The sequence below is a fragment of the Camellia sinensis genome, chromosome 5, assembly GCF_055761805.1.
Source record: "Camellia sinensis isolate YWXY chromosome 5, ASM5576180v1, whole genome shotgun sequence".
Classification (NCBI taxonomy): domain Eukaryota; kingdom Viridiplantae; phylum Streptophyta; class Magnoliopsida; order Ericales; family Theaceae; genus Camellia; species Camellia sinensis.
Genome location: NC_138965.1, coordinates 199,353,910 through 199,424,541, shown reverse-complemented (window position 1 = coordinate 199,424,541; position 70,632 = coordinate 199,353,910). Strand labels below are relative to the sequence as shown.

At 37.8% G+C, this 70,632-nt stretch overlaps 7 protein-coding genes, 1 long non-coding RNA gene and 1 other non-coding gene across 10 annotated transcripts; 3 read left to right on the top strand and 6 right to left on the bottom strand.

Moving 5' to 3' along the window:
• Positions 1–14,942: 14,942 nt before the first annotated feature.
• Positions 14,943–19,640, top strand: MGT3 (magnesium transporter 3). Of its 2 annotated transcripts, XM_028202003.2 has the most exons (8): positions 14,955–15,174; positions 16,177–16,227; positions 16,319–16,829; positions 17,048–17,118; positions 18,058–18,186; positions 18,453–18,794; positions 19,137–19,184; positions 19,303–19,640. In XM_028202003.2, exons 3-8 carry the CDS (start codon positions 16,382–16,384, stop codon positions 19,531–19,533), a joined length of 1,269 nt encoding a protein of 422 aa, XP_028057804.2. In that variant the 5' UTR covers positions 14,955–15,174; positions 16,177–16,227; positions 16,319–16,381; the 3' UTR covers positions 19,534–19,640. The 2 variants fall into 2 exon arrangements, with proteins under 2 accessions (XP_082727235.1, XP_028057804.2); XM_082871109.1 differs by having other exon boundaries at positions 14,943–15,174; positions 16,177–16,829.
• Positions 19,641–20,202: 562 nt separating this feature from the next.
• LOC114261708 (uncharacterized) lies at positions 20,203–26,643 on the bottom strand. Its single transcript, XM_028202004.2, has 3 exons — positions 25,178–26,643; positions 22,601–23,019; positions 20,203–21,085 (listed from the first exon to the last, which is right to left on the bottom strand). Exons 1-3 carry the CDS (start codon positions 26,064–26,066, stop codon positions 20,429–20,431), a joined length of 1,965 nt encoding a protein of 654 aa, XP_028057805.2. The 5' UTR covers positions 26,067–26,643; the 3' UTR covers positions 20,203–20,428.
• A 732-nt stretch (positions 26,644–27,375) lies between these two features.
• LOC114261709 (uncharacterized) lies at positions 27,376–29,560 on the bottom strand. The gene is made up of 3 exons (XM_028202005.2): positions 28,574–29,560; positions 28,409–28,465; positions 27,376–27,737 (listed from the first exon to the last, which is right to left on the bottom strand). The coding sequence occupies exons 1-3, from the start codon at positions 29,385–29,387 to the stop codon at positions 27,697–27,699; spliced, it is 912 nt and encodes a 303-aa protein (XP_028057806.1). The 5' UTR covers positions 29,388–29,560; the 3' UTR covers positions 27,376–27,696.
• Positions 29,561–31,127: 1,567 nt separating this feature from the next.
• LOC114261710 (Pentatricopeptide repeat (PPR) superfamily protein) lies at positions 31,128–33,789 on the bottom strand. Its single transcript, XM_028202006.2, has one exon. The coding sequence runs from the start codon at positions 33,715–33,717 to the stop codon at positions 31,762–31,764; it is 1,956 nt and encodes a 651-aa protein (XP_028057807.1). The 5' UTR covers positions 33,718–33,789; the 3' UTR covers positions 31,128–31,761.
• Positions 33,790–33,834: 45 nt separating this feature from the next.
• On the top strand, positions 33,835–33,908 carry TRNAN-GUU (transfer RNA asparagine (anticodon GUU)). Its single transcript has one exon. It is a non-coding gene; the product is annotated as a tRNA-Asn (tRNA).
• A 1,177-nt stretch (positions 33,909–35,085) lies between these two features.
• On the bottom strand, positions 35,086–39,830 carry LOC145792011 (calmodulin-binding protein 60 D-like). Its single transcript, XM_082872488.1, has 7 exons — positions 39,805–39,830; positions 39,465–39,723; positions 38,037–38,097; positions 37,403–37,867; positions 37,147–37,307; positions 36,868–37,071; positions 35,086–35,458 (listed from the first exon to the last, which is right to left on the bottom strand). Exons 1-7 carry the CDS (start codon positions 39,828–39,830, stop codon positions 35,291–35,293), a joined length of 1,344 nt encoding a protein of 447 aa, XP_082728614.1. The 3' UTR covers positions 35,086–35,290.
• Positions 39,831–51,471: 11,641 nt separating this feature from the next.
• On the bottom strand, positions 51,472–52,359 carry LOC145792010 (uncharacterized). The gene is made up of 2 exons (XM_082872487.1): positions 52,191–52,359; positions 51,472–52,106 (listed from the first exon to the last, which is right to left on the bottom strand). The coding sequence occupies exons 1-2, from the start codon at positions 52,357–52,359 to the stop codon at positions 51,472–51,474; spliced, it is 804 nt and encodes a 267-aa protein (XP_082728613.1).
• Positions 52,360–57,529: 5,170 nt separating this feature from the next.
• LOC114261711 (putative ureide permease A3) lies at positions 57,530–69,116 on the bottom strand. The gene is given in 10 exon segments (XM_082871108.1): positions 57,530–58,199; positions 58,334–58,605; positions 58,607–58,858; positions 60,007–60,107; positions 60,209–60,252; positions 61,536–61,709; positions 67,208–67,347; positions 67,863–67,918; positions 67,921–68,170; positions 68,985–69,116. Coding segments are annotated over 9 exon segments (1,137 nt in total). The 5' UTR covers positions 68,988–69,116; the 3' UTR covers positions 57,530–58,199; positions 58,334–58,488.
• Positions 57,929–59,013, top strand: LOC145791124 (uncharacterized). Its single transcript, XR_014330842.1, has 2 exons — positions 57,929–58,243; positions 58,369–59,013. It is a non-coding gene; the product is annotated as an uncharacterized LOC145791124 (long non-coding RNA).
• Positions 69,117–70,632: the final 1,516 nt, after the last annotated feature.

The window sequence follows — 70,632 nt, the reverse complement described above, 5'->3', positions numbered from 1 at the left end:
AGGCATAATTAAGTGCGAATTAACATTAATTAGAGGTTGGGGTCATTACAAAACCTCTCCCTCCTAAGTTCAAAATACCCACCATCGACTTTTTTGACGGTACGACAGACCCAGTCGATCACTTGGAGACCTATAGAGCCCTCATGATCCTCCATGCATTCCCCGACGAAATCATGTATCGGGCTTTCCCCGTAACACTCAAGGGGTCGGCTCGACTTTGGTTTAGTGAACTCCCAGCAGACTCCGTCTCCACTTTCCAGCACCTCAGCGACTCCTTCCTCAGCCATTTCATAGGGGCCCAGCGCCAGCGACGCCCAGCAACCCAACTCTTCAATATCCGTCAAACTGAAGGGGAGTCGCTATGCAGTTTTGTTACCCGCTTCAACACCGAAGCCTTGCAGGTAGCGAAAAACGATGACAAGGCCATCCTTACGGCTTTCATGGCCGGCCTACGGTCGTCTGATTTCCTTTTCTCTCTCTCAAAAAACCCTCCGACCTCTATGGCAGCCCTACTCGCCAAAGCCCAAAAATTCATGAACGCAAAAGATTCCCTAGCCGCTTGCCAAGACCCTACAACAAAAAACCCGACCTCCCGAGAAAAGCGAAAAGACTTAGAAGCCAGAAACACCTAGTACAATAACCAAACACCGCATTATACCGACTGACCCCCCCGAGTCGACCGGTCGGCACCAGCCCGACCACCCGGCCGGTTCGAGCGTACACACCCCTTAATTCCCCCATGGAACAAGTCCTTAATCAGATCCAGTGGGATTACCCCCTCAAATGGCCCCAACCATCACGAACCCCCTCCAATCGGAAAGGCCAGTCCAAATATTTCTGTTTTCACCAAGACCACGACCATAATACCAATGACTGTGTCAACCTCAAAAACTAGGTCAAGACCTTAATACGTCAGGGACGTCTTAGCCGGTTCACGGATACCCATCCTCAGCAGAGGCAAAGGACTGAGCCCGTCAGAAACAACCGCCGGCGCACCCCTCCCCGGCAGCCAGTCCAACCTAACCAAGGCCATAATCGCCCTCTACAGCAACCTCGGGCACAAGGTAATCCCACCCCACCTGTTGAAGAAATCAGAGTTATTTTCGGCGGGATTGCGTGTGGAGGACCATCCCGCTCGGCTCAGCGGGCAGAACTCAGGAAAATAAGGTAAGGCTTAGACAAAGAAGTTGCCACATTGGATCGACCCTCCAAACACCCCAAGCAGTGAACCGAGCCTATCACCTTTACGGACGCCGACTGCACAGGCATCCGTTATCCTCATGATGACCCTCTCGTCATTTTTGCCCTCTTCTCCAATTACAAGGTCAGACGGGTTCTCGTTGACAACGGCAGTTCTTCAGACATCATCTTCCTCAACTGCTTTCGCCAGCTCAAGATTGGGGAAGAAAGTCTGTCTCCCCTCCAAACCCCTTTGGTCGGTTTCATTGGCGACCGGGTGACCTCCATCGGCTCCATCGATCTTCCTATCACAATTGGCGAATCCCAGGAAGACCACAAAGTTGCTCACCTTCCTTGTTGTCGACTGCCCCTCCGCCTACAACATCATCCTTGGTTGCACCGCCCTAAATGCTTTTCAAGCTATCACGTCAACTTACCACATTGCCATCAAGTTCCCCATCGATCTGGGGGTCGGGACAGTGAGGGGAGAGCAGACAGTTGCCAGGGAATGTTATGTCGCCTCACTCAAAGAAGTCAAGCTGAAGAAGGCAATGATCATTGAAGGGCTCGACGTCTGAGATGAGGACGAGCTGGTCAGGGGGGAGCTTGTGGAGGAGCTCGTTGAGGTTCCCATCAACCCCACCAACCCGACGAAAACTGCCAAAATCGGCAGCCAACTATCCCCCCAAGTAAAGGCCGACCTTACTGCCCTCCTGATCGAGCACAATGATGTATTCGCCTGGACCCACTCAGACATGCCGGGTATTGACCCCTCATTCATAACCCACCGCTTCAGCATTGAACCCCATTTTCGACCTTACTGCCAGAAGCAGCGCATCTTTCATTCGGAACGCAACACTCTCATTGCCGCAGAGGTCGACAAGCTCATTGAGGCACAATTCATCCAAAGCGTGGACTACCCTAGATGGTTGTCAAACGTCGTCCTGGTCCGTAAGAACAATGGTAAATGGCGACTCTGTGTCGACTACACCGACCTCAACCGAGCTTGCCCCAAAGACAGCTATCCTCTCCCCCACATAGATCTGCTGGTTGACGCCATGGCCGGTTATCAAATGCTCAGTTTCATGGATGCCTTCTCTGGGTACAACCAAATTCTAATGCACCTATCTGATCGAGAACGCACCTCCTTCATTACGGACCAAGGTACCTACCATTACCATGTGATGCCATTTGGACTGAAAAATACTGGGGCCACGTATCAACGGTTGGTCAATGCTATCTTTCATCATCAGATAGGTCAAAATATGGAAGTATATGTCGACGACATGCTAGTCAAGAGCAAACTCTCCGCTGATCATCTGACCGACCTGCGAGAAACCTTCGCCACCCTACGAAAGTACCAAATAAAGCTCAACCGGGAGAAGTGCGCATTCGGCGTAGGATCTGGGAAGTTTTTGGGTTTCATGGTCAGTTAGCAGGGCATTGAAGCCAACCCTGAAAAGATCAAGGCCTTGATTGAAATGCAGCCACCCAGAACAGTTAAGGAGGTTCAAAGACTCACTGGCCGAGTTGTCGCCCTCAACCGCTTCATTTCCCGCGCAACGGATAAGTGTCTCCCCTTTTTCAAAGTTCTTTGGCAAACTTTTGAATGGATAACCGAATCTGAAGAGGCTTTTCAGCAGTTGAAATAGTGCATGGCCAACCCCTCCTCCTTTCACAGGCAATCACGGGCGAACCTCTCTTCCTCTATTTAGCCGTGTCAAGCACCGCAGTCAGTGTAGCTCTTATCAGGGAAGACGGCTCTGTCCAACAGCCGGTCTACTACATCAGTCGGGCTCTCAGGGGAGCGGAGCAGAATTACCCACTGTTAGAAAAATTGTCCTTGGCCTTGGTCACCGTCTCTAGACAACTCCGTCCTTACTTCCAAGCCCATTCCATAGTGGTCCTCATCGACCAACCCTTGAAGAAGGTAATGCAGCAACCAGAACTCCCTGGCAGACTCATGCAGTGGTCAGTGGAACCCAGCCAGTTTGACATCTCCTACCGGCCTCGAATAGCGATTAAGGGGCAGGCTGTCGCTGATTTTATCCTGGAATTCACTAATCCTATCCCAACCACGGCCCCTTCACCCCTACCAACCCCTACCGACCCAGAAGACCCTCACTCTTGGACTCTCAACATCGACGGATCATCCCACAGGGAAGGCAGTGGAGCTGGTCTCATCCTCATCGCCCCTGAGGGTGGTTATTTCAAATGTGCTCTCTGTTTCTTGTTCGAGGCCAGTAACAATGTGGCCGAATATGAGGCATTGATAGTAGGTCTCTGCCTAGCTAGGGATATTGGTGTCAGCCACATCCGGGTGTTCGGCGACTCCCAGCTCATTGTCGGACAAATTACAGGGGAATTCGATGCCAAGGAGGACACAATGCGGGCTTACAAGGATATGGCACTCCCCCTTGTTCGCCTTTTCAATACTTTCCACATCCAGCATGTCCCTCGGGCGAAAAACTCCAAGGCAGATGAGATGGCTCAGTTGGCCTCAGCAGACCAGTCAGATCTCAGTCACGGTGTCCGCCTTGAATACCTGACTCACCTTGCCATTTCCCCAAACCAACAGCAAGTCTACTTTCTCCAAAACGAACTTATCCCCTGGGCGGTAGACATCTTTCTGTATCTGACAACGGGGGAAGGTCCAGCCGACAAACAGCAGGCCGCCAAAGTCAGGGCCCGGTCGTCCAATTACATCCTTATTTATGGTCTTTTGTAGAAAAGGGGCTTTTCACACCCATACCTCAGATGCCTCAATTCTGCTCAGGCGACTTACGTGATGAGAGAAATCCATGAGGGTGTAAGTGGCAATCATTTAGGTGGCGGATCCCTAGCCCACAAAATACTTCACACTGGTATTTCTGGCTCGCTCTCAATCAAGACGCAACAGACTTCGTGCTCAAATGTGATAAGTGCCAACGCTTTGCCAACATCTCCCATGCTCCTTCTACAGAATTGATCACACTCTGCAGTCCGTACCCGTTTTCCAAATGGGAAATCGACCTGGTCGGCCCATTGCCCACTGGCCGAGGCCAAACCAAATTCACCGTTGTCACCATCGATTACTTCACTAAATGGGTGGAAGCAGAACCCCTTGCCACAATCACCGAGCAAAACACAACCAGATTCATCTAGCAGTCGATCGTCTGTAGATTTGGCATTCCCTAAGCCATCGTCTCCGACAACGGTAAACAATTTGACAATGCCAAGTTCAGGAAATTTTGTGCAGAACTCCAAATCCAGCCATGTTTCTCCTCTCTAGGTCATCCCCAAGCCAATGGCCTAGTTGAGGTCACCAACCGTTCCCTCCTGAAGATCATCAAAACCAAGCTGGAAGCTGCTAAGGGACTTTGGGTTGAGGAATTACCCAATGTACTCTGGGCTTACCGCACCACTGCTCGGACTCCCACTGGGGAGACTCCCCTTTCGCCTAACATACGGCGCTGAGGCGGTCATCCCAGTAGAAGTCGGTCTGCTAACCCCAAGGGTTTTACATCTGAATCCAGAACAAACTGAAGAGCTGCGTCGGGCAGACCTAGATCTGATCAAAGAACTCCGAGAAACCACCGCTGTCAGACGGGCCTCATACAAACAGAAAATGAGAACACACTACAACCGCAAAGTCAGACCGAGGGAATTTGCCGTGGGGGATCTTGTTTTGCGAGAAGTTACTCTTGCCACCAAAAATCCAACTGAGGGCAAGCTGGCAGCCAAATGGGAAGGACCTTACGTTGTGAAAGCCAGACCTCAGCCAGACACTTACTGACTTCAGGGCATGGAAGGCCGAGATCTCCCCCACCCATGGAACGCCGAGCACTTGAAGCGCTATTTTCAATAAAAGTCCAATTCTTGTATCAATCTTTTGCTGTATTTCCTTTTTGGCAATTTGCACACTTTATTGTTCTTATTCTTCTCTCACATGATGTAAATTTCTGATCAAATGGGGTACACTTTAATGACAGCAAGCTTATATCTCAATTGTTAGCATGATATTCCGATAACGCTTTGATTGCAGCCTCAGCCAGACTAAGCACGCAGACCTCGGCCAGACCGAGTTACTCAACGCCTCAGCCAGACTGAGCATAAAAAGCCTCAGCCAGACTGAGCATGAAGACCTCGGCCAGACCGAGTGACTTAAAGCCTCAGCCAGAGTGAGCGCGAAGACCTCGGCCAGAGCGAGTGACTCATAGCCTCAACCGGACTGAGCACGAAGACCTCGGCCAGACCGAGTGACGCATAGCTTCAGCCAGACTAAGCACGAAGACCTCGGCCAGACCGAGTTACTCAACGCCTCAGCCAGACCGAGTGACTTAAAGTCTCAGCCAGAGTGAGCGCGAAGACCTAGGCTAGACCGAGTGACTCATAGCCTCAACCGGACTGAGCACGAAGACCTCGGCCAGACCGAATGACTCATAACCTCAGCCAGACTGAGCACGAAGACCTCGGCCAGACCGAGTTACTCAACGCCTCAGCCAAACTGAGCATAACAAACCTCAGCCAGCCGGAGTTCCTTAAGGTCTCAGCCAGACTGAACCCAAAGAGCTCGGCCAGACTGAGTTACTTGAAGCTACTGAATTACTTGAAAGGTCAGTTAATCATAGTTTCTCGCAAACTGAGCACGGATGTAGAGCTCGATCAAGGCCAGTCATGCAAACTTCACGGTTATGGCATACTGGCCACACTTAGTCAAAATTCCAGGTCTACGTTTTTACAACATTCTTTACTTAGTCAAATTCCAAACTAATCTTTCATTTATCAACACCCTTACACCGTCATTTAAAAACTTCACTCTTGGGGACCGTTACAAACCGGACTAACTCCAGTTTTGGGTCATGATTTGAAACTTTTAATTTTTAACATTCTTACATGCTGAACTTCATTTTTAACGTTCCTCAGGTTGCCTTACATTTTAAACTTCACTTTACATTGAGTTTTCCTCACATTTTGCACTTCACAATGATTTATACACAAGCCTTATACAAGTCACCATTCTCATTCATTTTAGATGCACAAACAAAAGCAATAGCATGAAAACAAGACTCAAAATTTTATTTATCCACAAACTGGTACATAAGTTTATTACAGCCATTCAAAAAAAAAAAAACAACAACAACAACAAAAACTTTAAGTACGTATTCTCTCCGCTCCACTCACTCCTCTTCTTCACTTGAGGCGAGATCCTCCTCTTTAATGCCCTCATCTAGGAGGGTCTGGGCCATGTCGTCTTCGTCAATTCTAACACTGCTAAAGTCTATGTCTGGGAACAGTTCTTCTGCTTTACGCTTGAACATTTTCCATCCGTTGTCCCAGAACTCAGCCATTTCGTGTTTGTAGAAGTCCGACCGCTGGAAGCTCTCGATCACTCCTGCTTCACTCCTACCCGCAGCGGTCGCTCCCGACGGACCAGCCCCCCCAGCCCTCTCTCTCGCCATGTTGCTAGCGACCGCGACATCAATCGCCATCTGGAAGTCAGCAGACCCCTTGAATTGCTCCACTACTGCGACATACAGGTCGGGGTATGCTGTCCTTTTAGAGGCTGCCTTGGTTTTTTCCTCTTCTAACTCCTTCTCCAACCTCCCCTTCTCCTCCATTACCTTCGCACGCTTATCTTCCAACTCCTTCTGTAGCCCAGCAATTTTCAGGTCTGCTTCATTCTTTTCTTTGATTTGCTGGGCACGCAATTCTTCATTGCTGGTCATAGCCTCTTCAAACCGCTCGGTGACGACTGTGCAGGCTTTTTGAGCATCCCCCAGCTTCTTCTGCTTGCCAGCCAGCTGGAACTCGAGCGACACTACCTTACGGCGTTCGTCCTCTAGCTCCACATTGACCGCAAGCAGCTCAGCATGGGCTCGAGCGGCAACGTTGCGCTGCAAGATCGCTAACACTTCCATCTTCTTCGCTTTTTGCGCCTTCTCCAACCCCCTAGCACACGCACTTTGCGCAGCCCTCCTCCAACCCATGCTCTCCCTCTTGAAATTTTCAAGTTGGGCCTCTACCTGCCCCAACTTCTCCCTCTCCCTCCTCCATTCACCCTTCGCCACCACCGTCTTATTCAGCAGGGCTCCCGCTAAAACAGCCGCCTTTATCTGGGTTGAGCACAACCTCTTCATCAGCTCAGTCTCATTATAACCAACCACCGAGCGAACGGCTGCATCTTTCACCATCCCCAAGAGGCAGTCTGCAGCCATCTTGGCCTCTCTCCCTTCCCCTTTCACTCGCCCAAACACCGCAGGGACGTGGTAGAGGGCGGTCTTCAACACAGGCTTCTCTCCCTCTCCTTGGAGTGCCAGACCCTCATGCGATTGTGGCTCTTCCCTAGGCTCCACCCTTGGTTCTGCGCCGACCCCACCACTCTGCATTTGCTCTCCAAGGCCAGTCGCCCCACCCTCTCTCTCTTTGACCTCCCCCTCCAACCCCATTTCAGGGGTCCCCTCTGCCTCCCCCGTCAAGGGAATCTGCTCCGTCGTCACCTCCTTCCTCCTCATAGAGGGCAAACTCCCCCGGTCGGGCGTCAGATGGCCTCTCCTTTATGGATGGCAGCTTCAACTCTATTTCGACGAGAATTTGGTACCTCTCGTGTATACTCACCAACTCCTTTGCGGTGATAATCGATTTATCGGCCTTTGTATGCCAGTGATCTGGCTCCACCTGGCTGATTGGCGTTAGCGCCGCCATCATTGTGGACGAACGAGGTCGCCCCGACGGCTCCTCTCCACTCCCCACTCACCTCTCCGTCCTATATTACTCTGCCAAATCCACCGCGTCGTCGTCCCCCAATGGATCAACCCTGGCGTTTGCAGTTTCTTCTTGGGCCATTTCTGTGGTGTGTCTACGAATAGCTTCGGATGCGGGCACAAGGAAATTCAAAGAATGTCACAAGGGTGTATCACTCGCAACGAAGGAGTCTATACTTGGAGTGTTTTGATTTTCGAAAAAAGGTAGGTAAAACGTATAATACCAAAAGCCCAAGGCTTGCCTGTATTCTAAGGGTCACAATTAATTTTCGCCAGTTTGAAAAATTTTTAACCCCGCCAAAACTGTCTTTTTAACACCCATAATGACCTATCGTTTCACTTCTGGCCCAACGCCTAACCATCCTCACCACGTGATTCTGCCACGTGTACGGCCACGATTCACTGCCCCCTTTCCCTACCCTATCTTTTCCACTTCAAGTTACCACGTGACCCGCCGCCTCTCGAGCCCCGCACCTCGCCACCTCCCCATCCTCATGGTCGGTCCCTCCACTCGGCCACCCTCCGCGGTCGGCCCTTCTCATGGTCGGTCCCTCCACTCGGCCACCCTCCGCGATCAGCCCTCCTCATGGTCGGTCTCTCCACTCGGCCACCCTCCGCGGTCGGTCCCCCTCATGGTCGGTCCCTCCACTCGGCCACCCTCTGCGGTCAGCCCTCCTCATGGTCGGTCCCTTTCATGGCCGGTCCCTTCACTCGGCCACCCTCCGCGGTCGGCCCTCCTCATAGTCGATCCCTCTCATGGCCGGTCCCTCCACTCGGCCACCCTCCGCGGTCGGCCCTCCTCGTTGTCGGTCCATCCACTCGGTCACTCCTATCGGTTGGCCCCGGTCCTGCCGGTCTCTAACAGCCCTCATTTTCTTCATTATTTCCTTCGTTGGGCTAAAGTTGCACTTGGGAATGGGGGACTACTGACATGGGTAGGCCCATAAAGGCTACAGCCCACTATGAATAACCCAAGCCCACCACTTAGGGCCCAATACATAACCCAATTAATGAAGCCCAGCACTGCTGAAGCCCCACACAGCAATAAGAACCAATGACATCAAGACACGTGTCAGGAGAAGGGCAAGCCACATAAGCAGACAAAGATCTGCAAAGTTATTGCCATTGCACATCGCCATTAATGAAGCCCCTCACAACATTTATTCCGACAAGCCCTCTCCGTCGGGACAGAACGTCTTCACCATGAACAAGGTAAGCTACAGCATAGACTTTCGACCAAGGTGACAAGTCGGAAGGGACGACGAAATGATTACCAGAGGATATAAGCAAAGGTCCAAGACAGAAAGAAGGTTAAGCTTTTTATCACTACTCCATCTCTATATTCCACTTCTCTCTCTAACTTGCTCGTCGGAGGGTTCGCTGGGGGACTCCCAGTTCCCCGTTGAACTCTTGTGCAGGTCCTCAGGTGGGCTTGGGCATTCGGACATAGGCCTAAGGAGCATAGATCAGTCCGACCCGTCCAACCATCACGAACTGTAACATCATTAATGATAATTGTGAGTTTTGATTGGGTGGATTGGAGTTTTGAAATGAGAAAGAAGAATAAGAAGAAGAAGAAGATAAAATAACTTTGATCTATTGGGAAAGAAGATCTAGAGATTTGAATAAGAATAATGGATTAAGGTGTACCATGAGGGGAAAAAAAAAATATTTTAGGATTTAATATGTGTTGCCCTTATTGGTAAATTCACATTAAAATATAATAGGAATTAAAATTTATAAATTTAAATTAGGTATACTGAGATATTGTAGACACCCCATTTTTGACCGTCCTTAAGACTTAGATGTCATCGTTTGAACACTCGATGATCATCCATGTTCGTGTTCGTTTTGAGTTCCCAAAGGTCTCGGTCGCGTGTTTTGCCTCAAGATCTCTTAACTTGCCTGTTCTGTGCTTGGTTTTGCACCAAGGACTTGTGTTTTGTACTTCTAAGGGTGGGAAGAGGCATGTTAGCCGTCCCTGAAACCCATCGGCTGTGGCATGATGCCACCGGCCTTGCCATTTTGCTACCAACCAAATGTTTGGTCGGTCGGCACTTGTGTTGGTGTATCGGCTCTTTGTGTGGGTCGACCGACCATTTATTTGGCCGATTGACTCCTTTTCTGGCCGATACCTCCTTTTTGCCTCTTTGAGGCATGGTGCATGCCAGCTGTGCCAGCTGAAGTGCACAGACTTGTCCTTCATACAGCTGTATGGAGGAATTTGCACCCTTTGCACCCTTTTGGCCTAGCTTCTTGGGGAAGCTTAGACCTTTGTCTTAGCTTCCTCAAGAAGCTTGGACACCTATCTCAGCTTCCTAAGGAAGCTTTGGCCCCTTTGCCTTAGCTTTTTTAGGAAGCCTTGACCCCTTTTGATAGCTTCTCTTGGAAGCTTAAGCCTCCATCTTGCTCTATATAAGGAGACCTTCCCTCTCCTTTCTGAGGTTGAACAAAAAAACCAGACCTAATACATATATATCTGATATATACACCTTCTCTCTCTATATCTCCCTCTCTCTCTCTTCATTTGTGTGTATTAGAGAGCCAAAAAGTGTAGTTTGTTCTTAGTTTTGCACTAGAACACCTACTATTACACCATACTTCAACTTGGGAGGTGTTGAGAGGTTGTTCTTGGAGTTTTGAGCTGGTTTTGATCATAAGAAAGAGGCTGAGGTTGCCGTTCTTCAAGTGTTCTTCAAGGGTAACACCATTTGCTTTATATTCCCCAATCTTGCACTAGTTTTTAACCCACTTTGCATGCTGTTTTAAACTTTGTGTATAACTTGAAAAAGTCTTGTATTTGCATGTTTAAGATCTTTCATTAAGGTCATTTTGTTGTTTGGGGTCGACCTCCCCACTTAGGCCTTGTTTGGCTCTTTTTGTGCTCTCTTTGTTAAGCTTTGATTACTATTGTGTTTTGGCCTTCTCACCACTAAAATCTAGTGGATTTTCAGTGGTGATGAAGAGGGTTTGAGGTCTTGCATAGGGGAGGGACACCCCTCTCCCTTTGTCTCTCTTTTGTTTACATTTTTGGCTCATAAGGGTAGCATGCATGCTTAGTTGCTTTTGGCTTCGTTTCAGAGGGTTTTGGGTGTTATTGGGTCATATTACATCTCTGTTTTTGGTCGGATTTATGCCCCTTTGCATGCATAATATACTTGTTTTGCATTCCTCCTCTTTGCCTAGAAATGCATCTTACCTTTAAGACCATCATGCATGCATGTTCTTGCCTAACTTTGTGAAGTTCTTGGTCATATTTCATCATGCTTGAGGTCTGTTAGGCATTGATTTGATCATATTTTCCATGTTTGGTATAACCTCTTTGCATTTTGGCTTGTGAGCCTTTAGTGTGTGAGTCATGAGCATGCTTGAGTCGGGTTGTTTTAGTGATTTGGAATCATTTCTCATGCCATTTCAGTCCCTAATCCATGCTTGTATGCTTGCATTCATCATCCCTTTCATGCCTTGAAATGTTGTTCTTTTATGCCTTGAAATAGGTCTTAAATGCATGCCTCTTGGTTTGTGTCCCTTAGCTGCCATATCAGTAGGTTTTGAAGGTCCTTTTTGCATCTAAAACTTTGTTTTGTATTGAAAAGTTCATGCCATGTTTGCTTGGGGTAGGTGTTGAGTAATGCCCTCTTTCGTGCCCTTGAATGCCTTCTATCTTACACCCATCCCCTAGCATGTTTTGGCATCATTCTTCGCATGCTTTTCAGAGTTTAACATGAGCATTTAATGTCCATGTATATCACCTTTGAGTGTTCTTGAGAGTAGCCTTCCATGCTTGGGTTTTTGGCTCATTGGTGTGCATGTTTGCATGAGCACTTCTCCATCATTTTTGGCACTTTTGGCCACTGTTTTGGGGTGTGGCTGAGGCCTCCCATTTCAGTTTAAGACCACCCTTGTATATAGTTGCATACTTAGCATGTTACATGTTGCATTCCATTAGTTGCATGCTTGCATTATGTCTTGTTTGCATGTTTGCATATTGTTTAGTTAGTTGCATCACATAGTCTTGTTGCATGCTTGATATGTTCATGTTTAGCTTGCATGAATAGGTAGCATGGCATTGCATTAGGTGCATTACTTTGCATTGTATATGGCATACGTCGCATTACATTTTGCCTGGTTTGGGGTGTCAAACCAAGTATGAGGATTGAGAAGTGTTCGTACTTGAAGTGACGAAACACGTTTCAATCCTCGGTCGCCAATGCCCTTGATCTCAACATGATAGGGCATTGGCACTCATTTGTTTTGTTGCATGCATTTACATTGATTGGTAAACTTGGTGTCTTAGGCCATCATGCATTGGAATGCGTGATTGGTGGCTCGAGTACCAAGGGCCACACTCCCTTGAATCCATAACATGATTGGAAGAGTGGCCATGCACAGATTTACTTGAAAATTTCATGTCATACACTACTTGCCCTCTGCTGCTGTCAACTGTAGGATTCTGCAAGAATAAATGGCCGACCGGCCATCTCTAGTGCCGACCGGCCAGCAGTGTCCAGCCGATGACACCATCTTTGGTCGATAAGCCTGTTCTCATGGCTGGTGACCTTTTGTTCTGGCCGGTGGCACTCCACAGCACTCAGAAGGAAGCTCAAGGCAGTTCTAGGGACTTTCATAATTTTCAGAGGGGTGAGGCAATGTAAACAGAGGCAACAGTGGCATGGTACCGGGTTTTCGGGCAAGGCGGATCGAACATGCATCATTTACGCATCCCGAGGCAGGGTTGCAGCCACCTTCCTTCTGCATTTAATTTGTTAAATAATTAGAAGTTCTGTAATAATTAATTTAGTAGTATTCCTTTGGTTGTGTAATATTTATTCGGACTCTCCGAGCGAGGGCAATTGTGTAATAAGTGTGTGTGAGTGTGTGTATGTTTTCCAACCCCCACTTCTTTCTTCTCTTTTATTTACTAGCTTTCGATGGTTAGTATTAGGACATATTTAAATTAGCATACCTTATGTTATGCATGCGTGCATTCATACATTTGTCCTGGATGCACCGGGCTCGGCGCATCATGCTAACTGAATTGTATTTCAATTTCAAATTGAATACGTGTTATCTGTTGCATTTCACATGCCATGTTTAGGATAGCCGAGCCTGTCTAGATTGCATCTTTGCATATGTTGCATTAGCCATTTTAAACATGAACTAGGATCATGCATATGATTACTAACTAGTTTCTGTTTTGGCTTGGAGTACTCGGTAAGCATTTATGTTTTAGCATCCTTGCATGAGTGTGAGTGTTGCCATGATAGCATGCTTACCATGAGGCTATATGCTTGCGTGTTATAACTGTCTGAATGCCTGTGGGTGAAGGTTGAGTTACTTAAATTGCAACAATGCATTGAATACAAGTTTTAAGCCCACTTGAGAGTGGCAAAATTATATTTTCTAAGCCCATTTGAGGGTGGCAAAATTCATGTCTTAAGCCTACTTGCGGGTAGCACTATCAAACCATTTTCAAATAAACAAACATGACATGTTTCGTTCCAATTTAGGCGACTTAGTCTATACTTGTTTGTTGTGCGCATCACGTAGTAAATCTAGGCTAATAACCGAAATAAGAACGCATAATGTTTTCAAAACTAGATATCATGGTTAGTAGAGGCCGATCTTCGGATCGGGCGAAAGGGGGTGCTCATTGCTGACCTTCACCAATCGTACCCAAGTTCCCGAGCCGAGGCAACTTTGGTGATGACGGACACGAGGCCTTAGGCAAACGAGTCAGGGTTTCCTAAATTCCCCCAAAATAAAATATTTAGATGGGGATTCTGTATCTGGCAAAGCAGTCCATGTTTGGCACTTTTTTACAAAAATCTGTTTTCCAAAACGATTTGCCGGATTTGGACTCTTTGGTGATTTATCAATCTCACATTGCACATTGTGAGATCAGATTAAAAATCGACACAAATCGAGTCCGAACTGTAGCATGAGGCCCAAGGACGCGTCTACAAATATTTTTTGGATTCAAATAGAATGTCCCTTTGGTACACATTACGGTCTTACATTGTTGGGCCGGTCACAAATCTCGTTGTCACGATTCATTTTGTTCTTTTTTTTTAAGGTCACTATAGGTAGATGATTCATATAAAAAATTATATTAATGTGATAATTATATCTACTTAATTTTATTATCTTAATATTCAATAAAATAAGTAGTCTATTTAAAATTATATTTTTCGTCTATTATTTTGAAGATGAATATAATAAATTCATGTATCTACAATTAGCAGATTAATTTAATTTTTTACTTAAATAATCTATGCTTAATTTTTGAATAGGCCAAATTGGACGATCCAATATACTAACAACCAATTAGTGGAGTGGAGAGGAGGGAAACATTTCCTTCTTTATAAGATTACAAATTTTAAAAATATATACAATATATTATTCAAAAATATTAATACGAAATTCATTCGATTCTATAATATACCAGTTAAATCTCAAACACATACATAAATTCATGATAATTTCCGTGGCCCTTTTTACCCCCTTTTGATAGTGAAAAAGGAGTAAATTATATTTTTCAATCTTATAATTTGGGTTAAATTTTACTTTAATCTTTATAATTTTAATTTAAATAATTTAGTTTGTATATTTTAAATTTAGTTTCAATTAATCACTTCGTCTAAATTGTGCTAATATTTTCTACATATACATCTCAAGAGGTTAACAAGTGTCATAAAATCATTAATTGAATTTAACCCTCAACTTAAACAAAAGATCAAATTAAAACAGATTCAAAATGAAAAATGTTTAAAACTCATAAAAAATCTCTCATAATTTGATCCACAATAGTGTGATAGAATATATATCAACTTTTGATTTATCATATAATCAATTGTATAAGGCCTACATCTCTTGCTCTATCATTGTAATTTGATCCACAATAATGTGATAGGATATATGCCAACTTTTAATTTGTTATATAATCAATTGTATAAGGCTTACATATCTTACTATATCATTTTGGGTAAATTTAAATATCTAAATTGTGTCTCTAACATTATAAATCAAATTATATAATTTAAAAATACAAGAACAAAAATAAATTTTAGGCGAAACTAGTAATTTTCCCCTGAAGGACATGTCTATGACGTGATGGTACATTGTTGGTACCTGAAGTTCACGGCTTCCCTGATATCACAGTGAAGAAACTAATGCAAATCTCGAGTTTTAATCATGGACCATACACCCTCTTCTCAGCTCTCATAATTTCAACTTCGTTTTTTTGAAAAAGGTTTGTGTGTTCTCTTTTCTTTACACAATCTGGGTTCCCATATATATATATATGTATTTATCACTATTGGGTTTTTGTTATTAGCGCATAATTGTTGAAAATATTGATGGGTTTTTCTTGTTATGCTCTGTTTCTATTCAAATTCATGGAATCATGGTACATCGAATTGATGGTTCATTGGGGCCTTTTCAATTCGAATTTAGGTTTCTGGGTTTTGAAAATTGATACTTTCTCAACTTGTAATTCATTCATTTGGGTGATCAGAAATTTAATGTCTGTTTTATTACGCTCTACTAGTTCAGAGAATATACATCAAAAACACTGTTGGGTTGGCCTAATACATAGATGATTCTTTCAATTTACATACAGTGGATTATGATTTTCAATTGTTTTCCTGTAGAGTTCAGATCTTTAAAATAAAAAAATAATAATAAAAAAAGTGTCAAAAAAGGGTTCCATAGCAAGATCGTTAAAAGATGTATGGTGTTGAAAGGCATAGACACCTGAAGCAATTAGTAAAACTGATTTCAGATACTGAACAGGGACAAAGACTGATTCACCACCAACTAGTCTATATGGTTTACTGAAGGTTATGTTACAAACTATGCAGACAGACATTTCAACTTGGGCAACTAAGAAGCATGGACATGGACATATAATTGTTTCAATTTACATACAGTGGATTATGATTTTCAATTGTTTTCCTGTAGACTTAAAATCTGAAAAAACAAAAGGGTTCCGCGTTAAAGCAATATCCTTATATTTCAAATGAAATGAAATGTCAAGTTGAAATCCAATCCAACCAAATGTGGCCTTAAGTATTCTGTAGATGCATTTGTCAAGCGAGATCAATTGCATTTTATTTTAAACCGATTGTTTTGTAGCGCTGTGGTTTACTCTTAAGCCCTTTGAGTTGATTCTGAGATCTGAAATTCAGTATTATCAACATTGATTAATTCATTCTTTGATTGGAGTTCCTAATTTATACTGTCCCTTTTTTAGGTTTCACTTCAGAAATGTAGAAAGTCCAAGGGTAACATGAACTCAAAAGCAGTGAGTTAGTAAATGATTCTCAGATTGTTCTAGTGAGGTAGCAGTTGTCACTAGGTTGAATTTCAATCCCATTTACTTTATACTGATGCAGTCATCATTTCACCACACAAGTTTTGGAGCTACTCTTCAAAGGGAAAAAAAAAACTAACGTCTAATGGAAGAATCAGGATCTCCATCTCTTCATTCTGGTCTTCCTGGATTTGCCATTTCTCAGAACTCTACAAGGGCGAATTTAGATGGATACGAAACTAATCACATTCAAGGATTTGGATTCCCTGGCTTGAAAAAGAGAGGTCACACACATGGAAGTCGTTCCTGGATAAAGATTGATCAGAGCGGGAATTCAAAGATGTTGGAGCTTGACAAGGCGGCTGTAATGAGGCATTGTTCTTTACCTGCCAGAGATCTCCGCCTCTTGGATCCATTGTTCATTTATCCTTCCACAATATTAGGTCGAGAGAATGCTATTGTGGTTAGTCTGGAGCAGATTAGATGTATAATCACAGCTGATGAGGTATTATTGATGAGTTCTTTGGATGCAAGTGTTGTTCAGTACAAGTCGGAGTTGTGCAAACGCCTGCACACAAATAAAGATCAATCTGGTAAATACTATGCTCTATTTGGTTCACTGGAATGCGATGGAATGGTCATGTGACCATGTCCATTTTTGTGTTATACAAATTTGGTTGAAGGCGTCTTTTAGCATAAACAAATTTTAATGAATGCTATTATAATACCTAGTTGATGTGTCACATAATATTCTCAATTTCCAAATGTAAATGCTGCATGAGTTGCTCACCTGTGTGCGGATTTGGCTCAGATGATCTGCCTTTCGAATTCAGGGCACTGGAGCTTGTTTTGGAACTAACATGCATGTCTCTTGATGCTCAGGTATGCATTATTGTCTCCTTTTCTATATTTGTAAACTTGTCAAGTCCCTTTCTCAAAGTCATATTCAGGAGAGGATTAGAGGTCAATCTGTGTTCCAATATGGGGAAACCTTTGTAGGCCCATGAAAGGAACCCGTTGTGTAGGGTTCGGAATGCCTTCAATGGTAATATGTCTGAAGGATATCTGATTTTGTAGGGTTGTAGAAGATGACTAAGTGGCTGTCGTTCGGTTTAGATTCATTACAGTTGGGTGTAGTTCCACCCAATTAGCTAGGGCTTGGCAATTGCTTTTTTAGTAACTTTTTTGCTTTTTAATAATCCAAAAAAATGCATTTGGTAATTGCTAAAAAATTGCTTTTTGTCATGGAGAAAGTTTTGTGAGTCTTTTCAAACTTTGCTTTTTTGTGAAGTCCTTGTTTACATAATCAAAGGGACATAGTGGAATTTCACAAAGTATGGAGGGAAAAATCATCTTTAACAATTATGTTGACATTCTCAAGATAAGTTTTTTTAATTTTTTTGGTGGAGAAGTTGTTTTTTTCTTTTGACTTTTTTAGCCAAAAAGCTGCTTTTTAGAGATTGCCAAACACAACCTGTGTTTTGTCTGGGTCAAGCCTGTCCTGATTACAAAAGCTTATACTTAGGGTTGTAATGATTATGCCTGAGCTCTATATGGTATGCAATTTGTCTAAACCCAAACTAGTCCCCCGATTTGCTGAAATCTTGATTTTCTTTTGTTTTCCATCTACAGAGTTTAAGCTGTGAAATCAAATTTAATTCTAATGAGCATAATTATTGGTTTGAAACATACACACCTTAGTGACCATTCATTAGTATGAAGTATATTTTGTATTAGAAATCATTGATGAGTTACTATCCCATGAAATTTGACACCTTGTTACCCTAAAGCATCACATTGAGAAGTTTATGAATTTAACAGGTAAAAGAATTGGAAATGGAGATATATCCAGTGCTTGATGAACTAGCATCATCTATCAGCACTCTTAATTTGGAACGTGTCCGTAGATTCAAAGGCCACCTTCTTGCCTTGACTCAGCGAGTTCAGAAGGTAAAAACAGCAATGTCACATACCCAGAATTTTTATCATAATTTTACCCAGAAAAATCGAATGTGTGGCTCAGATTCATTCTCAGTGTAGGACCCACCATACGAGAACTGAATCTGTACCACAAATCCCCTTTTTGGGAAAAATTCATGGTATAAATTGTAGGCTCTCTTTTCTATTGAGGTGAAAGTAACCAGATCAAGTTATTCCAGTTGTATTTCGGTTACACTCTTTTCCATTGCATATTAGCTTTTGGATTGAATTTTCAGGTCTGTGATGAAATTGAACATCTTATGGACGATGATGGTGACATGGCTGAGATGTATCTAACAGAGAAGAAACAGAGAAGAGAGGCTTACTCCGTCAGTGATTTGAATTTTCAAACTAATGTGTTTAGTGGGGTCAGAGTGGTGTCGAAATCTGCACCTGTTTCACCAGTGGGGTCTAATATTGGAGCCCAGAAGTTGCAAAGGGCTTTCAGCAGCATGAGTTCGAGCAAACATGGAAGCTTATCTGTTTCATCTAACGGTGGGGAAAACATTGATCAACTTGAAATGTTGCTTGAAGCTTATTTTGTTTTCATCGACAACACTCTCCACAAGTTGTTATCGGTAAGACATCTTGAACTTTTTAGAAAACATTAATGTTGCCTTTTCTTTCTACAATGATCAAAATTTCATTGTGGCATGTTGTTTCGGTTAGTTTGGAAACGGAAACAGAAACAGAAACATTTTGAAAATATTACAGAAACATTTTAGAAATAAAATATAAAATAAATGAACCTATATTAAATGTTAATATATTCTCAAGAATTAAATAATTGAGCATGTTTGTGGTCTATGAATATTAGAAGTTTATAAACAAAAGGTTTAAAAGCTTAGTTGGAAAAGAGGTTGGTCAGTGTAAGAATGCATTGATAAGCTTTTTCTTTTTCTCCTCTTTTTGTGATGCAGCTTAAAGAATACATTGATGATACGGAGGATTTGATCAATATCAAACTGGTAACTGTCATAAAAACTTCAGTTACATTAGCAGCTTTTCCATATATTTTTCCGAGCTATTATACACAACATTTGAAAAAAGAGACATTGTTTTAATAATTTCAATGTACGTAAACAGGGCAATGTTCAGAACCAGCTGATACAATTCGAGTTGCTATTGACAGCAGCAACCTTTGTGGCAACGATATTCGCTGTCGTGACCGGGATCTTTGGGATGAACTTTGCGGCCACAATATTTGATTACCCAAATGCATTCAACTGGGTTCTAGTTATATCTGGAGGATTTTGTGGCATGCTATATGTTTGTTTCATAATTTATTTTAGGCACAAGAAAGTTTTTCCTTTGTAAATTGTATAGATGTTCTGTAATTTTTTCCCAGCATTCTGGGATGAAATACAAGGCTCCTTCAACATTGACATTTTTGCTTTTTATTGCCAATGTATTGGTTTGATGCATCTCAAATAATTTTCAGTTTTTTTTTTTTTTTTTTTTAATATTTTAATATTGGTTTATTTTATATTTATCCTTTAAACTATTATTTTATTTTTATTTTTTTCTATTTCATTCTTAAACTATTTGGTCTCTAAATTTTGTGACTTCAATAATGATTCAATTGAAGATGGTCTGTCGAAATCAATAATGGTAAAACCTAAACTAATAGGTAAAAAAATAACTGTATAATTTGAACGATTTAAATTATACAACTAAATATTCACTTTTTCATTTACATTATTTTATCCATTTTCTCATTCACATTATTTTAGGCTACTTACAGCCTACAATTAAATACATATTCTTCTTCACCCTTTATTTAAAATCAAAATAGTGAATGAAAGTTTAATTTATGATTTTTGTTGTTCAAATTTTAAAATGAATTTTGTCCATTAAATTAAGATTTGAGGGTTATTGATTTCAATAATCAACCATCTCTAATTAGATCACATTATTTAAAATTAGAAATTTTAAGGATTAAATAGATGAAATTAATAGTTTAAAAACGAAATAGAAAAAACAAAATTTAGGGGACAAAAATGAAATTACTTTCTTTAGGCCCATTTTGCATAGTAAATTCTGAATACTTACAAACATATCCATCTTTCTATCTACCAATCATTGCATTTTCTAATGAATCTCTGTACAAGATATTCTTTCTTTTTTACTTTCTATATTTTTTTCTTCTTCATTCATATATTTCTTTTGTCACATTCATCCATAGAGTACATCATCAGATGAACATTCAAAACTAAAAAGAAGAACCTTGCCTGGTTTTCTCCACAATTTGTCTGATCAAAAACTCATCATCATCTTCATCTTCACTCTCAACAACCTCAAACAATCCACGACTTCTTTCAATCCGCTCATCCCACGCCCCTGTTTTCCCATGAACCAACCTTCTTGACCATCTTTCTCTACTTTGATCCTCAAAAAGCCTTCTATCAGACCAAGACATATCTCTCTCAACACGGTTATTGTTACATACCACTTCTGGGGTATCTTGATCAGTATCTGTCACCCTGATTATCTCCCCATAAGCCTCGTTGTACATCTCATTGACTTCATTTACAAGGGTCGGACTTTCTGGGGTAGATGAAGATCCTAATTCGCCATAGGCCAAACCTCTCTGAGAAGCTATGTGTTGCCATTCAAGAGAATTCACTCTCTTTTGGCTGTTTTGAAGTGCTGCCTCGAGCTCCTTGATGCGTGCTTCGAGCCTTGATTCAATTAGCTCGTGAAGGCACAAGCTCAGCTCCCGAGGTGAAACTGCATAGTTTGCAGTATGAGGGTGATCGGTGGAGGTCGTACTTGAATCGGAGTCTGATTCAGGTTGGCCACCGCGTGGTTGCATCGCATATACTTTCAAGTCTCCTTGAACCACATCTGCTTCAAAGTCCGGATCGAGCTGCAACAAAATAATTCAGAACTATAAATTTCTGTGAAAGAAAGTTGGATAGATCGCATCATACACAACAGAAATTGATCTTTGCTTCAGTCATCCAAGTGAAGAAAGCATTCATCTTTGAAAATCAATGACGAAGATGACAATGTAGACATTCAAGAAGCAACCTTGTTTGGTTTTCAAACTCAAAAACTGTTTTTGAGTTCTTTGTTTTCTGTGTTTGTTTGTCTTTAGTGAACTTTTTTCATGTTTTAGTCAATTTGATCAAGTGCAAGGAAGAGTAATGACTACCTCAGATATGAGTAATACGGCTCAAGTTAGAGGGAGTGAGCTGAGGAAGGGCATTGATCGTAACAAGGATTAAAAAAAAAAAATGTTGTGTAGTTCGAAAGCAACTATTCAACGTGTTTGACAGGGCAGTCACACTAAAGCATTATCCACTTGAAAAAAAAAAAGCTATCAAATATTCAAAAGAACAATGCACTAATTTCTGTCTTTGGGGAATATCCATAATAATCATTTGCTCCTAAACTTGGCAGAGGGAAGAAAGATACTGCAAATAATGGAAGAAGCTGATTCATATTCATATGGTACATAGTTTGTGAGATATTAATATAAAAGCATTTTAGCTGCCGCACACTCCAGAAGCTGTGTGCTAGTGATTTTAGTTTTCTGGAAATTGAGTTTTTTGGTTTTTGTGTTTTTTTGTTTTTAGTGAATATTTTTAAAATTTTAAGCAATTTTTTACTTTTTTAGATGTACCTTACTTAGATATATATAAATAGTAAAATATTTGTAAACAAATATTTTAAAAAATTAATAAATACATAAAAATACGAAAAATATACTAAATTTTTATTTTTTATTTTTGGTATTTAGTGAATTTTTTAAAGATTCTTTTCACAAATATTATATTTTTTAAGTGTATTTATGTTAGGTGTGTTTAAAAATTAAAAAAAAATTACTTAAAATATTAAAAAAATTCAATGAAAGCAAAAAAATACGAAAAACAAAAAAGTAAAATTTTTTGAAAACCAAAACCAAGCAACTTAAAATCAGCAGCATTGAATGATGAATTGTGGGAGCACCCAATAGATGGTTAATCAGTGGTTATGTGCATTTATGACAATTCAAAGACCAGTTCATGTCAGAAAAGTTTGACTACCGAATAATTGACAAAAAGTGGACAAGCGTTAAGTGAATTAAAACCTTAAGGGAACATAATGTAATTATACCAAACGTGTGGGGCTCAAAGTATTTTTCCCAAACCTCAGGGTAGGTTGGTGTAATTTGCTCCAGAATTAATCACTTCTGAAGGAATATTGTACAGCAGAGGCAGCAAAAGAGTATATAAGGGGAATTTTAAAAAAAAATAATTCCTGGGAGCATCCTAGTTGTACTAAACAAAAGGGCCTAAACTATGGTTTCCAAAATAAAATCCTGGAGAAATGAACATAACCTGCCAGTAACAAAGTAAAAAAAGTGCATTTTAATTTTAATATTTACACATATGCTTACCTCAACAAAATCTGATATCCTCTCCGAAGTAGATGCTTTCATGTTTAGTTCTAACCTCTCCAGTTCCGCTTCAAGCTCCGCCTCAATTTCACTCATTAACTCATGGTTCTCTACTTTCCGATCATCTGGCTCTTTGCTTTTGTGTGTTGTGAATTCCTCTTTAGAGGAAGATGAAATTGGTTCCCGATTGCGGGAGCAATCAATTGTTTCCTGGAATTGGAATTGAATATCTTCACTAGCAAGCTCCTTCACAGTTAGCATATCTTTCATCTCAATCTCCTCATGCAAATCTCGAACCAAATTCTCAGTCTGCTTCAACAGTTCATTTAGGTTGTCCACTTCTCTTTTATTTGCTACAACCGCAGACATCATGCCAATAGTGATCCCAATGAAGAAGAGAAGCATTCCATTGGGTGAACCTGAAAGCCGCATGAAAATACAGTCTTAAAAGGATGTATGGTATTGAAAAGGCAAAGACACTGTGAAGCAATTAGTAAAACAAGATGTCAGATACCAAACCAGGACAGAGACTGATTAACCAACTGGTCTATATGGTTTACTGAAGGTTACGTTACATACTATGTAAACAGAACATTTTGGAAATTGAATTGTAATTAATATTTTTGACAAATCTTAAAGTTGAAGCTGTCTAGTGAATACAAGAGCATTACGTGACAGATACAGCTGTAATGTCTTATAAATATGAATGAAATATCAAGGAGAAGGAAACTTCTCTGGCTTAAACAATTAGTATATTGCTGGGATCTCTTCCCTTGCAGTGTTTTTAACTGCACATGAATGCAAGTTCAACAATAATCTCTTAACGCAAAAATGAGTTAAATCCTTACTCTTTATGCCTGCAACTATCACCTGAAATTGCAACTATGCTATTCCCCAAAATTACAGCTATCCTATCCATTCTCAATACTTTCAGTCACTACAAACTCAAATTGTTACATAATCAAATTTAGTTTCTTGTAACAAAAGTATCAGCATTACCATTTAATCAAGTCTATTGCTTTATTCTATTTTATTAGTCAAAAAGTAAACGGCTAAAATCTCCTCAAGTGGCGTTAAACTAAAAAGGCCAAAGACAAAGGGCATGTTTGGTTTGTCTCTCAAAACATATTCTTCGAGAAAAAATTCTAGAAACATATTTGATTTAAATTTTTTTTTTAAAAATTTCAAAATCACTTTCCTCTCTACTACACATCAATCCATCATTTTTTTTCTCTCTCCCCTCTCCTTCTCAATCACTTTTTCTCTCACACCCATTTATTCAAGTATAAAAAAAATATCAAATCATCCCAAATTCCAAAACCATTTTCAAAATATACAACCAAACAAATTTTCAAATTTTCTAAACTCTCTCCAGAAAATTATTTTTAAAATAATATCTCAAACACAAACCAAACAAGGCCAAACTCTGGTGCAGCATAAGCCCTAAGAAGCCCTTTCACAAAAATAAAATAAAATAAAGGCATCACCTAAGCAATACCAAAGACAAAATAAATAAGGATTCATAAATATCTAGCCATGTAACAATGTAGGAGAAGAAGTTGATGCTTTCCCCTAATTTCTTGCACATACAACAACAATCAATCAACACCTTTCATCTCTTCCTAAGGTTGTGAAATTGTAAGCTGAGCCTTATGGGTGCTACCTAGACAAAGAACACAACCTGACGATGAGTCTTGTTCTTCCAAATTCCTCTCCAAACAACGAAGTCCCCCACACATCTCCCAGTAGAAGGAGCGAACTGAGAAGACTCCTTCTTGGAAACTCTTCATATAAAAGCATCTGGCTTGCCTTGATGAACTTTTGTGTCATATGACATCTCAAAAAAATGCCTCCTATCTCAATACTAATTTCTTTTGATAAAATAATTATGCATAAAAACTACTAAAAAAAATTCAGGAAATTATGTGAAACAGTTAAATTCTTTGTCAGATGCCAGCCTTCTTATGCCAACAAGTTCACTACCGTATTCATCTTCTATCAAGCAACGCAAATTATAAGTGAAGGATTGGTTTGGGATGTGGCTTTTTGACTAAAATATAAGGTGAAAGTATAGAAAGTGTTGGGGAATGGCTTTTTGGATTTTATGAAAAAACATGCAAAACGTAGAGAGAGGGGAAGGAATCTTTGATTTTTTTATATGGCATTTTGGCTTGTTGACTTTTTTGTGACTTCTTGGCTATTTTATTCTCTTCCCAAACAACACCGAAATCTGTTATGGCTAAAATAAGAGGCATAGTCAACACCTTGCAGGTTAATTTCTAGATTAATCATACATCCAAAAAAGAGAGAAAAATCTAAGTCAGCCTCCAGGGAAGCATTCAAACAAGGATCTTGTTAATGTGTGACCTTAGGCCACAGGTTAAGAAAACTTAAAAAGATTGTATATCCTTTATTGCACACATTGTTATGCAAAATGTACAATCTTTTTAAGTTTCTTAACATGTGCCTAAGGGCAAACATTAACAAAATTCTTCAAATAATATAATACAACTTAAAAGGCATGGAATGTTAAAAGTGCAAAATCAAGTTCGTCAAAGCATGTAAAGAAAGTAGAACCTTGTGAATGAAATGGTCCACCAGGTAACCCTGTGTTGGAACTGCTCAACTGCCTCTTTCCACGCCTTTGTTCCGGTTTCCTCGGGAGCTCCACCAATCCAATTACTTGAGATGAATTGGTTCCCAACAATGTATTACTATCCTCTTCTAAGGAAATCCGACCTTTGTTCTTAAGCTTATAACCAAATGAATCACTAAAATCTCCGCTAATTATGCAGTTCCCATCAGTTACCAACAATGGCCTCACTGTTGGTGTAAGTGGTGATGGAACTGAACTATACTCAAACTCATCCTTTTGAGCCTGCTCTCTATACAGCTGAGCAGTGAGGTAACTTTCTAAAGGGTTCAACGGTTTAACAGAAAACTCGCGAGACCTTCTACTTTTAAGAGGCTTGCTCTTTGCTAATCTATAGGTCTCAAATCCCAGTAAAGCATCACCAAAATTGTCAAAACCCTCATTCTTTTCACCAATTCCAATCGCATTGCCCTGAAAAATTTCTTTTCCTTGGAATCCTGGTGGAAAATTCTTCGTCATAAGCACATTGTAATTCTCATAATTCCCTACATTTGCCAAAACTTTAGCATCACTGTCACTTGTAGATGCATTTCCAGCTGCCAAACTACCACCATGTCGGTCCAATTCATGAAACGTCCAATCTGAAACTGATTCATCATGTTCTCCCCCTGAAGAAACATCTCCTCCCAATCCTTTTCGTACCGATCCGCAGAATGGAGTATTTTGGTCCTGCATCTGCTGAAGCAAATATTGGGATTTGGATTGCCTACGAATTGAATTCCCATCTGATAACCCATTTTCCCCAGACAAGTTTTGCCAATACTTGGCTAAATACCCAGCTCCAGCTGCTGCTGCAACAACCCATAAATCCATTCTCTCCCCCCCCCCCCCCCCCTCTCTCTCTCTCTCAAAAATTCCAGAACAAAACTTGAATTTTCCTTCAGTTACAATTGATCAAAATCTTGAAGTAAAAACAATTATAAATTCAGAACAAATGACGAGGGCTTGAACTCAAAACCCAGACGCAAAAATCAAGTTATTAATAAATAAATAAAAGAAAGAAAGAAAGAAAAACAACAAAAAGAATAACAGGTCAAATATGAAGGATTGAAACTAATAATATGTAGATGAAAAGAGCATATTAAAGAACAAGAAACAAACTTTCATGTGCTCTGTACAATCAAATCATAGTAAGAGGAAGAGAATGAAAAATCAAACAGAACCCAATTGAGGAAAACTCGAGCACTGCAAAACCCATGAATGGAAAGAAAAGATCTGCTCTGAAAACTGTTCAACATTCAGAGCCGTAGTCGAAATTGATTGGAAAGGTATAAGAGAAGGCATAGTGAAAACCGGTTAGTTTGAAAAGGACTCGTTTGGTACAATGTTTGAGAGTGGCGACGACATTTCAGATCCACCCACCACCACCAGATATTTGGGCTGGGGACCCAATACAAGCGCTGCCGCAATTTCCTTTATTATCTGCTTCTGGGCATTACATGTGGCTAGGACTGAGAAAAAAGAGGAAATTGCAATTAAGTGGAAGGACTAAAACATAATTATAAATTCGTAGTAAATTAATAATTAAAGTGATAATTTTTTTTTTTATGATTTTACAATTATTTTTTAGTTTTTCAACTAATTTGTAATTTCGCTGAGAAAATAATTGAAATCCAGTCCGATTTGAAACAAATTTCAATAATTAACTTGATTTTCTTAATAAATAGTTCCGTTCGTGATTTTATAATTATTAATCCAATTTAAAATCAAGCCCAATCATTTAAATATTTATAGAATTTGTTATCTACTATGAACAATTAAATATCTTATTAGTATCAAATATATTTATACATAAGTTGTAGCATTTGACTCTTGCAAATCTATTTTTATTTAGTCAAAAAACTAATTCTAAACAATTACCTAAGTAATTCTTATATTGTGAATGGTGACAATATTTTTAAAAATCATAATTTTAAACCGAACTGAACCGCGTGAGGCTCTCAAAATCAAAAAATTCAATTGAAATTGTTCACTTCACATCTACCATTTCTATTTTACTCGAAACTTTAAGAACGTGTTTTATTCTGAAGAAAAAATGTTAATTTTTCAGAATTTTCATACAAAATCTTTCACTAGAAAGATGCCTGGGTGATAATTTTGATATTAAAAACATCTTGGTGAGTTGACAAAATGGTTCATTAAAATCTTCTACTAACCACCACTGAAGGTTGACAAAGCTTCATTAAAAAAAAAAAATTAAAATTTAAAATACAACAATCTATCTCAATGGTCTAACAAAATGGTTCATAAAATGTCATAGATTCACAATAACCCTCAATTAGAAACCGAGAAATTGGAGATTAAAAATTTTCAACATATGAGAAACTCAGAAATGAGAATGTCACTACTGTGACCAAGTGTATGTCTGACAAGCTTTGCTGCAACTTCGAAGCTCTTCAATATTCATCTTGTTCAACCAAAACTTTGATAGTTCATTTATGCTTCACATGAACAACATGATCCACAACCAAGCGAGAAAAAACCCTAGAAAGATTCCAGCAAGAAACTACAATTAGTTTGCACGTTTGATTGCACAAGTAACTCCTTTCTCAACTCTCTCATGAAATCAAAAAAACAATAAAACAGGCTCTGTGAAATATATTATCACCGGGGAGGAACATATATGATTTAATTTTTTTTCTCAAAATTTCTCGTATTAAGATCAATCAAACATCTCAAGGCATAGAGATTTCTCTTACTTGAATCATACATGCTCCCAAAAAAAAAAAAAAAATTACTATAAACCCAGAACAAGTACTAAGGTGTCTAGAAAATAGAATGTATGGTGTAGATTCAAATTTGATATAAATCTGGACCACACATTTCATTTTCCGATTACTTTTGGGATAGTATTGTCAACTCCAAAAAGTTTTGTTGTAATTGCACATGCTTCTCTGAATATCCCAACAGCAAGCATTTTGTTGCCATATTGTTCTTTATTCAAAATGTACTTTCAGAACTTTATTTTATTTTTTAGAATTTCATTTGAAAACTGTTAAAGTGAAAGAAAGAATACAGCACTGTATTTAGGAAAAAAGTAAAAAAGTAGTGAAGAGCATGACACTAATAGAAAGTGTCTTTAGCGAAAGGATTTGTTGAAAGGTGAGGGACATAAAGTCAAAAAATAAAAATTAAAGGCATTGCCTTTTGTGTACCTCCAACACTCATCTTGGTTTGAATTTTGTGTCTACACGTCCCACTCCAAGCATATCCTAATAACATCAAAACACAAAAATCAAACATATGAATCAAAAAAACTACAGAAAATTTAAAAAAAAAAAGAAAAAGAAAAAGAAAAAAGAAATAAAGAAAGAACTAACCTCGCCCATAGCAATTGTTGGTGGTGTTAACCCCATTGCGGCAAATGCAAGCGAAGGACTCAGCCAATCCAGCAAAACCACACAATCCTCCACTGTCTTCACAATTCTTGCACGCTTCATTCTCATGCGAGCCATTGTATTGCAAAGAAATCCCAAACTCCCATTTCATCGGGTCCCCTTCATCTCCTCCATACCCATAAATCGATGCATACGATGCACACTGAAGCTTAGGAAGATCCAACATAAAACCCGACCCAAGCACAATCTGTGGCTCGTACACACAACAAGTAGAAATTGGTGCATTGGGTGCGAGTCCAATTCCAGCGACCCCTTTGCAAGAATACAAACCTCTGCAGAAATTCAAACCAGACCCTGTATCACATAACTCTTCGTTTTGATCAAAGACTGGAGAGGTAGTGGAGCAACCAAGCAAAACAAAGATATCTTCGGCCACAATGCTGAATGGGCTGGCACGATCTAAGTTAAAGCTTCCAGAATTCTGCATTGAAGAACAATTCGACATTAGGGGGTCTGTGACGATTAAAGTGTTGGTTGGGTAGTCAATTGAGGAAACAGTGTAAACGCCGGTGCCGGTGGAGAATTGAAGTGTCCCTGAGCTACATCTTATGTATCTAGCGAAGTCAGGGTGTCCGCATCCGGACCCTGTACCAAAGGGAAACCTCACAGGGAGAGTGCCACATTTATCGTGGCACGTACCGTTTATTGGGTTGACATGGGCAGCAGAGAGGGGATGAGTTAGGGGGAGAAAGAGCAAAATGTGTATAAGCAGCCATGGATTTGGGGAAGATGACATTGAAGGAGGTTTTTTAAGAGGTAGAGATTGATAGACACGAGATATGAAGGAAATTAATACAGGAATTTACCTTTCACATGAGCAAACTGTTATTTGAAAAAGGAGGGAATGTTCTTTTCGGTGGAGGTGATTTATTGTCAACATTCCTAAAAAGTAGAGCCTACCCATATCATGGCTTCTAGCTAACAAGCACTAACTGGGTGTTTGTTTGTTTTGACAACAGGGGTGATGCCTCGAAAAATTATGACTCGAATGGTTCAGAATATTTAAAATGATAAAATAATGTCGTTTTGATATATTTGAGTTATTCAAGTCACAAAAATTTGAGTCATAAGGAGATGAAATGACTATTTTGACATTTTGATATTTTACTATTTAATTATGTATTATATTTAGTAAATTTAAATGTCTCAATTTAAAAATAAAATAATTTTATTTAATTTTTATTGATATTTAATTTATTTAATTTTTTATAGATATTTTCTTGATATTTTATTCTAAAATTTTATTTATATTTTATTTAATTTCATTATTTAAATTTTAATAGATGTTTTATTAAATTACATATATTTTTATTGATATTTTATTTATTTAATTTTAAAAAAATAAATTTATTTAATTGTGTAAAAATAAAATAAAATAATTTTTTATTTAATCTAGTTAAAAAGAATTAAAATATTAAAGATATGTTTAATATTGTTATTACTTAGTAAATAATTGAAGAGGGTAAAATAGTCATTTGAGTATTTATCATTCTCTATAATATCCCAAACAAACATAGGATTCAATAGAATAGTCCAATCCCGATATCTAATTCCATGATTAAACAAGCATATGATATAAATTCAGTCCAATCAAATAGTCCAAGGACAATGTATTCCAAAATTAACAATCCGGTGAATTCCAATTCTTCCTTATCTAATCCGTTCAAACAAACACAACCTGAGCCTCCGTTTGGCAAGTTGGTCTCTACGCTTTTTTGGCTATTTTAACTACAAAAGACAGAATAAGTTATTTTAGTTACAAAAAACAAAACATCACATCCAACCCAAAATCATTACACTCTTCTCTCACAAAAAAAAAAAAAAGTCAAAAAACCAAAAAGCCCTTCCCAAACCAGACTTTTTAGCCCATGCTAAAATAGTCAAAAAAATCCAAAAAACCAACCCACCTCCCAAACCAAAGGACCCAAGAAGGAAGAAACAAGTTAGAAATTAAAGGGCCAACATGAGTTTTAAGGACCCTAGAGAATAATTTTTACTTTTATTTTTTGCATGAAATCAATTGATTAATTTATGGCATAAATAATAAACACATAAGAACAAAGCAGAAAATAAATATTTGCAACTTCCCAAAAGAAATTAGATGCACATCTCGTTTCTTTGTGTTGAGCTCGACTCTTGCAGTTGACGGTTGACCACATCAGCAAGAATCACCTCACTTGGATTAGTCGGGCCTTAGGCCAGATGTCGGGTTATCAAAAAGGTCAATACTTGAATTTTGATGTCTTGCAACAATATCACCATTCTCAAACACAAGACACAACGTACCCTCTAAAGAGTGGGAAAAAGAGGTGTCATGCTGTGGTTTCCCTACATTAAAACTACTGCCCATTCTGTACAGACTACCTTGTCATGAGCTTCTAATATTCTGCTAGTTTAAAAAAAAAAAAAAACCTCTTCTAAAATTACTTCTAATCCATACATTCACACATCCAAAAACTGGTAATGGCTGCAATGATAAACAATGCCATCAGAGGAGTTTTCCTTTTCATTTCTCATACAGAACTGCCGAAGTCAGTATTTCCCATCTTTTGCTGTAAATTTCATAAGTTGACAAAAACGCCTAGCCCAACTACATGCCGAGTGATTCTTGCAAGCAAAAAACCAAATGAAAAAGCATATATTGTGAATGTTATGCATTAACATTTATCCCATAATCTTCAAAGCCATAGGTGATTCACTTTCCTAGACCTCTATCCCTTGTGTCCCTATCAGATAACTAGAGGGAGAAAAAAAATACTAAGCCCCCTTTTTGGGAGCAGAACCACTAATACAAAAGTTAGAATTGGAAGCTCATGAAGTACTCGCATCTTGATCAGCCCAGCGCTCGGAAACCTCTGAGCAGTTCCCTTTTCCCGATATCTTTTTCAAGTTCCATTTGTAATGCAGCTCTGTAGCCATTAAGCTCTGGTCCATATGGAAGACTCGGCTGTTTGTGAAGCAGATGCATTTGGGCAGGCATGATTATCTAAAAACAATATGCCGTTTGTTCTCCCAAATTCCTCTTTCTTGCCACTCATATACCAATTGGTTCTTCACAATGGAAAAACCACGAGTATACAAAATAAGCAACAGACAGATGTGATGTTCATTCATGCACTCAGACCGGCCCAATTCTTGAAAGCAATCAGTGCTTCCATTTTCCTCGTGTTTCTCTTTCTCAACTTTGCCACTTTGAGTTTCTTATGGTTCTCCATGAAAGCTTGCTTGTACCTCCACTTATCGACAAAGATCTTCATCTCTTGAGATTTCTCCACAACTTGCATCACAGCATCAAAGAAACCTCCCTTAACCAGAGCATAAAGGAAAGCATCAACCAAGTTGTGGTCTAGTTTGAACCTCTTGTCTCCATCGATAGAAACCCTTCTCTTAACCTCATTCCACAGCATCAAAACACTGAAGTATTTCTCTGTGGTTGCATACCCATTAATAAGGGACAGGTATGTCTGCTCATTTGGTTCAAACTGAAGGAAGATCATCCTTCTGAAAGTCCTCCTTGCATCTTCTAACCGCCCTGCTTTACAGAAGGCATGAATAATCGAATTCCAGTCATGGGTACCTACTACAACTCGAGGATCCTCAACAACCTCATCTAAAAAGGCTGCCATAAGCTCGGGTCGGTGATTCTCAGTTAAACTTGTCATTATAGTCAAATAACTTCCCTTCAAGTCAGGTATTCTTGATTCCCTCATGTCTCTGAACAGAGAGAACGCTGATTGAAAATCTTGGCTTGACATTGATGCTTCTATTAGAGCATCATATAAACCAACATCCAATTGGAACCCTGAATCACTGATCTCTGTAACCAATTGAGTTCCTTCAGCTGTCCTGTGCTCTTTGCAATAAGCTTTCAAGATTGGCACATAGACCCCAAGCCCAAGAGAACATCCCCGAGCATTCATTTCATCGAGAATGTTGTGTGCCTTATCTAATAAGCCCAGATAAACACAAGCACTGATAATGCCATAACCAACTGATTGTTCAGCTATGAGTGATGGACCCTCCAACTTTTGAGCTTCAATTATCAAACTCGCTAAATCCTTGATACTTCCATTTTGAAGAAATCCATTTACTACTTCACAATAAGTTTCTTCACTAAAATTTGATTCCTCTCCATGTTCTCTCAAATTACTCAAAATAGTCACTGATACAGACACTAAGCTACCCGCCTTCACATACCCACTAATCAAATTACTAAGAAATATCCTCTTGTTAACAAAACCAAACCCACGCATCAAACCTTCTAACTCAATTATCTTTTCTCCAAGCCCCTTCAATGCATACAAATAAGCAAGAAATCCAAAACTCGATTCATCAGGCCTAACACCCAAAACCGACATTGTCTCCACCACACTCTCAGCATCACCGATAGATTCGAGAACGCGACAACAACCCTCCAAAGCAGCATTACATGCAGCCAAGTCGGGTTTCATAAAACCCAACTTCTCATCCAAAACAACCCTACAATTCTCATTAAAAACCCCCAAAAAGGCGACAAAACTACCATTTTTCCTACTAATTTCTACAAGAACATTGCCCCAGATGCCAAACGGCAAAAAATACCGATTCTTGAACATGCTCTTCACCAATGCAAAAGCAGGGGCAGCAGTGTTGGCAATTTTCATCGAATTCAAAAGGGTCTCAACAGTTTCAAACTCTAACAAATCCGGGTTTTTCTCCAACAAATAAACCACAGAAGCAAAAGCCCTCTTGAGATTGTGGGTATCATTGAGTGAAGACAAGTGGGTAATGAGAGAATTGGTGAGAGGCTTACTTGGGAAAGAAGAGCTGTTGGTGAGAGCCTTGAAGGACTTCCATGCTTCATCAGTGTTGTTCTTGTTGAGGGAGGTTTGGAGGGTGGTCTCTAAGGTGGATTGGTGTTCTAGGGTTAGGGTTTTGGTGGGTTTTGGAGGGTTTGTAGAGGGTTGTGGAGGTGGGTCTTTCTTCAAGGCAAAGATTGAGGGTTGGAGGAAAGAGTAGAGGGTTGGGATTTCAGTTTCAGAAGAGAAGTGTCGGTGTGGTAGCAGATTCAAAGCTCTTCTCCACATTTTTTCTCTGGTTCTCTCTCTCTCCCTCTCTCTTGTTTCAGGAGCAAATTGGAGGCAGAAGAGCGTGTCAGTGATATACATTTGAAATAGTTTTGGAAGGAGAGATAACTGCATCAAGCTGGAATAGCTCAGTTGGCTAGAGCGTGTGGCTGTTAACCACAAGGTCGGAGGTTCGAGCCCTCCTTCTAGCGCTTTTTCATTTTTTTTTTATTTTTTATTTTTTTTTCTTTAAATAAACTTTTATTTTATTCTTTTTAAAGTAAATTTAAGGCACTCAAGCGCAAGCTTAAATCTTTTTTGGCCAACAGGACATTATCTGTCCAAAAATTTACATATACGTAAGAATGTTACATTTTTATAAATTATATGTTCAAAAATGTGTGTATATGTTTAAATGCCACTTATTCATAAACGTGTCACTTGTATATCTAATGTCACATATCTGTTCACCTTTGTCGGTTATAACTTTTCGGTAGCTTTTAAACGCATATCCTTATCACAAAAGAGATTAAATCTTGGACCAAATAACATATATATGACTCCATAAATGTGGATTTTTTACCAATTAACACTACAAGAATTTACACTTTTGGCAACAAAAAAATTGGTCGCTAAAAGTCAATTTTTGGTCGGCAAAAGTTATCCGCGACCAATTTTTGTGGTCGCTACTTTGGTCGCCAATTGAGGGTCGGCAAAAGTAATTCGCGACCAAAATTGTGGTTGGTCGGCAAAAGTTGGATTTCGCGACTAAATTTTTGGTCGCTAAATATTTAATTACCGCGACTAATTTATTTTGTCGCCAAAACACTTTGGTCGCGAAAAGTAATATTTTCCCGACCAAAAATTTTGGTCGCCAATCGTGACATTCCGCGACGAAAATTTGTTTGGTCGCGAATTGTAACATTTCGCGACCAAAAAATTTGGTCGGCAATTGTAACATTCTGCGACCAATATTTTTTTGGTCGCCTATTGTGACATTTCGCGACCAAAAAATTTGGTCGCCAATTGTGACATTTTGCGACCAAAATTTGTTTGGTCGCCAATTGTGACATTTCGCGACTAATCAATTGGTCGCCAATTGTGACATTCTGCGACGAAAATTTGCTTGGTCGCCAATTGTGACATTTCGCGACCAGAAATTATGGTCGCCAATTGTGACATTCTGCGACCAAAATATTTTTTGGTCGCCAATTGTGACATTTCGCGACTAATCAATTGGTCGCCAAAACTATAAAAACATAACCAAATTTTGGTCGCCAATATCCAACAAAATAAACCTGTAATTTATAATAATTCATCCAATTTATTCAATATAATCTGTAAAAAGAAGAAATCATTCAAACCAACAAATAAATTGAATCATTAACATTCAACAAAATACATATATCAACCATTTCTGAACCTGTTTAATTAAAGTCAACAACTATTATAAGTTTACATCCACAATAATTCGAAACTACATATTTCATCTAGCATAAAAATTTAACACATAACAAGTACTTGTTATTATGTTTTAAATTTTTATCCATGTACATCAACCCAAAAATATAACTAGTAGTCTACCAAATATTTTCTATACACACCCATCCAAAAATATAAATAGTAGTGTATCCAAAAATATAACTACTAGTCTGCCTAATATTTTCCATATACATCTATACAAAAATATATAATCCTTCCAAAAACTCAAAAAGTGCCAATTTGTCCTGTATAATTTAGCTTTGTGCACGAGTTCATCCATCTGTACCAAAGAAAAAGAGAAATAATGTCAGTTAAAATTGGACAAATAATGAAAAATGTCCATGAAAAGCAAAGGTCACATTAGCAAATTAAAATGACTACCATTATCAAATTGTAAATAAAACAATAGCATTCTTATGTCTATAGAATAAATTGGATGAGCCACCATTCCAGATCCAATATAGTGCCACACAGCAGAAACCAAACACGACAACTGAAATTGATCCATATTGTCAATAACTCCTATCTTCCTATCTTTAGTTGGACAAATAATTGGACATATTGTCAATAACTCCATATTGTCAATAACTCCTATCTTCCTATCTTCCTATCCATATTGTCAATAAATTGGACAAATAATTCCCTTTACCAAGTTCACCAATTCTCAAAAAATCAGGTGGGTACTAATTTGTACATTTTAACAATTTCGTTCCTATCTTTAGTTGGATGTTGTCAAGATTGCCCCTATTCGTCAAATGATTTTCAACTCTAAAGTTTGACAAATTTTAAGAGTGCCAGACTGGAGCAAAGTTGCAGCACCATAAGAACTTGTCGACTAAAGTTAAGCCTCAACACCACAATATGGTTTTAACTACTTAGCAGAGGTAAATTACGGGTTGTTTAGCAGCAAATTGTTAAAGTCCATACAGCACAGTTTTCCTATATAAATCATGGCAAGGATTCCAATTTCTTGGATTGGACATTATCATTTTCACAAGTCTACTGACATCATAATAGAATTAAAATATTTGAGAATATTGTGGAGGTATCCATTTCAAGAGGAACAGGAAAACGCACAAGAGAAAATTGAGGATTTCAACAACTGATTTTAGGTACATGGGTAGACGGACTAATAAGCGAGTGGTTTCAGATTTTTCCAGTGCAACCAGCCAAACTGTTTAAGCTTCAAATGCCATCATATATGACAACATGGTTCCAGTTATCATATGCTTTCTTCACCAAGGTATCCACATATAACTGCAACAACAAAATTTACAGGTTTCCATAAGCATCACATTCTCTAATTATGAGCTTTATGACAACCTTCCAGGGGTGGTACCGGGAGAAAAGGAAAAAAGAACAATTAGTAATAGTAAGCACTCCAATTCTAGTTTGGTTGATTAGTTTGTTTGAAGAAAAGAAACACCCAAAATCACACCTAAACATATATAACTGCCTGTGATTAACATTTCCAATCAAAGATTAGATTTAAGGATAAGTATTTTACTCAGAACTTGATCAAATATACAATCAACATGTTTACCAACCCGGTCCAAAAGTGAACAAACGCTGGCAGCGGAAGGGAGGGGTGTAAAGTGTCTACTGAATTCATGGCATTATTATTTGGTTTCAAGGAAGTGTTTTAATAAAACAAGAATTGCATTGCCAAAAAAAACGTCTCATACTAACCTTCTGGCTATCAGACAGGGAATCAGATAACAAATATTGTTCACCAGTTATAAGGCCACTTAGCTCGTAAATACTGTTAAAGACAACACCAACATTTCTTGTATCATCAGCATAATACCCATAAAGCTTCCCACTCATGGCACAAGTCTTAGCATGTTCTATGAGAGCATCCCACATCTTATTTGACATACCACTGCTAAGGATCTACAACCAACAGAGGAGTCAGCAGATAATTATAAAGAATGGATACTCTTATTCAACAACCAAGCATGCACTTACAGTCCGTAGTTTTTGAGAGTCTCTGACAACAAGTCGAACAAAGTCTTCAACCGTGAATATTCCTGACTTATTTAGCCTCTTGTGGAATGACCCATCTTTGCCAATCTTCTCCAATCTCCAGACATCATCATTTAAAGCAGGTGGATAGTGCTTCTTGTATACTGTAAATGAAAAGAAGTCAACAACAATATTCCAAAGACAATCCAGAAAAAATAATTTTAACAAGGAGTTCAAAAATAAACACTAAGCAGCTTACATTCCCCTCTGTGATCTTTAACAGTGAAAGCTTCTGTCTTTGCCTCACCTACGCGTATGCCCTCACAAAAGCCTGAGGCGACCTTCAGGCCAAGCCTGAACTTCTTGCTCCTTATCCAACTTGAGTTATCAGTAAATGTAAGCTCTCCCAGGGTTCCCACACGTTCTTTGAGCGTCACTTGCAGATCCCCAGTCAAAAGTGGTCTCTTTCCTTCACGCTCTTTCACAACATGGCTTTCAAATTCTTCTTCGGTCCAACCCCCATCATCTTCATTGTTGAAATCACCTTCCAGCACAACAACATCAAGTTTTATGGTGGATTCAGGTCCAGAGGTTACAACATGACCTGTATTCACATCAAGTAAAACAATATGGATTGCAGCACCCTGTTCCCCTTCTACTTTTCCTCCAGTGAAAAGGGGAAGAGACAACCTTGACCTGAAGTGCAGCTGCAAGTTTCGTCCATCTGGCCAGAGGCGAATAAAAAGACATAAAAAGTTGACCTTAAGTGCAACGTGAAAAGGGGAAGAGACAACCTTGACCTTGCACACACACACACACACACACACACACAAGATGAATAAAAAGTTTTGGGAATCAATAAACATGATGCAGAGGCGAAGTAGGAGATTTACCAAAACGGCCAGACCCCTTGAATGGTTCTGCTTCATCTGAAACACCACCTTGCTGCTGTTCCTGGATTTTCAGAAAAAATCGTATAAATACACCTTTTTTAAAGGATTATTTGTAAATAATAATAGTTGAGGGGTTTTAGTATAAATAATTCTGGAAAAAGGCAGAAACTTAAGTTAAGTTTGTGATCATTATACTTTAGTATAATTGTGCTTGAAATAGTTATTATGATTGGAATGTGAAAGGAGGGGGAAGTGAAGAAAGAATCAAAGTTTGCATGTGGTTCTTCTTATTATCTTTGCTATTTTATTACTTAGAAATAAGTTAACCTAACGAACAAGCACATGCAGTCAACATGCAAATTCACAAATAATAAAATCAAGAACTGTATCAATCCGAAAAAAATTGTAAATGAGGTCATTGACAGTTTTGCTGGGTACTTCTTCACCACAGGTCCCTGCAAATATTCAAAAATATAAATATTTACACTATTGTTAAAATATATAAATAAATAAATTATACAGAATGATGTGACTTTTATGTAGTAAACCCATCATTATTTTTAAAAATAACACTTTTCTGTATAAAATTTCTAGTTTAGTAACTTGTTCCATCCATGTATGTAGGGTAATAAATAATAATACTATGTGCTATAAAAAAAAAAAGTGTATATTGAAAAGTACTTTGAAAATTAATTATATGGAACCAATTTATTTTGAGTGTAAGTTTAAAAATAAATAATACACCATTTTTTTGGGAGCAATTTATAGGGTGTATATTTAAGATGCATAGCTTTTCTAATGTATGCATGGATCAATAATACTACACACTGAGAAAAAAATTCAAATATTTGTAAAATATAATTTGTGGATCAAATCTATTTCGTAACCTATATTACACTAAAGTTTGAGTTTATACCATATATTTTTTTGTAGAGATACTATTTTTAGATGCTTAAGGATGGCTTAGCCTAACAATAAGGTTTGTCATTAGTGTCTCTAGTGATGCGGCATTGAGTTATGGAAACAATTTCTCCAAAAATTAAGAAAACATTATGTATATTTTGCCCTCTTTAAACCCGGCTTTAAAAAGAGCTTCATGCATTTAATTACCTATTTACTTTCTCTAAATGCTCAACTTTTTCCAATGTATGGACATGCATGTATGTGATGAGTAGCAAACAGGGTCATCACTATGTAATACTAATACACTTTCAATAACAGTTGTGCTATATGTATAAAATAACTAGATATAGAATATATAAATGGGAGATAAAAAATGTTTACATTTGTAATTACGAACATATTTGCATCTATAATTGTGAGCATTTATCTCACATCTGTATATTCTATATTTGATTCATTCTGTGAACACATGAATTTTGTTTCAATACTGGTTGCTGAATAAACACACTAAGAGTAAGTAGTAACCTGAAAGACCATCCAAGCAGCCCATGATAAGCAGTGGCCAATCAAGTATATACAGCCCCATGTCCAGTTTTGACTTTCCATTGAAGACAAATTCATATCTCCTACTCCTCTCTCTCCTCCTGGTATGGAATTTCCCAGTAGTTGGTGTAGAAGAGGAGGGCCTTTGTACAGAGTAATAAGAGTGGCACCTCCCACACTTGCAACTGTCCCTATTATTTTTGCCAACCCCACTTTGCTTCTTATATTAACTTGCTCCAGCCTGAGTGGTTGAGAGATGAACAATAACAATCAGATGAACTCACACACACACACACACATATACATACATAAGGCAAATTACGCCAGTTGTGGATTTAGTTTGTCCATTGTTTAAATCTGGTTCTTGTTGTTTTAGTTGTATCAATTTTGATATTTAATTTTTCATATTAATTTTTTAATTTTTCACCTAGGATGGAACATCGTGTGTAAGTGGTTGCACAAAACTCTCAATGATAATGTAATTACGTATAAATAATAATCCAACGTCTAAGGCTCAGGTATGCAATCATTAATACTTAGGACATCCCTAATGAGATAGCTAAAATTATTTTTTAAAGTGTATTATATAATAAAAAGTGATAAAAAGGGACAGAACCCTATGTTGAGAGAAACAATGTATGCAAATGGTTGTATAAAGTTCTCAATAGTAATGCAAATAGGTATAAATAGGAATCCAACTTCTCATACTTAGGTTAAGGCACACAATCGTTGGCACTTGTACTCATTGTTTTTTTTTTTTTTTTGATAACCGAGTATCCGGGCCAGCACCCCTTCGGAGTGACGCACCTTGACTAATCTCAGGGCCCTGAGCCGATCGACCGGGCAAAGACGCAGTGGCCCGCCAGTAACCAACTGGGGGTGGGATTCGAACCTGAGACCTAGAGAGGAGCACTTGTACTCATTGTTATATTGAGAACATAGCTTACACCTATCAACTTAAATATTAGAGTGCTCCCCTCGACTGATTGTATTTGTGATTACAGGTTGATTGAATGACACAGAAATCATACTTATCTTTAGCTTACTATTGTAGTTAGATTTTTCCCCAAACAGTACCAATTTGGTCTAATTTATAACCCCATTAAGAAATTGAATGAAAATCAAAGATAAAATGAGGTTCATTCACTAATTTTCTCTCTTTCATATATTCCCCATACCACCACCTCCTTCCACCACTATCAATTTTGCCTTTAATTTTCATTCAATTTCTTAACAAGTATTCTCAATTAGACCAAATTAGCATAATATGACAAATTAAAAGACAAAATTGATACACCTGAAACTAATTTTTCCATATATATATATACTATTTATACCTTACAGCAGAAGCCATTACAAAAGTGATTGCAGGAACTGAGTTTTGCATTGCAGATGCAAAGGTTGGGTTTGCATAATACAACCCCAAGATGTAAAATCCTTGATTTGCAGTAATTCTGGGGTCCACAAAAGAACATTAAAAAAAATAGTAAATAAAAATTGACCAAAAAAAAAAAAAAACTTAGTACAACATATGGAAGCTCATTTGTTGCTTACCCCAAGTATGAACTTTTGCCTACTAATTTTTTCTTAGTAGCTAAATGTGATTTTTTTGCGACCAAAATATTTTTAGTCGGCAAAAGTGGTCGGTAATTGTGTTAATTCTTGTAGTGGTTGTTTAATAAGTAAGAAATTAGGGCTCTTCATCATACATGTTCATACCTTATGTTGGGGACATCTCACCTGATTAGTGATCATAGAGGTTTACATAAAATCACATGCAATATACGTAAAATTAGAATTAGTAAGCATCCCATTACTTCAAATCTTGCTTCTAGAAAAATTTGAGAAACATCTTCATTTGACAAAAAAATGATAGATATTGAACTGCAACCAGTAATACATGTTGTACATATAATGAAACCACTCAAGTATATGAATATTTTAATTTAAATGTCAATGAATGGATCAAATATTGAAATATCCATTTAATGGTATCAAGTATCAACATTACATTTAATCTTCTAGAGAATGTCCAGGTTTCTCTACATTGCAAAAACTATTAACATAATATAATAAATTTCTAATGAACAGTGGGAAAGGAAGATAATGTCCAACTTTGCCTTCAAGTTGTTTCCCACTGATTTAAACTCTTCGGATTTTTAAATTTATTAAAAACCATTATTTAACCCTGCAACAAGGTTACATTGCAAACATTCAAGTTCACGAAAATTTTGGTAGAGCATATGCACCAAAAAATGTATATTGATACATGCAGAAGAAAAGCAATAAAGTCCGCATCCAAAAGTACATTATTTAACTGTACATGACAGGAATTAAGTTATTAATCCATACCACCATTAATTGCAGGCCAAGAAGAGAAGAAATTATGGAATTCAGTTATTGTAATAGTTATTGGATATGATAGGTACATGATGAAAAATTGGTGGTAATTACTGAGTAAGATTTAGAGAAGAAAGAAACCTCTCAAATTGTTTGAATTTAGTGGCAACGATGTAAATGATAGTGTAGCAAAATTATGGAATTTCTTGAAATTTTAATAAACACAAGATGGGAAATGCAAGGTATGAAAACTCTGCTGTACTTACTCTCTCAATAGTGAGAAAATGCACGGTGTAGAGCTCCATTCAGGAATCCTTCATCAATTCCTTCAAAGACAAACCTTTAAGAAATAATGAAGACATACATTGCATCAGTTAAAAGCTTGAGCCTACAAAACCAAATATTTAGGTGTAGCACTTTCCTCAATCTAAAACTAATGTTTACATTTCAACAGGCACTAACTAGATCACATCACTTTTATTGAACCATGTGGACAATTCAAGCTCTTAATTTAATCAATCTATTAACATCATTCAGTTTTCAAATGCTCTACTGATCCTCATCGTGAAATGCCCATGTATAGTTGACAATATTTACCAATTGGACCACCGATATACAAAGTTATTCAATAGCCTTCACTGTGAGAGTTTAAAACATACTTGCAACAACCAAAATAATAAATTCTATCCTAGATGATATTATATTACCCAAACTGAGAAAGAAAGATTGTCAACTTAATATTATTCTCACAGTAACTAATATTATTCTCATAGTAACTAAGAGAAGAGAAGAGAAAAATATTACCCAACAATATGGCAATGTTTCACACGGGTATTTTATCAAACACAAGAAGGGCTTTTACACCGTCTCCCTCGCCCAACCCTCTTATAGCTCCCCAACCTCTTCATTCCCCTTAGGAACCCCTATCCCACCTGGTTACACTTCCCCTTCCGCCCCTTGCCACAGCCCCTCCAACCCTCTACTACCATAGATCCATTGCCTCTTTCCCTCTTATCCACAACCACAGAAATAATCCAGAATCATGACCAGCCCTTTGATTACAGCACCACATTTCCATTTCTCAAAAAGGGGAAGGAAAGAAAAAATTAAAGGTAAAGAAAAAAAAATGAAATGAATTACATTACAAAATGGACACTAATTTACACAAAACAGGACGGTTGGGAGTAACGGTATGACCTAAAACAAAAATGTTAGTGCATGGGACATATGTACCATGCTCTCTCTATTTCATAATCTGAGTTGGGCATATCAGAAATTTGCAAGTAGAAGAGTAGGCAACATCCCAAGGAGCCTTGTTACAGAGAATATAGAGGTTTATTCAGTCAACCTCATTTGCGCTCTTAGCCCACCTGTCTGTCCTCTAGAGTATAAGAGAGGCCTGTCAGGTAAAGCCTGAAGGTTCGTGTTTCTATATTTTGTCAAACCCATATTATATTAACATGACAACAAAAACTGTGAAAAATTCAATTAGTAAATATTTTGATTTCTTTTCTCTGCAACAAAACAGGGGGAAATGGAAATGCTTCGAAAAACGGAAAACCTAACCTTCGTTTCTTGCTTCTATGTCCATCACTTTCTTCTTCTTCTTCAGACTCAGACTTGTTGCCTTCAAGTTTCAGAGTCTCTGAACCTTCGTCGTGAATCGCTTCTTCATCTTCTTTTTCTTCGACAGTGACAGCGTTGTTGTGGGTTCTCTAAACACGGGTCTCAAGGAAAGAATCGACTTGGTCTCAGATGAAGGCTTTGCGGTCAAGACAAGTCGACGCCGAACTCTGACTCCAGGGTGCGCCGGACAGATCGGGCGGTGGTGGTGTTGAGGTCGGAGGTCTGGAGCACATCCCAGAGCCGATTCACCAGCTTTGAATCCGAATCCATGTTTACTATTACTCGTATTCAGATACTCCGATCTGATTAAAGAACTCAACCAAGAAAAAGAAGAGAAGAAGAAAAGAGAGTGAAATTGGTGACATATGATTTAGGGTTTGAAATGGTTTGATTTAGGGTTTGAAATGGATGAGTGTGGTTGAGAGAGTGACTTCTGCAAAGAGTAATTTCATTTTATCATTAGGCGCAAGAGTATTTCATTTTGGCGCCTCAGCATTTCATTTTGCCCCAAATTTTTATGTGAGAGAGAATAATTTGATTAATTTAAACAGAGAACAGGCGGGGGAATCTGCACCTTTGGTGACAAAATTAGTTTTTGGTCGGCAAATGTAATTATTTGCAACCAAAATATTTTAGTCGGCAAACTCAATATATGGCGACTAAATAAGTTTAGTCGCTAAAAATAAGTTTTTTGGTGACCAAAATTTTGGTCGCCAAAGATAAAAAATAATTTTTTATTTTTCATTCAGCGACTAAATAGTTTTAGTAGCCAAAACTTAATAGACGGCGACTAAAATATTTTTAGTCGTTAAAAATAAGTTTTTTGGCGACCAAAATTTTGGTCGCCAAAAGATAAAAAATAGTTTTTTATTTTCCATTCGGCGACTACATTGTTTTAGTAGCCAAAACTCAATACACGGCGACTAAAATATTTGTTGTCGCTAAAAATAAGTTTTTGGCGACCAAACTTTTGGTCGCCAATTCCACAACCAACTTATTTTTAATCTTTCGCGACCAACTTATTTTTTGGTTGCCAAAATGTGACCTTCCGCGACCAAATTTGTAGTTGGTCGGCAAAAGCATACCACTTTCTGCGACTAATAATATTTGGTCGCCAAAAATAATGATCATTCGCGACTAATTAATATTTGGTCGCCAAATGTTATTTTTTTGCGACCAAAATTTTTTTGGTCGGCAAAAATGGTCGCCAATTGTGTAAATTCTTGTAGTGTAACCCATAAATTTAAATTTGTATTTTTTATGTGAATCGACAAAAGAGTTAAAACACTTTTAGGGCTTCTTTGCTGCAACATAAGCCAACTAGTTAAGGTTAAAATAAGTCCGTTTCACACATATATATCATTTTGGGTTTTGTAAAATTTTGACTAAATTAAGTTTTCTCTTTTTTTGACGTTTTCTGTGTATGCCAAATAAAAAATTGGCTTATATAGTTTTTTGGGGTAAAAAAATGACTTACTAGTTTATTGCCATGATTTTCAAATCAACCTAATTAAGAACAAGGCTACAAAGACACAAAAAAAAGAATAATTCTCATCTTTAGCAAGTTCAATAGCTAACTCCAACATGAAAGAAAACTAGTAAGCATCTCCCATTCATAATTCCCTTCCCAATTTTCTTTACTTTTCCTTCATCTTTCCCATCAACCAAACAGCCAATACATTAGGCACAGTTTAATTAAGAGGAAACAAGAGAAAGTAGGAGAATGCATGATCTGTAGACATAGTTGCAACAGAAAAATATATCAAATAAGACTTCCAGAAATAGAACAAGTTCACTTGATTCTGAGAAAAATGTCATCAGCCAGCTTCACCTCTATTTTCCTTTGCAATCCCTTCTTACTGATTTGAAAGAACAAAAAAAACCATTTTATTGCTTCTTCTTCTTCTTCTGTCCACTTAATAGTTCCCAAACCCCCAGCGGTATGCATCATTTGCTTGCTCTTTACTGAGTTTTGAATTACTTTACAATTTGATATGTATATGCTTTTTTATATAACACAACATGACCGGGATCATAGAGCTGCTCATTCACTCCCGACTCCCTGCAGATGCCATCAGAACAGCAACAGCTACAATAAACATGAACAACATGCTTGCAAGCAAGATGTAAGCTCTTCGTGATGATTTCCGATACTCTCCAAATAGAAGTATACCCCAAAAGGTGCTCACAAGTGGAAGTGCCTGTAGATTTTGCCATTCAAAATTCTTATGCATCAGCAATTGACTGTAACCAGGGAAGAAAAATAAAAACAAACACAAACACAATGACAATCCACTTCCATCACAATTAAAGGTGACAAACTATGTAAAACTTTCATGGATACTCTTGAAGGCTTTAAAATTTTATTTCTGTTTTTAATAGTTTATTTATTTATAGTTTAATTAGGATGTTGGAATTTTATTTCTGTTTTTAATAGTTTATTTATTTATAGTTTAATTAGGATGTTGGAAGATTTAGTTATGAGAATATATTGTATATATGGCATGTTTGTGTATATATGGCATGATTGTGTATATTGGAAATTAGGCCTTAGCATTAGGAATGGTGTAAATAAGTATCTTTGTATCTCTTTTTTCAGTCATAGATTAGGACTATATAACTGATAACCTCTTTGTAAATGAATACAAGTTAAATATACAGATTATTCCGAAAAACTTACATGGTATTAGAGCTTGGTTTGAAACCCTAGCTTTCATAATCGAAACCCTAGCTGTAGTGGGTTTGCTTCATCTGGTTCATCTCTGACCTCGACCTAGAACCCTCTGCCTCTCGGTCTCGGTTCAATCGCGACTCCCTGTTGCACCTTATTTGCTGCGTCTCTCTCGATTCTCGTCGGCTTCATCGTGACTCGTCGGCTACCTCTAGTCATCGCAACTCTCTCTGTTCATCTCGGTTCATCACAACTCTCATCGGCTTCGTCTGGTTCATCACTGACTCTGGTTCTTTCTTTCTCTGTGTCTGTGTTTGGTTCAGTACTCTTATTTGGTTTTTTAAAAAAAAAAAGAAAAAAGAAAATCTTATTTCCTGTTTGGCCCACTTGTTAGTTATTATTATACTTCTTCGTCTACGTCACCTATGGCTCTTTTTTCTCCTTTGACTTTTTCTTCCTCTCCGTTGGTAGTCTATTCTCGTCGCAAGGCTCCTCCACCACCAGTTGTCTCTACTCTTGTTGCTGCTCCTTCTGCTTCTGATGACTTTGATCCTGCTGCACACCGATATCCTCCTCGTGAGCATCGTCCTCCAAACAGGTTGGGTTGGTCTAATACATGTTTTTCTGCTTCATATCGTACTTTTTTGTCTGTTATTCATTCTTTTTTAGAACCTCAATCTTACATGGAGGCCTGTCAGGATCCTAATTGGGTTCAAGTTATGGCGGATGAGTTGTTTGCCTTGAAGAAGACCAACAATTGGAAGTTGGTTCATTTGCCTGCTGGCAAGAATCTGGTTGGTTGCAAATGGGTCTATAAAATCAAGACTCATTCTGATGGTTCTCTAGAGCGATGCAAAGCTCGTTTGGTTGCCAAGGGTTTCTCGTAGGAGTATGGTATTGATTATGAGGAGACATTTGCCCATGTTGCCAAGATGACTACTGTCCGTACCTTGATTTTCTGTTGCTGCTATTTGACATTGGTCTCCCTATCAAATGGATGTTAAGAATGCTTTTCTTAACTATCATCTCACTGAAGAGATCTACATGCATCCTCCCTCTAGCCTTCTCCATTCCTCAGGGCAGGGTTATCATCTTCGGCGTGTTTTATATGGTTTAAAGCAATCTTCTCGTGCTTGGTATGATCGCTTTCAGACTGCTATTACCGAGCTTGGGTTTCATCATTCTGCTTCCGACTATGCTTTGTTTCTGAGACATACCTCAGCTAGTTTTGTTGCTCTCTTACTCTATGTGGATGATATGATCATCACTGGCTCTGACTCTGACTCTTTTGCTATCTCTGAGGTCAAGCAACTGTTGGAATGTGTCCCACATCGCTTGGAGTTGCCCCATCTGTACTAGTTATAAGGCTCTGGTTTCCTTCTCTTTAATACCTTGGTTTTAAGGAGGAGTGTGATCTGAGTTTTTCAACTTGGTATCAGAGCTTGGTTGGGCCTGTGACTGGTGGGCTATTTGTCCAACTAGTGTGTGTTGTGGTCCAGGTGTTGGAATGTGTCCCACATCGCTTGGAGTTGCCCCATCTGTGCTAGTTATAAGGCTCTAGTTTCCCTCTCTTTAATACCTTGGTTTTAAGGAGAAGTGTGGGTTGGGCTTTTCAACTGTAACATCTCTTCTGCACCTTCGAAATGAAAGACCTAGGTCTATTGCGGTATTTTCTTGGTATTTGGGTTGCCTCTTCTCTAAAGGGCTATTTTTAGTCTCAGACCAAGTATGCTAATGAGATTATTCATCGTGCCGGTCTGAGTGATACTAAGGTTTTTGACACACCTGTTGAGCTTAATGTGAAGTTTATCTCTATTGATGGTGTCCCTCTGGATGATCCCACTTTCTATCGCGAGCTTGTGGGTTGTTTAGTTTATTTGACTGCCACTCGCTCTGATCTTGCTTATGCTATTCATGAGGTTAGTCAATTCGTTTCTACTCCTCGCTCTACCCATTGGGCTTCTTTGGTTCGCATTCTTCGCTATCTTCGGGGTACCATTTTTCAGGACTTACTGTTGTCCTCTACTTCTTCTTTAGACTTGGCGGCCTCTGCTGATTCTGATTGGGCTGGCGATGTTACTGATCGCAAGTCTACCTCTGGTTTTATTATGTTTCTTGGCGATTCTTTGATCTCTTGGAAAAACAAGAAACAAACTGTCGTTGCTCGCTCTATTGCTGAAGCTGAGTACTGTGTTATGGCTCATGCTACTGCTGAGCTTATTTGGCTTCGTTGTCTTCTCTCTGATTTGGGTGCACCTCAATCATCTTCGACCTCTCTCTATTGTGACAACAGCAGTACTATTCAGATTTCCACAATACTATCTTCCATGAATGGACGAAACACATTGAGATTGATTGTCACTTTATCCGACAGCATCTACAGTTTGGCTCTATTTCACTTCCTTTCATCTCCTCGGCTTTGTAACTTGCGGACTTCTTTACCAAGACTCACACTACCCGCTCGATTTCAGTTTTTTCTTGGCAAATACTCAGTGTTTTCTGCTAAAACACCTTGCGTTTGAGCGGAGGTGTGAGAATATATTGTATATATGGCATGTTTGTGTATATATGGCATGATTGTGTATATTGGGAATTAGGCCTTAGCATTAGGAATGATGTAAATATGAATCTTTGTATTTCATTTTTCAGTCATAAATTAGGGCTGTATAACTGATGACCTCTTTGTAAACGAATACAAGTTGAATATAAAGATCATTTCGAAAAACTTACATTAGTTTCTTATTTTATTACAATTAAGGTTCCAAATAATAGTAAGATCCGGTTTCTTATTTTGTTTTGTTTTTTTTTAACTTATATCTACTACGGTTTGCATTGCATTATTTAGCTTGGATTAATATAGTGTTTAAGGTGGTGACTAGGGGTGTGCATAATACCACCGAAACCGCCGAAACCGCCAAAACCGTACCGAACCGCACCGCCAAGGCAAATTCGTTATTATTTGTCAATCGAACCGCCGGTTTTTGGTAAGAAAAATGGCAAATTCTAGTGACACTTTTATCAATCCGCCGGTTTCTATTTTTCTTCCAAACCGCACCGACCCGCACCGCTATTAAACCATGTTTTATAGGATTCTAAAAATTCTTTTTTACTTAAGTTTGCTTGTTGTTCTATACCTTAGAATATAATATTACATTACTGCTCGAGGGGAATTTTATGTATTGTATTTGATCATTGTAGCTTCCACAGATACTTGTAATGAACTGATGGTATAGTCGTTGATATTATCATGTTGTTGCTACACTTGCTACATCAGAAGAAAGTTTCGCAAGATGCTTAACATTACGATATCTCTCGTCTTTTTTTTACTCTTTGATTTAAGTTTTGTAATTTGAATTATATTTTTTATAAACTGCCAATCCGCCCGAACCGCCAAGGCAAATCCGCCATTATTTGCCAACCGAACCGCCGGTTTTTGATAAGGAAAATGGCAAATTCTAGTGACACTTTTATCAATCCGCTACCCACCATACGGTTTCTATTTTTCTCTCAAACCGCACCGACCCGCACCGCGCACACCCCTAGCGGTGACCGTGTGTTAGGGCTATGGTCCTCTTCTTTTCTCTTCTCTCTAGTGCATCCTACATCTCAAACTCAACCTAAAAAGGTGAACCGTCCAATTACACCCATTTAAAACCATCCAAACCTAATTAAAATTGGGTTTAAAAGGGTTGAACGTGGGTAACAATTTTAATCAAAAACATATCAAAACTATTCTAGGCAACATTCTCCAACGGCTTGCATGTCATAGTTTGAGTCACGCTCCTTACACACTTTTTACAAATAAGCATATGAGGAGTATGTGTATGGAGAACTTGTTGGGACTATTGTTAAGGTTAGTCTAATAAATGATTTAAACATAAAAAATAAGAACCTCTTTTGTAACTATATTCCATGGGAAAAAACAAATCAATGACCAACCAAGAAAAAGATGCAAAGCTAATTAAGGCTCAACCTTGAAAACTCAAGGAGAAAAGTACTTTTCTATTTAATTTTTTTTACTATTTTAAAATATTTTATTTATTACTAAATATGAGAAAACTCAAAATTCAAAATGTTTATGCCTCACCTTATGAGAGGTAAAACGAATCGCATTACTCATTTGCCCTAAAAAACTTTGGATCTATGTATGCAAATTTTTCGAACCAACCTGAACAGCATCAGCAGCAGCATACCCTGCATTAGTTGCACGAAGCGGGAGCGGGAGCGGGGGCGGGAACGGGAGCGGGAGCGGGGGAACGTGACCACTTAGAGGAATCGTAAATTAGGAACGCTTATATATTATTTTTATTAATTATATTTTTAATTCATCTATATGTATTTTTTTAATTGACATGCATGTATATATTTTTTTTAATAAATAAATTGACAAATATTTTATAAATTCCCATTAGATAGACAAAATATATCATTAAGGTTGGGCAAAAAAATTAAGCATCACCACAAAAAAACAAAAATCCAACAAAACAACAAAAGTTCGCCAATCCACAAAAGTAGAGTTGCTACAAAAAACAAAGATAAAAAAGAAAAAGAAAACAAACAAGACAATTTTTTATTCATTTTTTCTCCAAAGTGCACCAAATCCTTCATTTCTTTTGCTTTTTACCCCTTGCCTTTTCAAGCCTCCTCTGTGCTCTCTCTATTTTCTCCATTGAAGAACACTCTTGAATAGTTGGAGTTGGAGGTGGAAAAGATGGAGAGGCAGTAACAGTTAAAGCTAGGTTCGGAACACCAACATCATCAAAGTTGTTTTTAGCATCCTCTTCACTATCTGAGAGAGACACGTTATCCCTTTGTTCTATTGTAGTGAAATCCTCCTCTATGTTGGTATCTTCTGGATAGCATTCCAATTATTAAAGTCCTCATAATCATCCCTATATCTTGTCAACAACCTATAATTTGTTGACAAAAGAAGAACAAATATTATACTATAATAAGAAAAAAAATACAAAAACTAGAACATAATAGATAATACAAATAAAACAAAGAAGAAAAGAATAACCTATGATTGTAGTGCACAAAAACTAATTTTTCAGCATGATCCACATTCAACTTGTTCCTTTTCACATTGTGAATGTAGGAATAGGTACTCCAACATCTCTCAGCACAAGAAGTGTTTACACTTTGAGACAAAACTTTTATTGCCAATGAGAACAATTCAGGAGCAGCCCCACCATACATATGCCACCATGATAATGCAGTCATGGTTGCTCTATCTTTCCCAGCTTGGGGTTGTGCAAAAACACCTTTGTTACTCACAAAATTGCTAATTTGATGGCGTATCAAAGAAGCTTCATTTTGGTCAACAACAATTTTTTCAATTGCTTGAAGATATCATGTTTGCACCTCTTTATCAAAATGAGGCTTCTTCCTACTCACACCACCAGGAGCTGGCTGTGAAAGCCAAGAATTTGTGTAGTACTTAGAAACAAGAACATATGCAAGGCAATGTAGAGGAATATTCATTTTATCCCATCTTGCCACCACATATTGTTGAACCAAATCATAGACTGTAAGATCATCAGAAAGAGACTCTTTGATATTTCCTAACATTGTATCCATTTGCTCATAAACCTCCCCAATAACTGCTTTATCAAAATCAGAAAAACGAAGCATCTTATATATATGCTTTGTAAACTTGAGGACTTGTTTTGATTTTTTCCAAAAGTCATCATCCATAATTGTTTGTTGGACAATGTCATGTTGCTTTGGTGAGGATGAACTCCTCCTCAAGTTATCCCATTGCTTGCTTAGAGCCATAGACATTAATGATGGTCTCACTTTAACAAGTCTTTGCAATACAATAAAATTATGGCCAAACCTGGTTTTTTTTGCTTTGAGAAGCTCCAATGCTGAAAAGGTCTTGAACAAGTACTGACAAGAGGAGTGATTTTTGATGTATTTAACAATTGCCCTGCCTTTTTTGTAAGACTTATCAACAAAGGACAGCAATGAATCCTCACTTTTAGCTATATCCTTCATCAACAAATTTAACGTATGAGCCATACAACACGACCAAAAAATATGGGCATGCTTCCGCTAAATTATCGCACCTGCAGCCTTGCAATTGGAAGCATTATCTGTCATAACTTGGACCACATTAGAAGGGCCAACATAATCAATGGCCTTTAAGAGCAACTCAGCAATATTAGCCCCAGTCTTTTCTATGGAAGAAACATCATGCCCATTTATAAAAATAGTTTTACCTCCAGAGATAGCCATGATGTTAATAAGAGGTTAGTTTTTTAAATTAGACCAACCATCAGAAATAATAGAGACCCCATGAGTGCTCTAATCCTGCATCAAGGGAGTGAGAGATTGTTGCACCTTCTTATGCTCTTTGTCCAAAAGAGCAGTCCTAACTTTCTCATAGTTGGGGGATTTGTACCCTTTTGGTGCATTGAGAATAGAAGAGACCATATATGCCCATAATGGTGACCTCACAACATTGAAAGCAATGCCATTGTCGTAAATGCATCTTGCAATCTTCTGATCAACTTCTTCTCTACTAGCTATTTGAAACATTTTGTCAACTGAATCCTTGACTGAAGATTTTCCAGTGGTCTGAGATGGTTGCTGTGTCTTTGAAGGCATGGGAATTTTTCTAGACTTACAATTTCCACAAAAAATTCTTTGTGCAGCCAACTCTTCTTCCTTTAGTAATTCCTTCTAGCCTGGCTCAGCTTTGGACATACTCCTATCCCTTGATATCTTTGGCCTGATAACTTTCCAATTAAATGTTGTCGAACTCGTGAATAAGAACCAGTATATGCCTCTGTTTTGCAACCAAAATTGCAAATGAATTTCATTGATCCACCTCCTCCAGGTTTGCCACTAGATGCTTCACTAGGAACTTTTGTAACATATTTCCTAAGTGGAGTTGCACTTGGTTCTTCAACTTCATCTTCAGAGTCCATGTTTTGACTATGGGGATCCATGAAAAATCTGTTAACATACAACACGTTATTAAAAAAAAATATTTATGTAAAAGAAATGGAAAATCTGGAAGATTATTACAAAAAAAATATTTCTGTAAAAGAAATGGAAAATCTGGAAGTGTTTGGAAGGATATCATACCTTTGTCACATATGAATATATGCTCTGCAGATAGGAATTTATGAGTATGCAAACTCTTGAGTTTTTTTTGGTGCACTTCTTCTGCATTCGTTTGCCAACTCTTGAGCATTTTTTTGGTGCCCTTCTTCTGCGTTTGTTGCTTTGCTTCGCCTCCATCATATAGAGTTGGTGTTGGCGTTGGTGTTGATGGGAGAGAGAATGACCAAGTTCCTAGAGAGAGTGATTGTATCAGTGTCCAAGACAATTATAAAGAAAAAAAAAATTGTAGAAACTCAAAGGGTGTGTTTGGTAACGTTTACGTTTTCAGTTTATATTTACAAAAATTTTATAAATTGGTTTTTGTTTATTTTTAGAAAAACATAAACTATAAACGCGTTTGGTAATTGACAAAATGTTTAAAAAAATTTAAAAATATAAAAAAGAGTGAGAAATGGCAAGTGGCGGCGGAATACAGTGGTGGAAAGTGGTGGCGGTGGGTGGTGGGTAGCTAGTGGTGGTGGGTGGGTGGGTGGGTGGGTGGCGGTGGCGAGTGGTGGGTAGTAGTGGTGGTGGTGGTGGCGGCGGCAGGTGGGTGGCGGATGGCGGGTGATGGTGGGTGGTGGCGGATGGGTGGATTGGTGACGGTGGCGGGTGGTGGGTGGTAGTGAGTGGGTGGTGGTGGTTGTGTTGGTGGCCGGTGGTGGTGGGAGGTGGGTGGTGGATGGCGGATGGTGGGTAGTGGCGGGTGGGTGGTGAGTAGGTGATGGTGACGGGTGGTAGCGAGTAGATGGTGATGGTGGTGGTGGTGGCGAGTGGCGGGTGATAGGTGGCAGTGAGTGGGTGGTGGGTGGTGGTGGCTAGTGGTGGTTGGTGGTGGCAGGTGGGTGGTGAGTGGTGGTGGCAGGTGGTGGTGGGGGGTGGGTGGTGGGTGATGGTGGCGGAAGACGGTGGTGGAAAATGGTGGCGGGTGGTGGCTAGTGTTGGGTGGTAAAAAAAAAAACTAAAAACGAAAACAGAAACACATTTTTTGTGTTTTCATTTTTTGGCCAAATTTATAAACTGAGACCACTGATTTATAAATAAAAAATTTTACCAAATAAGTTTTTATTTGAATTTTTAAAATTTTTATAAATATAAACAGAAAATTAAAAATATAAGTGTTACCAAACAATTGGATGTGCAATGGCCATTAATAATAAAAAAATAAATTTGTACGTATTCTTTGAATTTTTGTCCACTCAGAGAAGCAAATGAAGCAAATAAATAATAAAAAATTGAATTGTCAATGGGATGCATGTGTATGGCAAGTTGATAGATAGTTCAACAATTTTCGAGAAATAAAGTGTATGGCAGGTTGATAGGTAGAATGACTGTTTGGCTCAACAAATATGAAAAGGTTTATTACACTTTGTATATTAATTATTATCAAATTATTTATTTAATTTTGAAATAATTTATTTAGTTCTTAAATTATTGATTGAATTTATTAAAATTTTAAAATATTTAATTAAAATTTATTTAGTCTTTAAAATGATTAAAAAAATAAAATACAAGTCTATAAATATTATAAATTAATAAAACACCCTATTCAGTTAAAATTTTATTTCGAAAAAATCTTAATTTTTTATTCTGTCATTATAAAGTTAAGAGTAATTATATATTTTACGGACTAAATAGATTCAATTGATAGTTCAGGGGCTAAATAGATAATTTGATGATAATTTAAGGGTAGGAAGCGTAATAAACCCAACATGAAATTGGGTTTCAGTTAATTAGTGTACATTTAAAAAATAAATTACTAATAAGTAGTAAACTATTTTAATAACCCAACTATATGTTGTGGTCTATATTTGTAATCGAGTGTTCCTTCAGGCTAAGTATGTGCACAGTTTGATTAATTTTAAAAATCGAATCTCATCGTTCATATCTGAATTGACACTTGATCTAATCTCTTGAGATTTAAATTGGCATAGTGGATTTTCTGATCAATTGTTTGAGTTTATGATTGATAATCAGTCTCTGAGACTTTGTCATATGTCACTCACCAACTTACTATTTGATAAATGATCTAATCTCTTGAGATTTGAATTGGCATAGTAGATTTTCTGATCAATTGTTTGAGTTTATGATTGATAATCAGTCTCTGAGACTTTGTCATATGTCACTCACCAACTTACTATTTGACAAATGATCTAATCTCTTGAGATCTAAACTGGCATAGTAGATTTTCTGATCAATTGTTTGCGTTTGTGATTGATACTCAGTCTCTGAGACTTTGTCATATGTCACTGACCAACTTACTATTTGACAAATGATCTAATCTCTTGAGATTTGAACTGGCATAATAGATTTTCTGATCAATTGTTTGCATTTGTGATTAAAACTCAGTCTTTGAGACTTTGTCATATGTCACTGACCAACTTACTATTTGACAAATGATTTAATCTCTTGCGATCTGAATTGACATAATAGACTTTCTGATCATGTTTGAGTTTGTGATTGATAATCAGTCTGTCATATGTCACTCACCAACTTACTATTTGACAAATTATGAGATGAATAAAATTTTTGTTATTTTATTTGTACCATTTATGTAAAGCCAACCCAACATATTTGGCAAAAAGAACTTTTAATCCTAACCAATTATGAAAGTAATATAAGTGTGCATTTGGGGTTTACTTTTTTAATCTTTTTGTTTTAGTTAACAATTTGTTTAGTTAAAGACAGAAAAAAAAAAAAAAAAATTTAATCCTAACCAATTATGAAAGAACTTTTAATTCTAACCAATTATGAAAATAATATGAGTGTGCATTTGGGGCTTACTTTTTTAATCTTTTTTTTTTAAGTTAACAATTTGTTTAATTTTTTTAAAAAGTTTTAGGTTTATAGATTCTACACAAGAATCATAAAAATTAAAAAAATTTAAAATGTCCAAGAAAAATAAAATTAAACAAAAAATAGTGATTTATTTTACTTATTTTGAATTTTTAAAATTTTTTTGAAAATTTTGAAAAATTTATTTTTTAAATTAGTTTACAAGAGGAACTAGAAAAAGAAAAAAATTTACATAATTTTGATATTTATTATTAAAACTGTAACTATTTACTCTGATATAATTTTATATTTCTTCTTAAATTAGTTCACATAGTTAATAATACAATAGATTGGTAATGACATGATATTACTGTTGAATTAAATTTTTTAATAATATTTAATTCATATATATATATATATATTATTTTAAATAACATTTAATGTGGCACAATTACAATACAATAATGATTGTGTTTTAGAATTTTTCTTAAATAAAATTTTTCTTTTCAAAAATATTAGATACCATAAATGAATTGTCAAATATTTATTAAATATTGGCAGTGTATTTAAACTCACATGAATATTATATAAATTATTTAAAAGTTCGTATTTAAAATTGTTCCAGTAAATTGTTTTTTGTTATTTTCTCTGTTATAATATTATCATGAGAAAATAACAGAGTAGTGATGATAACAGTAAAATAAATTATTAAATTATGAAAAAATATAACATTTATATAATTTTTTTCACTAATAAAGACAATATATTTTTTAATAAAAACAAAAAATATATCAATTTTTAGGCATTTGTTATCGCGGTTCAATATTTTTTTTTATATAAAATCTATACACTTTTTTAATACTTCTTCCGTCTCAAAATATTAATCCCTTATTTTATTTTTTATTGTTTCAAAATATTAGTCACTTTTTAAAAATCAAAGACTAAAATAATATTTATTTTTTATTTTGCCCTTCTTTTAAATTAAGGGTAAATTACAAGCAACTCTTTAGGTTTGATCAAAATACAAATCGCCCCCTGTGGTTCTGAAAATTACATCTCACCCTCCGAGATTTCTAATTTCATAACAAATCGCCCATTTTATTAATAAATTATTAAGTCAATTAACGATTTTTAATGATATTAGAAATATGTTTCAATTAATAATTTAGGTAATTTTATTCATGTATAGGAGATCAACTATGAATTTATTTTTTTAATTAATTCTGTTAAATAAAAAATTCTAATAAGGAAATATTTGTAATTTTTTAAATCACAGAAGACAATCTGTACTTTAAGTAAATCTTGAGAAATGTATTTATAATTTATCCTTAAATTAATTAATACCACAAAAAAATATAATTATGACAATTAATATTCTCTAAAAAAATATACTCTCAAAAAATAATTTTCAAAAATTAATTTTTTTAAATAAAATAATTATACTATAAAAAAAAATTAAATTTCCCAAAACAAAATTATATTATTTTTTAACGAAGTGAGTATATTTTCTCTAACATTTCAATTTTAACAAGTGAGGATCCTTATCATATTTATTGATCTCCAACACTGCTTATTGTATTATTTCAAAGAAAATAATTAAAGCCACACCTATAGCCTACACCTATTTGTAGAGGGTATTAGAGATCTAAAAGGTGAGATTGAAACAGGGTTCACTCTCTCACCCAAACTCGGTATATACACCCATTTAAAAAAAAAGAAATGTTAGGGATAATGAAAATTTTGTCATAAAAAGGATCATGAAAAATTTGTGACCCTTAAATTATCTTGATTAGTGTGTGGTACTTTATTGTAAGTGTAATTCAAATGTCACAAATCTTTCATGACAATTTTCATAAAAAACTTTTCATGATACCTAGCATTGCTGTTAAAAAAACTCTGCATATACCCCCCTCTCTCTCTCTCCCTCCCTCCTTTATACCTTCGATGACCAACGTTCCAGCTGCTTCTTGCCGACCGACTCCACTGCAGTTCTTCTTCCTCCATTCTTTGACAAGTGCTAGGTCTTCTCAACTCCACCACATAGTTCCTTTTCATCCAAACAGCCCAGTATCTATCTCCTCTCTCCACACCAAACATTTTCCAACCTCAGGCCCAGCAATTGCATTACCGACGGCAGACCCAGAGCCATCCTCACTGATTATGGAGTAATGGATGTATGAATAGATGTGTACCTGTTCATGAAATTGCCAATCAGATTTAGATATACCCAAATTCTGTAAGTAATATTTGAATTTAATGGATATCTCGTATGTGCTATTAATTTTTTTTTTTTTTTTTTTTTTTTATATATGCTTCATATTTTTACCCAAAATCTTGATCGAATTTATTTTGCATCTGGAGTTGTTTGATTTTGATAGACGGTTTCATCTCACAACGAAACGCGATTTTCTCTCTTAAGAATCGCGTTTCTTACACGATTTTGATTCGGGAACGCAAAATCGCGTTTCTCCCACAAAATCGTCACCTACTGTAACGATTCCTGCCAGCTTGACCTCCCACGAACTGAAGACCATTCCCAAACCCACAAAGAAGTCCAGCCAAAAAGGCCCAACGTCTACCGTTCCAATCTGTCAAATTAAGCCCTTAGTGACGATCTGGGTAAGTTCAGCACTGGATGATAGAGGAAGTTGATATTTAGAACAATTGCAATCGCGAAACAAGAGACGGAAAAATAGAAAAAAGCAGTGTATACGGTTAAGTGAGCGACACCATCTTTCAAGGTGTGCCACTGATCATTTGTTGCCAAGTTGAATGCCGGCGAGAAGAGAGAGAAGCAGATTCCGGCGAAGAAAGTTATGCCCAATCCAATCATAGTGCTCTTTCCAAACACCTGCAAGCAGAATCGTATCAACTGTTGGTATATTAGAGTGAGAGAAATGAATATGCAACAATTATGCTTGGAATTGTTGAAGCATTAAATTTGCTTGTATAACATATGATATGCATAAAACTCAAAAGGAAAATGTTGGGAGGTTCCAAATTTTTTACTACATAAATGATCAAATGTCTTATATGAGTGTGGGACTCACAAAATTGCGGATCTTACACCTATATGAGAGATTTGGTCATTTATTTGGTAGAAAATTTGATATCCTTAGTCTTGTGCATTTTTGTGACTTCTATTTATTGACACTATGTATGCCAATGTCTCATTTGGGTGAACCTTATATTTGTAGAAACTTATGTTCATATTGACTGATTTTTATAGACAAATCATATTAACCAATCAAACAAGTCCAAAGGTATAGTAGCACAATGGTGTTGTTTTGTCCAAAAAAGAAAAAAAGAGAGAGAAGTAATGACTCAAATTGATAAAATCAGAGTTTAGCGTTTGGAACGGAATGGTATAGGAAAGTGATTCCTGATTACCTATTCCAATGGGAATTACATTTCCCAACTAAATAGGAATCTAGTTCCCCTCATTTCCACATGAGAATCTCACATTTCTTGAGGAATGTCACCCATTAAAGAATAAGTAGAAAATAATTGGATCCACATTTTTTTATAAATTTTATCATTTTCCCATAGAAATTTCCGAATGAAACCAAACATTTGAAATTACTATTCCCATCAAAATTTGTATCATCCAAAAATAGCCTAGAGAAGTTGGCCTATTGAGTATTGCTTTAGATAAGAAAAGTCGAAAAGGAAAATAATACTCCCTCCGTCCTAAAATAATGGTCCCTTTTGGGGAATCTAACTTTTTTTTATAGTATAATTATTGTATTTTAAAAAAGTTAGTTTTTCAAAATTACCCTTTGATAGTACATTTTTTTGAGAATATCAATGTCATAATTGTACTTTTTATATTATTTATGAATTTAAAAGAAGGGCAAAATAGAAAATTTATATTATTTTTGTACTTGATTTTTGAAGAGGGACTAATATTTTGGGACAATAAAAAATAGAATAAGGGACTAATATTATGGGACGAAGGGAGTACAAAAAAACTAATTAATCATAAACTGCATTATCAACCTTAATTGCTCTTCTGTTCTCAAGCTCTATAAGAAAGCCAGCACTCCCAAATTTTGCCTTCTCTGCAGTACTACTTCCATTCTCTGGATCCTTTGTTTCAACTATAGATGTTCAACATTAGACGAAGAGAAAATATAAGATGCCAATTTATTGAATGAAAATGAGCGATGAGATACATAATTCAGATCCTAGAGTCTCTTACCTATGATCGGATGTGTTTCTTTAGACACTAAAACATCTGTAGCCCTGCCAAGTGTTCATTTTTGGAGTAACGTCAGTGCTTTACGATTCACGGTGTATAACAACTAAAAAGTGTCAACGCTAGCTGAATATTTTACAAAATTTGATGCCACTGAAAACTATTGAACATATAACATTTGGATGAATGGAGGCAGTGTTTGGCGGCTGAAAAAAGCATATCCGTAAAACAGGTCTTTAAAAAAAAAATAAGTAGGTAAACTACCAATGGATCCTAATAGTTGGACTTAATTCCTATCAAATCCTATTGAAAATAAGTCCTAGTAAAATCATCACTAAAAATAATTTTTTGTGACTATTTTTTGTACGTCACTAAAAATTGACAATTAGTAACTTTTTTTTATCACCGTTTTTATAAATTGTCACTAAAACTTGCAATTACTGACATTTTTCTGTGATGAATTTTTCAAACTGTCGTTGAAAGTTGAAAATTAGTGACTTTTTGTAATGATTTTTTTAAACTATTGCTAAAACTTATCATTAGTAACATTTTTTGTGATAATTTTCAAATTATCGCTGAAAATTAACAATTAGTGACTTTTTTAATAGTATTTGATGAAAAACACCATTAATTTTCATAGGACCTATTGGACAATAAGTCCACCTATTAGGATCTATATGTAAGTCTCCCAAAAAAATAAACTAAAGTGTCTACTACACAAAAAAGTTGATACTTTTCAAAATACAAACTTGATAATTTATTCGGATGACCAAAGTGTTGGGGTAGCATGGATCGTGGTAAGTACTAGACACTAGCCATTCAAAAGTGCTTATGACCTATTGCCCTAATTTTTTATGTATTTATAGTAGAGGGGAGGCAGTTATCTTTATAATCTCTTACAATGAGCATAGTGAAAGCTGCAACTGTCGTAGACGTATCCCTAGTTTGAGGTGAACTATGTAAATTTTGTGTTTTTTCTATGTCCACATGAATTATCTTTCTTGTGCGTTTGTTCCTTTTTGTGTTTCATGTTTCATTGATCCTGTATCATGGATTCCTAACACAAAGAAGGTTCAAGTTCTTTTCATTCTTTGGGTGCTGTTATAGGCAAGAACTCCAACAACAAGGATATCAGCAGAATAAATTATAATATTCACAGTCAAGAAATTGCAGACAAACAAAATTAATTGACTTGGATTGAACGAGGGTGAAACTAAGTTGTTGACCAACATAAAAGATAAAACTATGAAACAAGAATTCATAATAAATAAATCACTCAAACTAACCATGGTTTGCTTAAAAACTACAATTAGCTAAGAAAAGAATATACCCAGACTGAGTTTTGTCGTCGTTTGAAATAATACTAAGCTTTGCTTTATTATCAGCCGCATTAGATGTGTGAACAGCAGAGCCAGGACAAACTGCAATCAAGAAGCATCCAACACCAGGGAAAAGAATCACAGCATTATTGATTTTTTCATCCAAGAAGTAGTTTATGGTTGTGTGCCTGTTACAATCAAGACAAAAGACTATGTAAAATTTTTATATCATGCAATGAAATCAATTTATAAAAGTAATTTTGCTGATGTTAGTATATAATTGTATATAATTGTTAATTGTATACTTGTTAATTGTTAACTTTAGCTTTAGCTTTAGCTTTATTCCTTTAGCTTTAGCTTTATTTCTTTAAGCATTAGTCTTTATACTTTCGGTGGTAGTGGGTTTGTTTGGTATCCAATGTGCCATATTTCTCTCTATAAAGAGAGAGTTCATTCTCTTTGTAATATGCAATATACAGAAATATTTCAGAGTCTCTCTCTCGCTCTCTAGCTTCTCTCACTCTCTCAAACTAATCTTTCATGGTATCAGAGCCCGGTTTACATTTCTGGCAATTTTTTGTTTAGTCCCGTATACCGTGGCACTACATTAAACTGCTCGAAATTACATCAAACTGCTCGAAATTTTCTCCTGATTCCAACGGCACCAAGCCCGTTCTCAGAATACCTCACACGCGCCCACACGCGCCGCCCTTGTCCTCGGCGCGTCAACACTTCCGCCACCACTCTCACACGCGCACACACGCGCCATCTGCTGTTGCTCACTTCCGCCACGAGCCAACACGCGCCCACACGTCCGCGGCTCCCATACGCCGCGCCTGCTACCGTATGCCTCTCGTGCGCCACTTCGCTAGTGTGCACCCGCGTGCGCCAAACCCGCTACAGTGCGCCGCGCCTGCGCCTGTCTGCTACCGTGCGCCGTCGCCTTCCTGCTAACGTGTTCCTCTCTGCACTCTGCTAACGTGCGCCGCTGACATCATTGCTGACATCATCTCTGTCCAGCATACCTTTCCTTGCTATTTTCGACCTTCCGGACTCACTGGTACACTCTGTTTTACCTAATTTTGCTCCTACGGGTCTATTTCTATTACTTTAACCCTACTCAACTAGTATTATGGATCGTCATGATGTCTCCCATCCCATTTCCGTCATTTTAAATGGTTCAAACTATGTTCTGTGGGCCCAAGCCATGTCCTCTTTCCTCAAAGGCAAGAAGCTCTGGCGAATTGTCACCGGGGATGTGACTAAACCAGTAAAAGACAGTGCCACTACTGAAACTCCTACTCATACTGCTACATATGAAAACCGACTTGAGGAATGGGACAGTAAGAATTACCAAATCATTACCTGGTTTCGTAATACCTCTGTTACCTCTATCAGTCTTCAATTTGGCCGCTTTCAGCTTGACTCTGTAACTACTCCTGCGAAGGACATCTGGGATTTTTTGAAAGAACGATACCAGACTACTGGTCTTGCCCATCAATATCAACTTCAGAACCACCTTCACCGCATGCGCCAAGAATCCACTCAGTCCATTAATGACTTCCTTTCTCAAATGTACTCTTTTTGGGATCAGCTTGCTCTTTCAGAACCAGCCTGGCATGACCCAGAAGATGCCGTTTTATTTATTATCTATCGCAACCAGCAACGGTTGGTACAATTTCTCATGGCTCTTACCTCCTCTTTTGAGCCCGTATGTGCCTCTCTGCTTCATCGCCATCCATTGCCCACTCTTGAACAAGCAATTTCTGAGTTGCTATCAGAGGAGACTCGTCTCGGTACTCTTCAAACTCATCATGTGGACTCTGTTCTTGCCATTCCTCCGTCCCGGCCATCATTTACCCAGCGGACCACTGCTTGCCTCTATTGTCAGAATCGGGGCCTTCCTTCAACCCATCTCCTAGTCAATTGCCCCGTTAGATCCTGCCGCTACTGCAACAAACTTGGTCCTGGTCATCTGCAACAGGATTGTTTTCGCAATCCATCCCGCTCATCCTCCAATAGCCACTCCTCTCGCGGTGGCTCTTCCCGGGGAAGCTTTCATCGCTCCGGGAACCAGTCTCATCACACTGCTACCGCTGCTTCCGAGAATCAGTCTCATCACACTGCTGCTGCTGCCTCCGGGAATCAGTCTCATCACACTGACACTACCTCTGCAGGGTTCTCTGAGTCACCTGCTCCATCTACCCCTCGCTTTTCTCCGACGGATGTAGAGGCCATGCTCAAACAACTTCTCTCCCCATCTGGTACACCTCCTCCTACTGCTTTGTCTGTAATCCCAGGTAACTCTTCTTGGTATTTTGACTCTGCCTGTTGTAATCATATGACCTCCAGTTCTACTATCTTTTCTTCCTTATCTTCATCTCCTCATATTCCCTCAATACATACTGCTGATGGTTCCCTCATGTCTGTTCGTCATGTTGGTACTGTTTCCACCTCTTCTTTATCTATACCTCACGTTTATCATATCCCTGCTCTTACCTTAAACCTTATTTCCATTGGTCAATTATGTGAACTTGGTCTAACTGTCACATTTTCTGCTACTGATTGTTTGGTACAGGACCCTCAGACGGGGCAGACTATTGGGATCGGTCGTAAGCATGGACGTCTCTATGAACTCCTTCACCTTCATGTTCCTGCCTCTCCTCAGATCGCTGCTCCTACATCTACTTCCTCATTCTCTCCCTTTCAACTTTGGCATTGTCGCTTAGGGCATATTTCTGTTAATCGCTTAAGGTCTTTGGTTTCTAGTGGACAGTTGGGTCATGTAATTCCCGATAATTTCGATTGTATACCCTGTCAACTTGCCAAACAACCTGCTTTATCATTTAATAAAAGTACTTTTGTTTCCCTTGCACCTTTTGATCTTATACATTCGGATATTTGGGGGCTCTCCCCTACTACTACTATGGGGGGATCTCGCTATTTTGTTGTGTTTATTGATGATTTTTCCCGGTTTACTTGGCTTTTTCTCATGAAAAATAGGTCTGAACTTAAAACACATTTATTATCGATTTGCACAAATGGTCCACACCCAATTCTCCAGAGCCATCAAAATTTTTCGCTCTGACAATGCTATGGAATATCGGAATTCAGATTTCCTTTCCTTTCTTCAGCATCATGGTACACTGCCTCATTGCTCTTGTGCTGGCACGTCCCAGCAAAATGGCCGCGCTGAACGGAAACTTAGGCATATTCTTGACACTACTCGCGCTCTCCTTCTCTCTTCTTCCTGCCCTGAAAACTTTTGGGGAGAAGCTGCCCTCACTGCTGTCTATACTATCAACTGTGCTCCTACCCCTGTCATCCATAATCAAACTCCCTTTGAACGTCTGCATGGCACTCCCCCTCCTTACGCCAATCTCCGGGTTTTTGGCTCTGCCTGCTTTGTTCTACTTCAATCCCATGAACACACCAAGCTTGAACCTCGCTCTCGTCTTTGTTGCTTTCTTGGGTATGGAATTGAACATAAAGGCTTTCGCTGTTGGGATCCTCTCTCTCAACGTCTTCGTATCTCCCGCCATGTCGTTTTCTGGGAACACCAAATGTTTTCCTCACTATCCTCCTTTCACTTACCCGGACTTCCACTACTGCACTGTTTACTAATCCTTCCATAGATCTTTTCTCTGCTGATTTTGATACAGGTTCCTCCTCCATCGAGACGCCCTTGCTCACCCCTGATCCTGTCCAGCCTGCTCTCCCTGAAGGTCTACCTCTTGTTGCCACACCTCCTTCTCCACCGGCTCTTCCTCCCACCGATCCTCCTACGGGTCGACCACGCCGGGTAACTCAACCTCCTATCCATCTTCGTGATTATATTGTTGGATCTGCTACCTTCTCTACTTGGCAGCAAGCTATGACTGATGAACTCCATGCCTTGGACAAAGCTCATACTTGGGATCTTGTTAATCTTCCTCCTGGCAAAACTGCGATTGGCTGCAAATGGGTTTACAAAATCAAAACACATTCTGATGGCTCTATTGAACGCTACAAAGCTCGTCTTGTTGCCAAGGGTTTCAACCAAGAATATGGCATTGATTATGAGGAGACATTCTCTCCTGTTGCTAGGCTTACCTCTGTTCGCAGTTTACTTGCTGTTGCTACTGCTCGCCACTGGGGGCTCTTTCAGATGGATGTCAAAAATGCTTTCCTCAATGGTCATCTTCTTGAGGAGGTCTACATGCAACCTCCACCTGGGTCCACTTTTCAACCTCATCAGGTTTGCAAACTACAGCGTGCTCTCTATGGTCTCAAGCAAGCGCCTCGTGCTTGGTTTGCTAAGTTCAGTTCTACCATTCATGACTTCGGCTTCACCTCTAGCTCCTATGACTCTACTCTTTTTATACGGACTACTTCTCATGGTACTACTCTTCTTCTTCTGTATGTGGATGATATGATTATCACTGGTAATGATAAAGCTGGTATTCTCCACCTCAAACAATTTCTCCACCAACAGTTTGAGATGAAGGACCTTGGTACTCTTAACTACTTCTTAGGCCTTGAAGTCTCTCATGATTCTACTGGTTCCTATTTGTCCCAGGCCAAATATGCATCCGATCTTCTGGCTCGTGCTGGTCTTACTGATTGCAAAACTGCCTCTACTCCGGTTGATCCTCAGATTCGTCTCACTCCTCTCGATGGGACTCTTCTCTCTGATGCTACTCTTTATCGCCAGCTCGTCGGCAGTCTTGTTTATCTCACAGTCACTCGTCCTGACATTGCCTATGCTGTTCACATTGTCAGTCAGTACATGTCGGCTCCTCGCACTCCCCACTATACTGCTCTACTCCGCATCCTTCGCTACCTCAAAGGCACTCTATTCCATGGTCTTCACTTCTCTGCTTCCTCCTCTCTTGACCTCCGTGCCTTTTCCGATGATGATTGGGCTGGGGATCCTACGGATCGACGCTCCACCACGGGATTCTGCTTCTTCTTAGGGGATTCTCTTCTGGCTTGGCGTAGCAAAAAACAATCCCTCACTGCCCACTCTAGCACCGAAGCTGAATACCGAGCTCTTGCTGATACTACTCAGGAACTTCTCTGGCTTCGTTGGCTCCTTGCTGATATGGGTGTTTCTTCATCTGCTCCTACCCCTCTCTACTGTGACAATCAGAGTGCCATTCAGATTGCTCACAATGATGTTTTTCATGATCGCACCAAACATATTGAGATTGATTGTCATTTCATTCGCCAGCATGTTACCTGCGGTACTGTTCATCTTCTTCCTATTGCTTCAGTCGATCAACCCGCTGATATCTTCACTAAAGCTCATCCTCCTGGCCGTTTCAATGATCTTGTTTCCAAACTCAACTTGGTTGATGCTTTCCCTCCTTGAGTTTGCGGGGGGCTGTTAGTATATAATTGTATATAATTGTTAATTGTATACTTGTTAATTGTTAACTTCAGCTTTAGCTTTATTCCTTTAGCTTTAGCTTTATTTCTTTAAGCATTAGTCTTTATACTTTCGGTGGTAGTGGGTTTGTTTGGTATCCAATGTGCCATATTTCTCTCTATAAAGAGAGAGTTCATTCTCTTTGTAATATGCAATATACATAAATATTTCAGAGTCTCTCTCTCGCTCTCTAGCTTCTCTCACTCTCTCAAACTAATCTTTCAGCTGAGAAATAAAGTTCTTAAAACATAAAAATAAAGGGAAAAAAAATTACCTATAACAACAGTTATGCTTGCAGTGATCACCTCAGTCACGGATAAACCAACAAAGGCCAAGGAATATTGCGTGGCCAGGTTTCCAAGGCTTAGGACAACCCCACCAGCCATTGCAAACAAAACAGAAGGCCAATTGTTCTGTATCAAATATCCTTGACAGTTCAAAACCTAGGCACAACTTGAACAGTGTATACATAAAACCCAATTTCGTACAAAATGTTGGCTCAACATGACAAGGGCTCTTTACTGGGGGATATTATCTGCAATATGAGGAGGTTTGCAAGATTAAAAAATATTAGGGATTCTTACCTAAATTCTAAAGCTAGACATGTGTTCCTTGAATGGGGAATTGAAGTGTACTGTAAAAGTAGGCATGACGAGCTAAAAGGGTAAAGGTTGGCATTTCCAATATTAGATCTTTATAAGGTGTTGCTTAAAATGTCTGTCATGATGATTGATAGTTTTCCACTTTGTTCTTGGTTATAAAATCTTACTCTACCAAAATAAATAAATAAATAAATAAACTCATACATTGCACATATGAAGTTAGATCGTTCGATTCATAAGCATTTGAAATGCATCTATTTTGTAAAGCAAGCATGTTTAACTCCTATTTCTAAGTCCAAACACCTCCTTAATTAACCATGAAAGACACTTGCCTGAGAAAGTTGAGTCAAAAAATTTGGCTCCTCAGCCGTGCTCGTGCCATCTCACCGAATGTGAAAGCAATGATCACGGCAGCCAAGAGATTCGTCATTGTGTAATCAAGGTAAGTGTGCTGAGGAAGACGGCCTCGCCTTTCCAAAAGGGTCAAGATAGCAGGCCATGTGCCCAAGAAGAAGAGGGCAAGCAACATACAAGCTATAGCACCTCCTTTGCTTTCAACCAGACACATGTTCGACCCAATAGCCAAAACACTCTCAGTTGGAAGAGCAATCAGGGAAGGAATACCAGAAAGGTCCTGACAAAAGAAAGAACCAATTTGAATCAGACTCTTTTCAATTTGCTAAGGCTGTGTTTGGATCGAAGATTGAGAGGGGATTCCTGGAGGGAAAGGAAAAGGTGAGACAAATTTCGCCTCTGTTCCATTCATTTTTCCCTTCTATTTTTCCTTTTCATCTACAAATTCCTACTTGAATCTTCGATCACACACAAACCTAAATTGAGCAGATCCACTGATTAAAAGTGGCCAAACAGTAGTTGGAAAACTAAAATAGTATAGGGTAGTGATTATCTTTCTGACTAAAGAAAAACCACTAAAATGTGAAAAGGTCTAATTGGTTTATTTGAAAACCATACCTGTCATCAGTCACTATAACCAACTTGAATCAAAGTTCACATATATGATTAAAGAGCAAAGAGACTCCCAAAAAGAAAAAATCAAGAATCAAAAAAATTGGTGATACAAGAGTTCTATGAATCAAAACAATGGTGGTGGGGAATAAACAAATAAAAAATAAAAAACAACAATGATAGAGAACACTAATTTTGGAGCTCTAAAAAGACCACTAATAACATGGCACTCAATAAAAAAAAAAAAGTACAACACCAATATTAAAACATCAAATCATTTATGATGGGACCCACTGCCACATCATTAGTAATAGCACTAATTAGTGCTCTCACTCATTTTTCATAAAAAAAAAATAGAAAGAAAGTAAGAAAGACAGGAAGCTAAGAGAGCCAATAGATCAAACCCATAAAGCCATACACAACCAACACCCAATGATTGAATCACAAATATGGGTATGTATTAGCATCAATCAATCACTTACCATTCCAGAGAAATTCTAGAATACAAGGTACTGGTTCTAATACAAAGTAAGAATAGAGAAGACAACTAGTCCTAATGTTTTATCGTTCAATGAAGCCAATTGTATGACTCTATTCTGATTTGGGTGTCTCAGAGAGAGAGAGAGAGAGAGTTCACCTACCAATAAAGAGATGTTTCTGAAACAGTCATTCGGCAGGAGACCCCATTTGGGCCCACAACCCCGCCTGAGAACCATCAAACAACACAAAAAATTTTGTAACATTACGAGGTGTAAATCCTATATTTTTGGATCAGATATTTAAAAAGAGAGACCCATTATTGTTGTTTAAAAAATTTAAATAAATATATTTTTTAATTTTTATGAAAAGATGTATAAAAAAATAAAAAAATAATGTGATAAAAAAATATACTTATATAATCACATCCAAACAAACTTGACGTCAAGAACTTAATTTGCACAGAGAAAGAGAGAGGTGTTGGGGTCGGAGAAATATGGGATGTGTTGTTGAGGGTTGGTTTGAGAAGTAGGTTGGTTTTTTAGTTTTTTGATTTTTTTTGGCTATTTTAGCTTGGGCTAAAAAGTTTGGTTTGGGAAGAACTTTTTGATTTTTTGATTTTTTTGATTTTTTTATGAGAGAAGAGTGTAATGATTATGGGTTAGATGTGATGTTTTATTTTTATGACTAAAGTAACCTATTTTATCTTTTGTGGCTAAAATAGTCAAATTAGCCCTTCCCAAACGGACCCTGAAACTGTAAATGGTAGATGAGTCAATGACTTTCCTTAAATTTTGGATCGAACTAATCCATGGACACAACTTTCCTTAAATTTTGGATCAAAATAATCCATGGACACAAATAGTTTATGGGATAAAGGAAATGAGTTAGGCCCTCTCAAGGAGGCGTCACCTTTGACCCCATCTCTTTGATTGGTCAGTTTTTCTTTTTTTTTTTCTTTTTTTTTGTTTCCTTCTCCTCTAATCACCACCCTCCACATGTGTGTAGAGGTGGTGATTGGAGGGGGTCTCAATCACTTCCCTGGGATAAAATTAAGTTATTTGTAGGAATAGTCACCGGACGGGTGTGGGATAGATTTGTTATTTTCCGCTTTCACCCCCGCTTTCAAATTCTAACCCTAACTCTAATTTATCCTAACCCCATTATGAGTGAAAATTTTCAACCTTATTCTTGCTTTTGCAGATACCCAATACTCGCCGATATCCGATTACATTTCAAATTGTTAACAAATTAAAAATTATTTAAATTCTTAACACACTAAATAATTTTCAATAACAAAATAAGGAGATGACAGTTTGGGTTCTTATTTATTTATATTTAAATAAAGTCCTTGACTTTTAATATTCATTTTTTATATCTAATTACATTAGAATAAATTACAAATATACCATCTAAGATTTAATTAAAATACGAATTGCCCTATGTGGTTCTGAAAATTACATTCCACTTCCTGAGATTTTTAATTTTATAACAAATCGTCAATTTTATTAATAAATCATCAACTCAATTAACAGTTTTTAATGATATTAGAAATATACTTCAAATAATAATTTAAGTAATTTTATTATTATATAATAAAACAATTATGAATTGTATTTTTTAGTTAATTATGTTAAATAAAAAAATTCTGAC

Bases quoted from the DNA above. Each gene is read 5' to 3' on its own strand.
- MGT3 (XM_082871109.1), top strand. From the start codon at position 16,382: ATGGAAGAATCAGGATCTCCATCTCTTCATTCTGGTCTTCCTGGATTT. The intron at 17,119-18,057 runs GTATGCATTATT...TGAATTTAACAG, and splicing joins GCATGTCTCTTGATGCTCAG to GTAAAAGAATTGGAAATGGA. The intron at 18,187-18,452 runs GTAAAAACAGCA...TTGAATTTTCAG, and splicing joins TGACTCAGCGAGTTCAGAAG to GTCTGTGATGAAATTGAACA.
- LOC145792010 (XM_082872487.1), bottom strand. From the start codon at position 52,359: ATGGCTATCTCTGGAGGTAAAACTATTTTTATAAATGGGCATGATGTT. The intron at 52,107-52,190 runs GTGCGATAATTT...TGAAGGATATAG, and splicing joins TTCCAATTGCAAGGCTGCAG to CTAAAAGTGAGGATTCATTG.
- LOC145792011 (XM_082872488.1), bottom strand. From the start codon at position 39,830: ATGGACAAACTAAATCCACAACTGGC. The intron at 38,098-39,464 runs GTTACTACTTAC...CTGAAAATCCAG, and splicing joins CTGCTTGGATGGTCTTTCAG to GAACAGCAGCAAGGTGGTGT. The intron at 37,868-38,036 runs GTAAATCTCCTA...GCCTCTGGCCAG, and splicing joins CAAGGGGTCTGGCCGTTTTG to ATGGACGAAACTTGCAGCTG.
- LOC114261710 (XM_028202006.2), bottom strand. From the start codon at position 33,717: ATGTGGAGAAGAGCTTTGAATCTGCTACCACACCGACACTTCTCTTCT.
- LOC114261708 (XM_028202004.2), bottom strand. From the start codon at position 26,066: ATGGATTTATGGGTTGTTGCAGCAGCAGCTGGAGCTGGGTATTTAGCC. The intron at 23,020-25,177 runs GTTCTACTTTCT...TGCGGCTTTCAG, and splicing joins TGGACCATTTCATTCACAAG to GTTCACCCAATGGAATGCTT. The intron at 21,086-22,600 runs GTAAGCATATGT...ATTTTGTTGCAG, and splicing joins GGATATCAGATTTTGTTGAG to CTCGATCCGGACTTTGAAGC.
- LOC114261709 (XM_028202005.2), bottom strand. From the start codon at position 29,387: ATGTCATCTTCCCCAAATCCATGGCTGCTTATACACATTTTGCTCTTT. The intron at 28,466-28,573 runs GTTAGTTCTTTC...TGATGTTATTAG, and splicing joins CAACAATTGCTATGGGCGAG to GATATGCTTGGAGTGGGACG. The intron at 27,738-28,408 runs GTACACAAAAGG...GAATCTTTCTAG, and splicing joins AACCAAGATGAGTGTTGGAG to GGTTTTTTCTCGCTTGGTTG.